This window comes from Pyrus communis, chromosome 13 (assembly GCF_963583255.1).
Source record: "Pyrus communis chromosome 13, drPyrComm1.1, whole genome shotgun sequence".
Lineage (NCBI taxonomy): Eukaryota > Viridiplantae > Streptophyta > Magnoliopsida > Rosales > Rosaceae > Pyrus > Pyrus communis.
Window position 1 is genome coordinate 19943188 of NC_084815.1, and position 63502 is coordinate 20006689.

At 35.1% G+C, this 63502-nt stretch overlaps 3 protein-coding genes and 2 long non-coding RNA genes across 6 annotated transcripts; 3 read left to right on the forward strand and 2 right to left on the reverse strand.

Annotated features, from left to right (window-relative positions):
- Positions 1-12869: 12869 nt before the first annotated feature.
- On the reverse strand, positions 12870-14420 carry LOC137712811 (HVA22-like protein e). 2 transcript variants are annotated; one of them, XM_068451978.1, is made up of 5 exons: positions 14218-14420; positions 14065-14091; positions 13780-13902; positions 13372-13591; positions 12870-13150 (listed from the first exon to the last, which is right to left on the reverse strand). In XM_068451978.1, the coding sequence occupies exons 1-5, from the start codon at positions 14262-14264 to the stop codon at positions 13139-13141; spliced, it is 429 nt and encodes a 142-aa protein (XP_068308079.1). In that variant the 5' UTR covers positions 14265-14420; the 3' UTR covers positions 12870-13138. The 2 variants fall into 2 exon arrangements, with proteins under 2 accessions (XP_068308079.1, XP_068308078.1); XM_068451977.1 differs by having other exon boundaries at positions 12902-13153.
- A 12807-nt stretch (positions 14421-27227) lies between these two features.
- LOC137713979 (palmitoyl-acyl carrier protein thioesterase, chloroplastic-like) lies at positions 27228-29588 on the forward strand. Its single transcript, XM_068453338.1, has 6 exons — positions 27228-27732; positions 27868-28001; positions 28176-28289; positions 28392-28569; positions 28685-28753; positions 29048-29588. The coding sequence occupies exons 1-6, from the start codon at positions 27313-27315 to the stop codon at positions 29309-29311; spliced, it is 1179 nt and encodes a 392-aa protein (XP_068309439.1). The 5' UTR covers positions 27228-27312; the 3' UTR covers positions 29312-29588.
- An 898-nt stretch (positions 29589-30486) lies between these two features.
- LOC137712450 (uncharacterized) lies at positions 30487-31122 on the forward strand. Its single transcript, XR_011065220.1, has 3 exons — positions 30487-30624; positions 30719-30862; positions 30963-31122. It is a non-coding gene; the product is annotated as an uncharacterized lncRNA (long non-coding RNA).
- Positions 31123-37598: 6476 nt separating this feature from the next.
- On the reverse strand, positions 37599-40480 carry LOC137713889 (uncharacterized). The gene is made up of 3 exons (XR_011065344.1): positions 40346-40480; positions 39599-39707; positions 37599-39473 (listed from the first exon to the last, which is right to left on the reverse strand). It is a non-coding gene; the product is annotated as an uncharacterized lncRNA (long non-coding RNA).
- Positions 40481-43089: 2609 nt separating this feature from the next.
- Positions 43090-45940, forward strand: LOC137712318 (uncharacterized). The gene is made up of 2 exons (XM_068451418.1): positions 43090-43284; positions 45356-45940. Exons 1-2 carry the CDS (start codon positions 43090-43092, stop codon positions 45938-45940), a joined length of 780 nt encoding a protein of 259 aa, XP_068307519.1.
- Positions 45941-63502: the final 17562 nt, after the last annotated feature.

Consider the following 63502-nt stretch of genomic DNA (forward strand, 5'->3'; position numbering starts at 1 on the left):
ATGAGGTTCCTTTACAATCAATGTGACTGGAGGTTCCTTTTCATTTATTATCTGGAATGATAGGAATACAAAGATAACTCTCTTTATTCTCTCCTCTCTTATTCCTCTCTTTGATGTCGTCTCCTCTTCTTACACTTTGGCCTTCCTTATATAGGCAAATGAATAGGCAAGATGTTAAATCAATACCTACCACACTCACTTAATGTCTTCAACTACTAAACTCATTAAGCCTTTACCTACTACTCACACTACATAGTGGACATCCATATTTTCCATGCATTTTTACAACACTCCCCATTGGATAGCCATATCTCAATATTGACTACCTCAATAAAATCTTCATATGTTTGGATGCTACCCTTGATGAGTATCTCCCCCTGATTTCAAATATTGCATTGACACACATCAACCTAAAGAATTTGAAATTAGGGGGAGATACTCATCAGAAGGAGCATCCAAAACATATCAAGATTTTATTGAGGCAGTCAATATTGACATATGGTCATCCAAAGGGGAGTGTTTAAAAATGCAAGGTAAATATGGATGTCCACCATGTAGTGGGAGTAGTAGGTCAAAGCTTAATGGGTATAGTAGGTGAAGGCATTAAGTGAGTGTGGTAGGTGTTGATTTAACATCTTGCCTATTCATTTTTTTTTCTTTGTATGCCACTTCCTTTTGTTTCATCCCTTCTATTTTATTTTTATTTTCACAACTCTAAGTCCTTTTAGTTAATCAGGAAGGAAAATGATCCTCTCTGGATCCACTTTGTGGGGATCCTAGGGATTTCCACATCCTAGCCGTTCATCGTACATCATGCGGTTAGTTTTCGTCAGATACTATTTGTGTTAAATTTCAAATAAAAAAAATCAAATGATTTTTGATCGCACAATATACGATGAACGACTAAGATGTGGGGATCCCTAGGATCTCCACAAAATGGATCGGGATGGGATCCAATTCCACTCAGGAAGTAATAGTAACAATAAGTCTCAATTGGTGTTCCTTCTCCAGTGAGTTTCGAAAGGGTCGAAACGGTTCTCATAATTTTTGGAGTCAAGAGTAGTGTCTGCAACTTATGAGAAAATCAAACCGTTAGATGTAACTCAAATTTTAATATGATATGGATAAGAGGATACCGAACAACTTTCGTGATGAAACAATTTCAATCTGAACAACCAAAAATGAAGTTTCGATACTCATAACATGGCTGTCCAGTTTTCTGCGGAATTGGAAATTGAGTTGGTGTTTTAGACATCTAGGACGATCACACCGTTGAAATTTTTTGAAAATTTGATATGTTATAGGTATTGGGCGGACGAACAACTTTCAAGAAGAAAGTATTCCAATCCGAGGTCAGCAAGTTGGAGTTCAGAGGCTGTTTAAATGGCTATCAGATTTTCTACGGATTTTGAGTATGTACCCTTCTACTTCTGCAAAGGATGATATACAGTCATACAAAAAGATATATAGTTGCTTCAAGAAAATAAGTAGTATAGTGATTTGAAGATGAAATGAAAAGATTTTCTTATCTGTGAGATTCCAGCTGATAGAGGTGAGAGGTAAGTAGTGCTTCACCGGATTTGTGGCGTTGTGCTTTCCACTGACACGAGAGCTTCTCGTGCTCATAACGTGTTGTAAAATCAGCAGTATGTGTGCATTGGAATAAATGAAATAAGACACAAAATTTACGAGGTTCCTCTACAGCCAGTGTGACTGGAGTACGTCCTCAGGGCAGCAATGGTGATTTGATTCATTATCTGGAATAATAGGAGTACAAAGATAACTCTATATTCTCTCCTCTTTTTGATGTTGTCTCCTCTTCTTACACTTAGGTCTTTCTTATATAAGCAAATGAATAGGCAAGATGTTAAATCAATACCTACCACACTCACTTAATACCTTCACATACTACACCCATTAAACCTTTACCTACTACTCCCACTACATAGTGGACATCTATATTTACCATGCATTTTTACAACACTAATGCATTTTAGGTAATGAAAGCGCCAGGGCTGCTTATAAGATATGTATGTGGAAGATCTTGTTTCATTTTATATGAAATCTGGGTTGTTAATTGAGCACATATCTCGTTTTACATTGGTCGATAAATGATATGAACCCTTTTTTTTTTTTTTTTTTTTGGTAAACATGATATGAACCCTTTGAGGATCCAAAACAAAACCCTAGCTCGTCTTTTCCCTTCCACATTTCCATTTCTCTGAATATTATAAATAATCAAACAACATGATATAAAAGAGTATTATACATACATGCATTAGTTTTTTTTTAAGATAGGTTTATTCACACATCTATTTTTACCTCTCACATACCTCTGTTAATTTTTGTTCATTGATTTTATGATTTTATTCAATTCAGTCAATCCGACGCGCGGAAATTAAAAAGAGTATATGAGAAGTAAAAATGTGTGTAGGGACGTTTTGATTTAGACGCCTCGTTTTTAAATGTCATAGACTAAACATCCATTCCTTTGACAAATTTGATTAAACATTTTCCCTACAATTGTGGTACTTTAATTTTATTTCATTAGAAGTCTAATCACGTTAGCATTCCTTTTTTTCTCCTATTTTTATGCATCTCTTATTATGATGATTTAAGATTTTTTTTTTATTAAAATATTTATTTTAGTAAATTAAATAGAATGTAACAAAACTCATTGTTAGGTACGTTTGCTTATAATGGTACATTTAATTACTTTGTACATTTGAATTTTTGGTCCATTTGGCTTCTTGATACATTTGAATTTTTGGTATATTTAGTTTTTTGTACATTTGAATTTTTGGTACGTTTGTTTTCAAAACATAAGTTTTATTACTTTTTGTTCTAATAATGAGGAGTTACTTTAATTAATTATTATTTTTTTATATAGAAAAAGTTGTTAACAATGTAAAAGTTTAAATTACTTTAATTAATTATTTTTTTCTTTCTAGAAAGAGTCATTAATCAACGGATTATAACCTTTTTGTTAATTCAAAATTATATGATTTATCGTTATTATTTAGCATTATCTACAATAATAAGGATTTATCTCCAATCAACTAAAAGATGTTTCAGAGACTTATTTACCACAAAACAAGACTATTTAGATCATTGTTTATGAATCAAACATATTTTTAAACATTCCAAAAGGATGAATATTCATTTTAATGTAGTTTATAATTGGGTACGCTTTAATTCGAGGTTGGTACGTTTTCGTTTGACTTTTGTATGTTTTTATTTAATGTTGGTACGTTTCCATTTAGCGTGGGTGTACACTTAGATTGAAAAATTTAAATTTTTAGACTTAAATATAGTTGAAATTATTTAAAATATAGGGTATATTATCAATTTCCCCCCTGAACTTGTGACCATTGGCCAATTTCCCCCCTGAACTTTAATTTTGGCTAATTTCCCCCCTCAACTCTCATAATTAGTCAATTCCCCCCTGAACTTTAATTTGGCCAATTTCCCCCCTCAACTCTCAAAATTAGTCAATTTGCACCCTACTGTTAATTTTTTTTTTTTTTAATTTTCCATCTATTCTTTTCTTAATTTTCAATCTTTCTAATAGCTTCCAACAAAGTATTAAAATTAACATAAACTCACCTGCATAATATAGGGTAAAATGTACAAAAACATAATACAGTTAGTATGTGACATGGGTTGATTATAAGAAAAAGTTATGAATCGGGTTTAAAGCATGTAGAAGAAGAAATAATAACAAAAAGAAATAATAATCCTAAACTCATGGATCAAACCTATTTCAATAAAATGGGTTATTCTTAATAAGGAGTCGAAAATTATGAATAGACTAGCCATTTTTTTACTAAAGCTCGATTCTCCGCAATTTACTTGAACTTAGCTTTCACTTTTATAAAGAAAATTGTATTCACATACAAAAATTTACACATCAATCCTTTTTGTTATCAATTTTGTATAGTCAAAAATCAAATAAAATTACTCCATACTGATTTATTATGACTAATAATACTATCTATGATAAATTGTAAAATTCTAAATTTTAATCTATTTGTAATAGGATAAAGATATAGGAACATGATTAACATACATCTTATTTAGTTTCTTACACACACTTGTTTAATTATGATCAAATTAAAAATTTAACAGTATGGTGCAAATTGACTAATTATAAGAGTTGAGGGGGAAAATTGGCTAAATTAAAGTTGAGGGGGGAAATTGCCTAATCATGAGAGTTCAGGGGGGAAATTGGCCAAAATTAAAGTTGAGGGGGGAAATTGGCTAATGGTCACAAGTTCAGGGGGGAAATTGATAATATACCCTAAAATATATAGTAGATATTTAAATGTAAATTCATTTCAATTAATTTGAAGTAGTTCAAGTCTGAGTATCTTAGTCAAATGTTTCAAAAGCTTAATAAAAAAACTCAAAAAGCATAAATGTTTAGTCTACAAAAGTTTAAAATGAGGCATTTAATTCTAATTTTCTTATGTGTGTATGGATAACACTATTTTTTTTTTTAACAGCCAACCTTGGTGTCTTAAAGTTATGCTATAATGCTTTCTTATATCTTAAAAAAACACATGAAGATGGGGATTTCTTACTTTTTGGTGCCTAAAGAACCGAAAGCTTTTATGAACTTTTGGGTGTGTTTCTTTCTACTTCTTGGCTGCCCACATGCATCGCATGTGTACGTATATATGTACGTCTATTCAATACACAATAGTACAAGCACGCACCAAAATATACCTTTAAAAATCAACCTTTCGATATTGGCATAACGGGAAAATGCAGATTGATTGAATATGCCAATTCCTTTGACACACATTTTCAAACACATCGATCGATTGATAAGAAAGAAAAATTGGGAATTGGCTAAGATGATTGAGAATTAAATCTCAATTGAATAACTGATTAAATTAAATATCAATAATATATATAAACCATATATTGGAAGCTTAATATTCAAAGGTTGACGACATAGTGATTAGTTATCAACAATACCAAAAAATTAAACATTTCAACAATTGAGATTTGAAAAATGATTGCCAACTTGTTAAGACAAATAGAACAAACCCAACAAGTGCGGGTAAAAAATCTTTGTTGGCTCACCACCTCAGGTGTCAATTTCGAGAAGTTCATGTGCTTGGGGATATTAAAACAGAAAACTTCATCTGTAAATTTTCAATTGTATTAACTGAATAATGAATTGTGCACTGTGAAGATATATATAGGCTTTGGCTATTTACATAGATACCCCTAACTGCCTTAACTAATCTCATAACTACTCTAACTAATCACAATCATTAGCACAACTAATAACATTTAGTTTTAACACACTATTTAACAATAACTGAAATGAATGACTTGTCATTCTCCCTAATACACCCCCTCAAGCAAGAAGGGGAATCAGAAATGATTCCAATTGGAAGCTTGGAACATAAATAGGTGAATCTGCTTTTAGATAGGCACTTGGTGTGAAGATCAGCTAATTGGTCTTCACTGCAAACAAACTACACTTTAAGGAGATTAGCCAAAACCAATTCTCAGATATAGTGGTAGTCTATCCCAATATGCTTTGTTCTAGCATGAAAGACAAGATTAAATGCTAAGGATATTGATGAGATGTTGTCACACCAAAGTGTAAGCAGTGTAGGTAGAAGAAAGTGAAGATTTTTGAGAATTTTGCAAACCCAAGTGATTTCTGCAGCTGTGTGAGCTAAGGAGCGATATTCAGTTTTTGTAGATGACCGAGGGATAGTACTTTGTTTCTTGGCACTCCAGCTAATGATATTAGAGCCTAGGAACACACAATAGCCACAAATACCTATCAACAGTGCCATCAGGCTTTTTCTTAACCCAAAACACCCACTTACATCCAACTATATTTTGGGAAGGATGAAGGGGAACCAGAGACAAGTACCAGTAGATATCAAAGCATTGTATTCATCTTGCATTGCAGCTTGCCAGTGAGCATGCTTATAAGCTTGCAAGTAGGTTATGGGAACATATTCAAGATCAACTGAAAGATGATGTTTTGTTACTGAATAAGCCTAAGACTTAGACTTGCATATGCCAGCCTTGGATCTTGTAATCATGGGATAAAAATTAACAGTGATAGAAGGATAACTTGGCTAACTTGGTGGCAAAGTTGAGGGTTCTAAAATAGAAACAGAACTAGAAGAAATAGGTACTGAGATGGTTCTAGTAGAAGTTGAACTCGGAGGAATTGGAACAGGGGCAGAAACATACGCAACCAAACACTTTGATTTTAGAGTAGTCCGGAGGTTGATTGAATAACAATTCCCATGGTGACTTTGAAATAACAAAGATGGGAAGTCGATTAATTAGATACATGGCAGTGGAGAATACTTCAACCCAGAATATATGATGAACATGAAAAGCAACAAGCAAAGTTCGAGTTGTCTCAGCAAGGTGCATGTTTTCTCTCAGCACAACCATTTTGTTCAGGGGTATGGGGACAACTGAAATGATGTAAAATGCCATGTTTACTGAGAAATGATGCAAAAGAGTGACTAGTAAATTCACCCCCTGAATCTAAACGCAGAACTTTGATTTTATTTCCAAGTAAGTTTTCTACGTAGGATTTGAAGCCAACAAATACAGAAAATGCATCCAACTTTGATTTCAAAGGAAAGAACCAGCTATATTTGCTAAAGTCATCAACAAGAAGCAAATAGTACTTGAAACCATTATTGGAGATAACAGATGTAGGACCCCACGGATCATAGTGCAAAAGTTGAAGACTTTGAGTTGTTGAAGAAGCTACTCCAAAGGGAAGCTTATATTCTTTGCAAGTGCACAATCTGAATAGAAACAATCAACAATGGACTTGCCTTGTAATGCAAGTTTATTAGTAGATATTACCCTTCTGAAAATAGAGGAGGAAGGATGACTCAAGCGCTTCTGCCAAACTTTAACATAAGCTTTAATACTGAGCAAAGTTGAATGTGATGTAATAGAAGAGTTGCTACAACCTTTAAGAGGATAAAATCCATCTCTAACCAGTCCCCACAAAAGCATCTTCCCCGAAATATGATTATTAATAGTGGATTCATAAGGGTCAAGTGTCAATGAACATTATTATCCTTAAGAAACTGATACGCATACAAGATATTACGTTTCATGTGAGGAACATGTAAAACATTTCGTAGCTGAAAAGAAATGTGAGGAATGTGCAGGGATGATGGATAGAAAGGTCTTTACCATTGCCAATATACATTTTATCCTCGCCAATATAGGGAGTAGGAGAATAAATATTGGCAACATCGTTGGTGATGTGAGATGTGGCACCCAAGTCAATCAACCAAGACTAAGATGGTTTTGCAGAGTGATGTGCACACATGGCAGCGAGTTTGGCTGGAGGAATTTGACCACAGATGTCCATATCATGCGATCAAAGCAATTAATCGGCTCATGACTAGTAGATCCACATATCTGGCAGTGAGCTTTGAAGGTGGAAGAACCTTGAGTAGTGTGAGGGATTTGATAACTTCGATTGCCACGATTGTTGGAGAAATTACCACGGTTGTTATGGAAGTTGCGATTGCCTATATCAGAGAAGAAATTGCCCCAAGTGTTTTTACCACGATTGTTAGACTTCGGTTGTTGCCACAATTGAAGTTGGTGCTGAGCAGCAAACACAGATGGAGTGGGTAGTATAGGGGGTTGAGATTGCACCAAGAAAGCTTGGAAAGGCTCTGCTGCATAAGATGAGCTGATAGTTTTGCATCGAGCCATAAACAATTCTTTAGTGAGTTGGAGTCAATGGAGTTCATCAAGGGATGTAGAAGACAACCGAAGCATGATAGAGTCAATGAAAGACTCGAATTCATTAGGCAATCCATGAAGTGTGGCTGCTATAAGATTGCGATCGGACACAGAAGCACCAACTGCTTGCATGGAATCTGCTATTTCCTTAATTTCTTAAAGATACTCATAGATTGAGTGAGATCATTTCTGAATTGATTGAAGGAGTGATCACAATTGATGGATGTGAGCCTCTGAAATTCCACCAAATCGCTGTTTAAGCTTCACCCAGAGCTCTAAAAAATATGAAACCCCAACCGTGAAAGGGATGATTTCTTCAAAAAGCGTGGAATTAAGCCAGATCAAAAGATTTTGATCTTTTTCATACCATTCCTCAAAGGCAGAGTTTATGGTATGATCGGGCAAGAATGGTGGTGGATAGACTTCAGTACCATCAATGATGCCAAGAAGCTTGTAGCACCTGAAAATTGGGCCAAACAGTGCGCACCATGGCATATAGTTTGACCTTTTAGCTTAATTGGCACCATGCTACCGATGTTGTGAATCATAAGAGAGGTGTAGGAATTTAGAGGACTTGGATTGCAAGAGGAATTAGCGTTTTGAATCAACAGACAAGACGATCCAGTCAGTGGCGAAGACGATTGAGCCGTCATATCTTGCAGAAATCAAGATGCAAGATAGATCAGAGATGAAGAATTGAAGAATTAGAGGAGAATGAGAACAAGAATTGATGGATCGATACAATCGAGCGGAAGGATGAATCGATGTTGTTAAGCAAAATAGCGAGATACTATATTAAAATAGAAAACTTCCTCTGTAAGTTTTCAATTGTATTAACTGAATAATGAATTCTACACTATGAAGATATATATAGATATGTATATATATGTATATATATAGGCTTTGGCTATTTACATAGATACCCCTAACTGCCTTAGCCAATCTCATAACTATTCTAACTAATCACAACCATTAACACAACTAATTACATTTAGTTTTAACACATTATATAACAGTAACTGAAATGGATGACTTGTTATTCTCCCTAATAGGGGATACCACTGGTGGTATTTCACTCAACCACATAAGCATTGTCAGAAAACTTAAACATATGTGAGTGTGCAGGTAGTTTGAAATAAGCGCCACCATAATATCCTAGATACATGTGAGCTTCTCTTCAAAATTTGACAAGATTCTTTTCTTTCCTTTTTTATTTTTTTTTTTCAATTTTTTAAAAAGAAAAACTAATGAAAATGATTTGATAAATTTTGAGTTTTAACGATAAGGACAAAATAAAGGGTAAAGTGAATAATATCATGATTGACTTTTTAGTGTAAAAATATGGTTTTCTTTAAAATAAACAGTACTGAGAGCTTTTCGTTAAAGTTCTCTTTTTTAAAGTGTCTAGTATTCAAGCTGGTACTCTATATGTAATAATACAAATGGAGGGACACGAAAAGTATATCATTTCCTCCACTTGTACTATGTCATTGGAATACCACTTGAATACCTAGAACTTGGCAAAATCTCTCCTTTTTTATCCTTTGGGTATATAATGTACATCTTACAACGTGCCCTTCAAACATAGGGTTCACAATCCACACATAACTCCCTTGATTTTCTCGTTCAATGAAACTTGGAAGTATCCTTCGACCACAAAAAAAAAACCCATTTGATGGATTTTGAGCATAATGAAACGTAGACTAATGCCTTTCAGCACATGGAACCCAACAAGAAGTTGAAAGTCTTGTGTGGCTTCGAAGCCGATTTGGTAGGGTCTTTTACTTCCCCTTTCCTTCCCTTGTCGTTGGTTCTTACTTTTTACTCCTTTTTTTTCTCTCTTTCTTTTCTGTTTTCTTGTAATAATTTGTGATCATTTAATTGCCAACGAAAGTAAGAGTGCACATGATGGTGCATCTTGCAACGTAGAAGGAGAAAACAAGAACTTTCAAACATTTTTATGTGGGATTTTTTGTTTGGTCGAAAGTAGTCTTTGTTCTACAATGTATAATATTTTTTCTAATAAATACCACAACCCATCTAATTTCACCTCACCACTTCAGTTTAACTACCCACAAGCCCTAATTATTTTTCTAATAAAAAAAGCTTTTGTGATTTCGTATTCTCTATGTACGGTGAGAGTTCTTTCTCTCTAATCTGAGAGTATTTCTCATTGCCTATAAGTCTTTCGAACTTGAGATTTTCCGATAACACCGACCCTAGCTTCGGTTGGGGTTGGTTGCCGTGTATTTTCTTTTCTCTTTTCCTTCTTCTCTCCCTGCCTCTACTGCTATCTTTTCCCAATTTTCACTTTGGTCTCCCCATTTCCTCTACTCCTGAAGGTATACCTCTTCCCTGCTCATCTTTGATCTGATCTTCAGCCATGTTTCCTAAGGAGATTGTGTGTAGAGTTTCGGTGTTTACACTGGCACGGGTGTAACAACCATCACCACTATATCCTTGTTGTCTGTCGGTTATTCCAGCAGTGTCGTTTGCGGTATCCACGAACTTCATACTGATAGTTGGCTCCGTTCACTTGGTTGTCGATTATCCATTGTTTATGTTTGTGCTCTGGTAGCAGGTCGGGGTTGGAGGTGGCATATGTGGAGTCGCAACTGCATGGAGGATGGGAATTGGCCGATGGACGTGTTTTAGAGGGTGGAGATGGATGTGGTGGCGGAAGCTGTTTGGTTTTTGTGCCTTACTAGCCTATGTTGTAAGACGTGTTTTTTGTAATAATAATCTCATTTGACAAAAAAAAAAAAAAAAATTCAAAACAAAAATGCTTTTGTGTTCATTTTCTTCTCAAACAAAGAACACGCTCAAAGTCAAAGGTACGAAACTTTTCTTTTTTTCGGTTTTTTAAATAAAATTCATGCTGTTTTATTGAAATCTCGACGCCTTGGACAATAAAAGGCCGAATGGAAAAGAATTGTTCGACAGAAGAAGATCGAACGCGTAGGTTCCGAAATAAAATTAAAAGGAGGATCAATTTAATCTTAGACATCTACCTAGAAGAGAAGTATTACTGGACTTAAAAAAGCTGTTTAGCAACTAGGGGCTGTGCTTCACAACCAAAACTTCTACAAACCAAACCAAACCAAACCAAATAAGCTTTTGTTTAATATAAATTCACGATATTTTTAGCAACATCCTCTCGGACATGCTCACTAGATCGCCCTCTTTTTTGTGCAACTAATGATACGTAAACAAAATTTGCAAAACAAGATACAATTACAATGTGGTAAAATATCACGTTAGTAACAGTAAGTTTTTCCAAGCAAACCTGTTAAACATGGAAATCAAAAGGCAGGAAATGGCAAACCACGTATTGACTGGGAAGGAACTGCCACGAAAACTAAAAGAACTTAATTATTCAATAGCCAAAGCCTAACTGTACGTTTTCCATTTCAACCTAAAAGTTAGCTGTGTAAAAATCAAGACCTCTGTACGCGAGAGAGGAGGGCATATGCATGATGTGTCCCATCGGCCGGCGGCCCTCTGTTGGTCGTATGTGGTGGTTGTGCTGTTCGTCGAGCGAGATATCAGTCTGTTTGCAAATAAGTGGGTTGGTCCGTGTGCTTAAAAAGGCAATTTGGTGACAAAAGTTGTGTTTGTTGGATTTGTGTCCAAATTCTATTGGGCTTTAATTCATCTCAGCAGCCCATTCAATGGGTCCTTTTATTTAGCCCATATGTGCAAGCCACGTGAGGTGGCTAGGGTTTTAGTAAGGCAGCAGCTGCTGCCATTTGTTTTGAGAGAAGCAAAAATTAGAAAAGGTGCCGCAGCTCCACTTTGAAGAGAAGAAGAAAGTGCTCTTCTTTTTTTTGTTAGCAATCATTCATCAAAGTATTAGTTGTTGTAATAGCTTTGAACTTTGTATAGAGAAGAAATTACTCACTGTATTTCTTTCTCTATTTGTTTCTTTGTTCAGTGAGAGTTATTGGATGTGTTGGGGTTTGAGTTGTGAGATTGCCAACACTTTGTAAACTCTCATTTGGTTGATAGTGGATTATTGGGTGAGCTCATACTGCTCCGAGGACATACTCCAGTTACACTGACTGTTAAAGAACCTCCAGTTATACTGACTGTTGAGGAACCTCATTAAATTGTTGGTGTCTTTTATATTTTGTTCTTTCATTTCATTTGATATATTATCTATGAGTTAGCTTGAGTTGGTTTCAATTGATTTGGTGCTATCCTGGCACAATAGTGTTCTTAGAAAAAAATTCAAGTTCAAACTTTGAAGACATTTTCTTTCATGAATGCAGTAATACAATGCAGGTTCATCGGGCCATTTGGCACTTGGTGTATCCAATAAATGTTTCTCATCCCCTATTCAGCAACATAATTTAGTGTTTTAAGAAAATCAGAAAAACGATGACTTTTTTATTTGCAAATTCTTTTTTTTAATAAAAATATTACTATTTTAAAGTGTCAATAATAATTTTCAAAATATTAAAGATAACTTAAAATTTTTCAATCCCTTCCTACTTTGTAACAAGACTTTCATGCAAGTGAAATATCATTTAGTACGGTACTTCAACTTAGACAGATAGTTATGTGACAAAATACAACGTATCATACTAAATATTAATTTGAAACACCAACACGGTAATACTTTTATTGTGATAAGTTTCCCTTTTCATAACTATTTCTGTTTCATAATTATCTGTGAGTTGAAAGTTGGAATTGGATCTGACGTAGAAAGTTGAAACATCGGCCCAGAAAATGAGTCTCTCTTGTTTCATAATTATTTGTGTGAAAGAAATGAGTTTCTCTTGTTTCATAATTATTTGTGTGAAAGGGTCCGGAAGGGGAAATAAGATTCTCTTTCCTTTTCTTTTTTTTCTTTTGCTTTTTTTATTTATTTATTTGAACAGTCACGATTAAATCACATTAACATCTTATATTAATTTTTTTATATTTGAACAAATCACCGTTAATATCTTATATTAATTTTTTATAAAAAAAAAAATAGAAATTATTAGAAGAGAAGATAGAAAAGAGAATGAGAGAGAATCATAATAGACATGCACAAACAACTCACGTCCAATCAAGACTAAAGTAAATTAGGCGGTGGATTATTATCGACCAAGTAGCGTACAAAGAGCTGAATAAAAGTCATACATTACACACTATTGAAATGATCACTAAGTGGAGATCTTATACACTACAGATGAAGGAACACAGGAGCATCAAAGTCATCTACTTTAGAAGTTGTACATGGAAAACAAGTAAGGTGAAAGGCCGAAAGTGTAAGAAAAGAAAGCAAAGGTTGAAGAACTTCCAATCAGTGCACTCATCCACACCAGTCAGCTAGGGAAATTTATTTTTTCAAGGAAATTAGAATGCTACTCTGCCTCTTTCAATAAGCCTCCTCCTAGCCATTAACCAAACCAAGGATTAATTAGAATAATTAATCGTAAACATCAATCTTAAAAGGTGTAAAAGTAGAAAAGAAAAGGCCCATTTGAGAATTAAAATAAGAATTCGATTTTCGCACTCCATATTTTTTTACGAGCTTTTAAATTGAATAAATCAAGGGAGAATCTTTGAAAAATGAAATATTATCAAAACTTGAAATTAAGAACAACTCACAGTCTTGGGGTTCATGAACTGCACAAACGAGTTCTTTGCTTTGCCAGTGGGGGATGTTTTGCTGGATTGGGGACGGTTATATTGGGGATGGTTATTAAACCCTCCATACTTTCTGACTTGATCTCTCACATATCTCTCATACAAGAAAGCTGCCCCCTTGAACTGTGGCAGAACCAACCATGCCACAAACACAAGTTTCACATTGTACCAAATTGGTAACCTACAAATATTCCACCACCAACAAACTTAATCACAAACTAACAAACTTAAATTATGATAAACTTAAAACAAAAGCCCGTTTGATAACCATTTCGGTTTTCAAAGAAAGTGAAAACCAAAATTGAAAATTGAAAACGAAAAAATTGAAAATTGAAAACGAAATGGATAAGTTTCTTAATTTGTTCTTACCACTCGAGGGCTGGTTGGAGCAACATCTCCACGAGAGTGAGGAAAGAGTAAATAATCCAATAGGCAAGCCACTGCTCATCATCTAGTTTGGATGTGCTCTCTATGGCTACCACTGATGCATATCTACACTCAAATCATATAAACATACATGCCCATTGCAACAAAAACCAAAAATTAATACTGTTTACCGAAAAAAAACCAAAAATTAATACTTCTTCATCTACTTATTGGGTTTCATCAAATTAATCAAAAGAAATAAACTTAGAGAGAGAGAGAGATGCTTACAAAGGGTAAAGCAACATCAGCACTGGCCTGCATAAATTGTCAAGAAATTTTTGGGTCAGATAACTGATCAACCCAGAAGAAAAAAAAACAAAAATTGGAAAGAAAATCGAACCAAAAATTAAATGTTAAAAAAGCAAGAAAATGAAGTTTTACCCAGCAACTGTGTGAAGTTGGGTAAGAAACGTCCAAGCTTTTCCCATTTTTTCTTTTTGGGTGGGGGGTGGTGTCCAACAAAAGCACTGAGAACTTGAAAACTGAAGCAAAAAACTCGGATGGATAAATCGGGTTGGTTGCCAAAAGAAGTAGTCAGAAGCGTTTAAGTTCAGTTTTCCGAGCTAGATTGAAGAGTGTTGGTGCTGCATTTATAGGATGGCAAGAAGTGGACACGTGGCAGGAGACGAACAAGTATCGGATTTTGCCTTAAGCGTGTCAAGGTGGATTAACACCCCCCAGTCCAGCGGTGCGGTCAGGTTAGTCAGGTGCGTGAGTGGCTGGAGGCCCTTGGGCTCTGCCATTACCTCAAACGACACAACTGCTTTGTGCTTTGCTACAGACACAAGCCACGTATTGGTGTTTTGTGGGTTTTCTGTAGTTTAATCGAGGTCGGTCACACGTGCCGGAGATGAGGACCCAAATCTAATAGTGTTAAAAGAACATATTTTCTATTTTTTTTATTGCAGGTCCGATTGAGACGGATCATTCAAGGTGTCATGATTTATTGTGTTGTGATGTCGGTAGTAAATAAAGAATCTCTTCCCGAGGGTTATTTCTTTTTTAATAGGTTTTTCTACCATTCTATTCTCATTCCCTTCCATCTCTTTCTTTCGTACATTATTTTTTTGTCTTATTATCTTTATAAAAAAAAAATTAATATAAGATGTTAACGTGACTTAACCGTGACCGTTCAAATAGTAAGAGATTGAATGGTAGAGAGATTAGAGCATCCCCAATGAGGGACTCTATATGTAGCTGGAAAAGTGGTGGATATAGTCTAGTGAGGGGCTCTTTATGTCTTTATAAAAGAATCTCTCCTAATGAGTGCTATATCTTTCGGGCTCTATATGGAGCTATATATATTTATTTATGTTGTAATTTGATTTAGTTATGATTTTTTTTTTTTTTTTGTGTTAACTTTTCTTAAGTTGATTTTTGGACGTGCTATCTTAAATTTTCTTTTCTTTTTGTGAACCATTTAAGCTAAAATGTTCAAATTGTGATAAAGTTAAATTTCATCACTTATGAATCATTCGTTAGATTAAATTCCCTTATCTCAATCTCATCCGTTAAAAGAAACAAACTCACACTTTGCCCTTTGAAATAATTTGATTTTCACGTATAACACAACAATTTACCTAGCACCAATTGGTAAATTAGTATCATACAATTTTGAAAAAAATTATTTGAAAATTTCAACCATCAATGCCCATGAACATTAAATCAATTTGAAATTTTAATTCTTATGAAATTTAAAACAATCATTAAATAGCCAAATTGCAAGAAAAATAAGAAAAAAGAATTTAAAAAATAATAAAAGGAGAGTATAAGTGTATTTGCAAGTGGAGGAAGAGTGATAGAATTTTGCTCACATGAGTTGCTACTTTTTTTGTAGGACCATTGTTTTTTGGGGCTAGATGTAGGGCAATTTTATGCTACCCAGTAAATGAAATTGCTAGCCCCAGTGGTGGATCTAGCCCGATTTTTTGGCTCATTGGGATGAAATTTCTCGCTAAGGCTAGAAATGTGGTAGCCTCATGGAGGATAAAGCCTTCATAAGGGGTGTTCTTAGGAGGGTAGAGAAGTCTCCTCCATTTCTTCTAGGCTTGACAATTTCTGACACGACCCGATAACCTGACACGCCCCGATAACCTGACACGACACGACACGAAATTAACAGAAGTTCGGATCGACACGATAACGAATCGGGCCGTTATCAGGTAACCTAATAAGCACCTGTTAAGATAACGGGTTGGTTCGTGTATACACATGGGTAACACGATACACGATAATCAAAATATTAATTTTATAATTTATAACCCCAAAAAAATACTATAATAATTATATATATATATATATATATTAATTTAACAATTTTATACCCCTAAAAGTTATAATAATTATATATATATATATATTAAATTAAATATTAAATATTGGTGACTATTGGATCGGCTTAAATATACATATTATTCAATTTCTTAAGTGTTATACGTACAAAATAAATAAATTTAAATCTACTTAATAAATATATATACACACACACATACCATTGAACTTGATGGTATACGAATTCTACGAAACTAATTTCAACGATCCAACTGTCAAATTTGTTTATATATGCTTCAAGATCACATACGCCAAAAATCGTAAAAAACAAACATTCAGAGATCAAGTAATGGGACAAAACTTTTTGACGATTATCAACGAAAAATCACGATTTAACGGTTATTTTAACTCTGATTTGATGATGTTTTACAGCTACACTCCTTGACCCTACACGAATACAATGAATGAATTTGATCTTCAATTTAAAATATTTACACTAGTGGATCTTATGTTAAACTTAATGAAAGTATGAATAAACTCTTTAGTGTTAGTGAATCTATTGTTTTGATGGGATACGCATTCTACGAAACTAATTTCAACAATCTAACCGTCAACTTGTTTGTATATGCTTAGAGATCCCATACACTAAAAATCGCAAAAAATAAACATTCAGAGATCAAGTAACGGGCAAAACTTTTCGATAGTTATCAACAAAAATCACGATATAACGGTTATTTAAACTCCGATTTTGATGATTTTTTACAGCTACACTCCTTGACCCTATATGAATACAATGAACAAATTTGTTCTTCAATTTAAAATATTTACACTAGTGGATACCACAAAATCTTATGTTATACTTAATGAAAGTGAATAAACTCTTAAGTGTTAGTGAATCTATAGTTTTGATGGGATACGCATTCTACGAAACTAGTTTCAACGATCCAACTGTCAAACATGTTTGTATATACTTCGAGATTGCATACACCAAAAATTGAAAAAATCAAACATTTAGAGATCAAGTAACAGGACAAAACTTTTCGACGGTTATCAACGAAAAATCACGATTTAACGGTTTTTTTAACTCCGATTTTGATGATTTTTTACAGCTGCACTTCTTGACCCTATATGAATACAATGAATGAATTCGATCTTCAATTTAAAATATTTACACTAGTGGATACCACAAAATCTTATGTTATACTTAATGAAAGTATAAATAAACTCTAAGTTTTAGTGAATCTATTGTTTTGATGGGATACGCATTCTACGAAACTAATTTCAACTATCCAACCGTCAAACTTGTTTGTATATGCTTCAAGATCACATATGCCAAAAATGTCACATCCCGTCCCGGGGCGGATTAATTTCCGGGCCCGCTCCACCACCGTAGCACGATATTGTCCGTTTTGAGCTTACCATTCCCTCACGGTTTTGTTTTTGGGAACTCACGAGCAACTTCCCAGTGGGTTACCCATCATGGGATTGCTCTAGCCCCCTTCTCGCTTAACTTCGGAGTTCCTACGGAACCCGAAGCCAGTGAGCTCCCAAAAGGCCTCATGCTAAGTAGGGATGAGAATATACATTTAAGGATCACTCCCCTGGGCGATATGGGATGTCACAATCCACCCCCCTTAAGAGGTCCGACGTCCTCGTCGGCACACACGCGACCAGGGTTAGGCTTTGATACCAAATTGTCACATCCCCGCCCGGGGCGGATCACTTCTCGGGCTCGTTCCACAGCCGTAGCACGATATTGTCCGCTTTGGGCTTACCATTCCCTCACGGTTTTGTTTTTGGGAACTCACGAGCAACTTCCCAATGGGTCACCCATCATAGGATTGCTCTAGCCCCCTTCTCGCTTAACTTCGGAGTTCCTACGGAACCCGAAGCCAGTGAGCTCCCAAAAGGCCTCGTGCTAAGTAGGGATGGGAATATACATTTAAGGATCACTCCCCTGGACGATGTGGGATGTCACAAAAAATCGCAAAAACAAACATTCAAAGGTCAAGTAGATGGACAAATCTTTTCAACGGTTATGAACAAAAAATCACGATTTAACGGTTATTTTAACTCTAATTTTGATGATTTTTTTACAGCTACATGCCTTGACCCTATATGAATACAATGAATGAATTCGATCTTCAATTTAAAATATTTACACTAGTGGATGCTAGAAAATCTTATTTCATGATGATCGATGAAAATTGAGGATTTTGTAATAACATGCAAGGTTTGAATTCCATTGGCAAGGTTTAAACTTTTGAGAAAGGCTTCACAACCTTGAAAACAAAAACTCTTTCATTTTGCATATCCTTGCACATTTAATATTTTGTAATAGGCTAGTAGTGTATGGATGTTTGTTTATTAGGCTCTTATTTTCGAGTGTAGATGTAGTACTTAAACGACATGTGTATTAATGTTTTGATGTAGTACTTAAACGACATGTGTATTAATGTTTTGAAGTAACATTTATGTGGCAATGTGTGGTATGTGCAAATTTAAGAAATTTTTTTTTCTTAACAGGTTGGGTCACTTTACCTGTTTGGTAAAGTGACCCGAAATGTTAAGGACCCGTTAAGATAACGAATGTGACACGACACAACCCATTAAGATAACAAGTGTTACACGAAAACGACAAACACAACCTATTTTTCAGGGCTAATTTCTTCTGACTATATATCTGGTTATATATATTTATTTATATAGTAATTTAATTAAGCGATGATTTTTTTTTTTTTTTTAGTTTTTCTTAAGTTAATTTTTGGATGTTCTATCTTGAAATTTTTTTATGAATACTTTAGCCTAAAAAGTTCAAATTGTGACAAAGTTAGATTTCATTACTTATATATCGTTTGTTAGATTAGATTCTCTTCTCTCAAACTCATTCATTGAAAGAAATAAACCCTCACTTCGTCTCCTGAAATAATTTGATTTTCATGTATAACAAAATAATTTACCTAGCATCAATTTGTAAATTAGTACCATACAATTGAAAAAAAATATATATTTGAAAATTTCACCCATCAATGCCCATAAACATTAAATCAATTTGAAATTTTTAATTCTTATGAAATTTAAAACAGTTATTAATTAGCCAAATTGCAAGAAAAATAAGTGAGAAAAAAGAATTTAAAAAATAATAAAAGGAGAGTATAAGTGTATTTGCAAGTGGAGTGAGAGTGATAGAATTTTGCTCACATAGGTTGCTACTTTTTTTTGTGGAACCCACTGTTTTTTTGGGCTAGATGTAGCCCGATTTTATACTACCCAAGAAAGGAAGTTGCTAGCCCAAGTGGTGGATCTAGCCCTATTTTTCGGCTCATTGGGATTAAATTTCTCGCTAAGGCTGGAAATGTGGTAGCCTCATGAATGAATGATAAGGCTCCCATTGGAGATGCTTTAAAGGCCTATATTTAGGAGTGAAATTCTGTTCCCTCCTATTTTTATCCCATCACTCCTATTTTTTTACAATTTGTTCTTTGTTTTATTATTTATATAAAAAATCAATATAAGATGTTGACATGACTTAATTGTAATCGTTCAAGTAAGAAGGAAGGGAAGGAAAAAAGAGATTAAGAGGAGAGATAATCTTCTTTCTTTCCAATATTTAAGGAGTTTGCTAGATAAGTTGGGATGTCAAAGGTTTTTTCTTATTTTTTTGGGAGGGGGGTCAAGGATAATTTCATTACCAGCAAAGCTAGATTACATGAAAGGAAGCCCAAAATCAAAAGCAAGCATAGGAGAAAAGAAAAGACCTTCTAAACAAACAGAAGTTTGGGCCAATACAGAAATTGGAACCCATAAGAAGAAAAAGCAAAAGGCAAAGAACTTTTTTAATCTTCCTGCAACCGTCGCTACCAGAAACCGATGAACCAAAGAAGAGACTGAAGTCTCGACGGGAGATCTGTAAAAGATGGTATTGTAGCATCCAACCGGAACTAGCAACAGGCGTCATCTTCAAGCGATCAAAAGATAAGTCAAACATGACTCTCATAAAGCCCGACCCACCACCGCAGACGTGAAATCCACAAATGTGAGAAGAACTAAGAGGGGCACCAGCAACAAACGAAAACAAGAAGACATCAAAAGCAATAAGCCCAAAAGTAAAAACATCCGGAAAAACCTTAATCCCCAACAAATAGAAACAGTCTCACGCCCTTTGTCTCCGGCTAGCAACCACCAAAATAGCCACCATGAAGGATCCAAAACTATAGTGGGTCTACAAAGACCAAGGCATAGCAAAATCAAGTTAATCAACCAAAAAGTGGCAAGCATACCCAAAGCAAAAATCAAATCTTAAAGTATAAAAATTGAAATTCCAAATTAGGTCCAAAACTTTAATATCTAATTTTTGGGTAAGGGAGAAGGCAGATGGTGGGGAAAAACATGGTTGAAATGGACTGATGTGCAAGTTGGTAATGGAAATATAGAAGGGGTGAGGTTGAGGAAAAGGGTTTGTAAGATGGGGACTACGGTATGAAAAGAACACAGGAAGTGAAAAGAAAATTTCCAAGCCTCCGACTCTCAAAACGGCAATCGGATGGGGAAATTGAAGAAACGGGAGGGATGGTGAGAAATTGCGACTGTTAAAATTCTCTCACAAAATGAGAGAGAAACCCTTACATGCAGTGGGAAGATCTCTCACAGAGGAGAGAAAAGGAAGGTCCAAACTTTATACTTAGTGATTAAGACTTCAAGCTACTTAGGGTCAATGATTAAGACTTTAATGATTAAGAGCCCCACAAGAACACTTTAATGATTAAGACTTCAAGCTACTTAGGGTCAATGAAGTCTAAAGTTTATACTTAGTGCAAGTTCATTCGTTTGGAAAGTGCAACAGCAGTGGCAGGAGTAAAACAGTTGAATGTTCTTTATTATTCACTCTAAACATTAATTTTCTTTGTCTTACTTATTCATTGAACAATGGCGATTACTAATCACATATGTTCTCTTTTTTATTCCTTATAATTGTGTTTAAGCATAAACTTTGCAAATTTGTTCTTTGAAAATAAAATTCTATGTTTAACGCCAATAATTTACTTTCAAATGCAAAATAAAGCATAGCATTACAACCTTGTACAATATTAAAACAATATAATTCTTAGTAGACTACAACATAGCAATGTTTTGTGCTTTATGCGGCTGCCTAGGTGGCATCTAGGTGCTAGGCGATGGTCAACCTTTCCAAGTAGGCCAAAATTGGAGAGAAAATCGGCAAACAATTAGGCGGAGCTGAGGCAGATGTTAGGCCATCTCTAACCGTAGGATCCAAAGGGTCTGAGGGCCGAAAAACGCTCGAGAACTGTATCCAACCGAGGGCTAGGCCAGAGGGCTCTTGGGCACCACGAAATTTGAAAGAGCTAAAGGGCCAATCGGCTGGTCCAATCCAGCCAGCCCCGGGCTGAGCTAGAAATTTGAGCATTCCTGTCAGATATAATCGACAGTAATATATTATATTGATGTCGGTTATATCCGACATGAATGTTAGGTCAAAAATTAAAAAATAAAGGCTAGCTGACATCAGCTAGCCGGTATTTTTGGATATTTTTTTTTTTTACAGTTTTATTATTTTTTTTATTTTTTTTACAAATTTTTTTTCCTATAACTTCTATTTTTTTTTCTATAACTTCCTTGTCTCATATTTTTTTTTAAATTATATTTTTTTCCTATAACTTCCTAAGTCATTATACAACATTAAATTAAATTAAGTAACATGAAACAACATTAAACAATATGAAACAACATTAAATAATATTAACCAAGTTGTAGTTTTTAAATTTAATTTGTAGTTTTAAATTTAAGTTGTAGTTTTTAAACATAAGTTGTAGTTTTTTAAATTTAAGTTGTTGTAGTTTTTAAATTTAAATAATAAATTATGTTTGGCCCTTTGGCCATCGGTTAAAGATGGAGACAAATATGATTATGTACTGTTTATTAAAATATTAATATCTTGAAGGATCAGAGGGTTAAAACGAGACCAGTTTTAACCCTTTGACTAGCCTTCGGTTAGAGATGGCCTTAGACGGCCGCTGGGCAATGTAGGCGGTCGTGGTGGAGGCTAGGTGGCTCAGGAGTCAAACAATCACCACCTAGAAGAAGGCAATGAGGCATGCGGCCATCAAGGCCACACGATCCGCTGCCCGCCACCCATATAACCCATACCTTCACAACCCGTACCCACACACCCAACATCAAACGATGACTCGTAACTCACGCCTAGAATTAGATCTTAAATTTTGGAAACTGAAAAAAAAAAAAAAAAAAAAAATGAAAAGACGAAGAGAAACTATGATTCACCTGCAAAAAGATGGGGAAGACGAAGAGAAAGGGAAAAAAAGAATGCTTTGTGTTTAGAATCAGCCATCAATATAAAAAGTTAAAAAAATTAATCTTTATAATAATAAAAGGGTACCCGTAAATATTAAAGAATGGTTATTGTTGTGCTTATGTTAGAATATAAGTATATATTTTTTTAAAGACAAAGTATATTTTTTAAGTGTAAATATACATTTATTTACTTAAATTTGTTTAGTCTGTCTAGACTTCTGCCTAGGTCCCGCTTAGGCACCTAGGCGCAGGGCCGGCCCTAAGGGTAGCCTAAGTAGGCGCCCACCTAGAGCTCCCACTTTGGAAGGACCCCCAAAAATATTTTATATCTTGTAATTAACATATAAGTAAATAAAAAAGTAAGAAATATCATAATTCATTTGTTAGTGCAGTGGAAATGTTGACTTCATTTTTCTTTGGGGTGGTTGAGTTTGAAACATGATGGTGCCTTTCAATCACTAGATTTTTCTTGTTTTTCAAATTTACTGCCAATCCATCTGTCCAAATGCATTTAAAGTTATAAAACTCAAGTCTCATTGCAATTTTTTTTCTTTCAACTTCTCATTCTCTCCATTTCTATCGAATGTTTAAACTAACTTCCTATTTTCTCCAGTTCTATTGAATGTTTAAACCAACTATCATAAGGTCTTAAAGATTGTACTTTAAGGTAATCAAAAATTTTAATTTCTATTTTTCTTTTCAATAACTTTTTATTTAATGGATTATTTTAATATTCAATTTGTTAGTGTGACGTTGATTTTAGAAGAAGAAAAAAAACACAAGAGAAACAATTGACATTGAATTTATTATACTCATCAATCAAGTTTTATTGTTATTTACTCTCGTGATCATCAAGTTTTATTGTTCTTCACTCTCAATCTTAGACTCTTGACTACAAACATTTAATATATTTGTGTCTAAAACGTGAATCGTGTAATGTTTAAGTAATATTTGTATATTTATCTTCTTTTGATTTTAATTTCTAATGATATTTGATGTGAAAATAGAACCTTTCATGCATTTAGTGAATTCTTTGTTATACAAATCAATATACAAAGAATCGGAGATTAGAGAATTTTAGGGCCCCGCTTCGAAGACTCGCCTAAGGCCCCCAAATTCTCAGGGCCGGCCCTGCCTAGGCGCTAGGCCCTTGCTCGTCGCCCGACTAGCGCCTAGTGTCTTTTAGAACCATGCAACATAGAGCATCCAATGCACGGCGCTAGGGCATCCAACATATGGCACAATTTTATATTACGGAGTATGCTACACAACGGTCCACCACTCGTGCTTTGTGAATGATATGTTGTTGTTATAAAGCTAAACTACATTTGTGCTTTTAGTTGCTGAAAAAAAAAATTGTGAAACAACATAATAAATTACATAAATAAATGTTAATTACATTTAAAATTTATTAATAATAAAATGTTATTACTTCATTGGCTAGATTATTGCCACTTCGATAAATTGCTTTTGCTTTTGTGAAGGCTTCTTGCCAAGATTTCAAATCTTTATGTGGATTTTTTTTACCTACTCGGCAGAGATAGATAGGTTTGAAATGTGCTTTGAATTTGCTCGACAATTTGTGCATGCATCTTCTTCCCACATTTGCTCTATCGTCATCTCAGTACCCGTGACTGGCCCATTAGTAACATGCACCCAAGCCTCAAGCAAAGTAACGTCTTCCCTGATTGACCAATTTGTCTTCTTACTCAATTTTTTTTTTTTTTTTTTTTTTGTAACAAATGGATTTTGAAGGTGAAAAACAAATAAGGAGATTGTGATAAAATAAATATTGAGTTATGGTGTGGAGTATGAAGAAGATGGTTAGGTATTTATTTGGAAATTCCATTTATGTATGTACTCCCGGAAAACATACAATACTCTACTCTATTTCATATTTCAAAGATCGGGAGTAATTGAAAAAGCCAGACCCAGTACAGTCCAGTATCCCGTGAAAGCCTGAATTTGATGCTAATAATATAATAATTGTACTAATCCATGAAACGCTCGGTTTCATTTCAGCATTTTTAAACCTCGAAATGCTCGGTTTCCATTTCGGTTGTAGGTGTAACCAACCCGCTATTAAGGATATGGCAAAAAGAAATAATAGAAAAAGAGCTCCAGTACAAAGATCCTCATTAGTACGTAAACTGATTGTATAACACCACTGATAAACACCAGAATAAGCGATACTCACTGGGCCAAGAGCATCCCACGAGGAAAGGCTTCTATAGCTGGTGTACCATCGGACTAGTCCGAGCCATTGATTTCCTTTCTCTTTGGAAATCAGACACCCCATGTTCTACGTGGCAGAACCTTCAAATTTTCAATTTTTTTTACCATTGGAAACTCAAATGTCCAGATAATTAGACCGTTGAAAGTCCAACGGCTAAGGTGTGAGACAAAAAGAGCTGTTCAAGGAAGTGCATCTGTCTTCTCAGTGATGTCAGTGTTGACGTCGCCCATAGCCAACAGACTCAAGGCTTGGCATGAAATGGCTGCGCAATCTGATAGTCACAGTAGAGCTCACTAGCTGTCCTTTACAAAATGACTGTTGGACGGGAATTTTTGAGCTAAGAGCAACTCCACCCCTATCCACTTTGCGCCAGCACCCAGCCCATTTATCCACTTAATTGAACATTAATAGACCCAATGAACAGTAATAGGCCAAAGCATCTCCACCTCAAAAAAAATGTGCTGGCACCTAGTCTAAAAATGCGCTGGCACAAACGATCTTCACCCCTACAAAATGCGCTGGCACCCAGTCCATTTAAAATATTAAATAATTTTTTTATAAAATAATAAAAAAAAAAGTTTTAATTTCGGATAGGATTTTTAACCAATCTCGTCACGCCACGTGTCATTATCCGAACGTACTATTTTTTGAATAGATTTCCGCTAAGATTTTCAACCAATCCCGACAACCCACGTGTCACTTCTTGTTTACAATAATTTAGGCAAGATTTCGATAAGATTTTTAACCAATATCGTCACGCCACGTGTCATTATCTGAACGTACTATTTTTTGAATAGATTTCCGCTAAGATTTTCAACCAATCACGTAGTGCCACGTGGCATTGTCCAGAACCTCATCTTTTTTTTTTGTCCATATAAACCCTACATCCCTACATCCATCCTCACACTAAACTCAATCCTTTTTTTTAGCTCAGAATTCTTCTTTATCGTTTTTAAATCTTGAGTTCTTACAATGTCTTCTTCAAGGAGAGCGTATAGAAAAAAAAATTTAATTTTTTAAAATTTTTCTGTATTTTTAAAAAAATTTTTGACAATTTTTAATAAATTTTAATGTTGTAATTAATCTGGACCGTTGGATTTGAAAAATAATCAAATCCAACAGCCAACACGCTGCCACGTGGCCAACGGTCAAATGTCTGACCGTTGGGCCTTTTTTTTTTTTTTTTAAATTTTTGGTGAAAAACACGTGGACCGTTGATCTGTGATCGGACGATTCAACTTAAAAGTGAAATTAAAATTTTTTTTACCGTTGGAAATCCAACGGCCTACAAAAACTAGCCGTTGGAAATCCAACGGCTCTGAGGAGGGCCACGTAGCCCTTTGACAGACGGACTCAACTTGCGCTGACACGCGGGCCCCACCGCCTGCAGATGCTGTCGGCTACTCGCGCCACTCACGCGTGTTGTGCACGCGCCAGTGAAACGAACCGGCCTCTGGGTCTGTCTATTTTGGGCTGGGCTCTTGACTGGCACGGGATGGGTGCCAGCCTGTTTTGCGGGCTGGACCTAATTCACTTTGTGCCGGACCATTTTCTTCACTTGGTGCCAGTCCATTGGGCACGGGCTGGAGTTGCTCTAAAGGGCAATTCCAAAGCCCTTGCCTGCCTTTTGAGTCATGGATGGACTGCTCTTAGAGCTCTTATATTTGAAAATTTTCAACCTTAGTTGTTAGTGAAAATTCAATAAAAGATCAAGCCAAATATTTAGGAGCTGCTTGAAGAACAACAAAGTATTTCTATGTGAAATGATTCCTACTCCTTCGAGATATTTTGGACTTGGTTTCCACAAACTCGGAAATGGGGAACACAAATAGTTCATCTACCCCTTTATGGCGGTCAAACAATCAACAAGCTCAACCAAACCTTTTTTCAATGGGAAATGCTAAGAAGATTTTTTCAAAAAGTGGAACTACGTCACCTCATATTTTTGATGCAATTTTCTTGTCAACATTATAAAATATTGAACAAAAAACATGAGGTGACAGATGATCCATGAAGATGCCTATTTTGAGATATTCTCCCTAGCATTTCTGTTTCTTTATATAAAAAAAAAAAAAAAAAAAAAAAAAAGAAGCACTGATAAAATCCCCTATCAAACTCAAATACTCTTCATGACTAGAGTTAGAGGCAGATTACCAACACCATCATTTTAAAGCCTTACTATATAGAGGCATACCTTTTTCTAGCATATCATAATAGCAAGACCAAATTAAACAACATAATTAGTGGTAGAGTTACTTATTAATCCAAAATTACTATTGTCCAAATAATCTATTATTTGAAACTCCCTTGTAAATACGCACAAAAACACCACTCAAAACATTAGCGTGGAAGCCATTGGTGCAAACTAACCCATTTCTCCCCCACCCATTCAAGTGGTTGAGCTAAAAATACCGTAATCCTCCTCCATTTCAGGAAAATCTTCCCTTTTTTCCCATCAATCTTTTTCCTAAATTGTATAACTAGATCTCCTATTCCTTCCAATAAGTGGTTACACCTAATACTAATCTTTGACAAGAAGTGCTAAAAGCTTCACCGCCCTCTTTTATCAAACTTAAACTTTGTTGGCTTTATTTGATTCCAAAATATCTGAAAAAACAAATGAGCGCTTAGAGATTATTATGGCATCAATGGCAGCAAGAACTAATAGTATCGCCACGCTACGCCTTCCGGGGGACGTGTTGATGGCGGGGAAGAATGAGACGGCTACCAAATTAGGGTTTTATTCTTCCAGGCGTGTAGCAATGATCACGAGAAAAAATGGAAACTTTTCAGTGAGGGCCGGTGCCGGCGGAACTCCTAGAAGTGTGGAGACAATCAATGGGAAGATCAATGGTGTTCATGTGGGAGAGGCTACATTATTTGGAAACAAGAATAGTATAGAGTTGATTAATGATGATGGCGATTCACTTCCGCATTCCTCTTTGCATGGAAAGTTTGTGGAGGAAAGGTTTGTTTATAGGCAGACCTTTGTTATTAGGTCTTATGAGATTGGACCTGACAAAACTGCCACCATGGAAACGCTAATGAATCTCCTCCAGGTCCAATTTTTTCAGTTTTGCTTCAAGGAAAAAAGTGTTTACTTATTATTCAAATAAGAGATACAATCATGAATTACTAGGATTTATATACACTTTCATTGAACTTAGTAACCTTTATATGGTTTATGAGTGCAGGAGACAGCTCTAAATCATGTGACAAGTTCCGGCCTTGCTGGAAATGGATTTGGGGCTACCCGTGAGATGAGCATCCGGAAGCTCATCTGGGTCGTCACACGGATCCACATTCAAGTACAGAGATACAACTCATGGTATGTGATGAATAATGATACAAATGATTAAAAAAATATGGTCTCTCTAGCATTACTCGTACGCATGTGTTATCGATATATGACATATAACTTTAGGCATAACTGAACTGCATGGTATGTGTACAAGTTCAAACATTTCACAAAGGGTGATGTGCAAAAATTGGTACGTGACAGGGGAGATGTGGTCGAAATCGATACTTGGGTGGATGCAGCGGGCAAAAACGGAATGCGAAGAGATTGGATTATCCGAGACTACCAGAGTCAAGAAATTATTACCAGAGCTACAAGGTTTGCAATCTTCTGCTTACTGCATAATTTAACCAATGATATTAATGTTTAATTCCAAGTTTATCTTATAATTATCTGATCTCCTACATTAACTTCATGCAGCACTTGGGTGATCATGAACAGAGAGACAAGAAGGCTGTCCAAGATACCTGACCAAGTGAGGCAAGAGGTGTTACCATTCTACCTAAACAGATTTGCAATTGCTAAAGAGAAAAATGACAGCGAGAAAATCGACAAGCTCACCGATGATACTGCAGAGAGGATCACATCAGGTTTAGCAGTAAGTGTTGAAATATTAGGTCATCAAACTTTTGAATTTACTTTTCATTTCATACAATTTGGTTAGTGTAATAGTTTCTTCATATTAACTGCTTCTTTGCCTACAATTATTCCAGCCAAGATGGAGTGACATGGATGCCAACCAACATGTTAATAATGTGAAATACATTGGATGGATTTTGGAGGTACTTCACTAAACCTAATGCTCATGTCTAGAAAGTACCAAAACTTGCTTAGCCAGAGCCATACCAATTTTTATGTTGATTGTTATTCTGAGCCACTTATTCAAATGAGAATCCACTTGAAAAATGATTTAGATGCACATCAAATCTCGCAAGAAAGTCCAGCAAGAGAACATTTTGAACCTTTATGTGGCTAGCTTAGCTATATCGGTACATAAAGACTGCTACTAACTTTCTTTTTTGCTTTTTTTGTTTCACTGCTACTAACTTAATTAATTGGGGTTTTTTAATGAGCAGAGTGTGCCCATCAATGTATTGGGAGATTATGATCTCACAAGCATGACACTGGAGTATAGACGTGAATGTAGACAATCAAATTTGCTAGAGTCTCTAACAAGTACAACATCAAGTTTGGCTGATGACTCCAACTGCAAGAACAACTCCATCAATCGGAGACCAGACCTAGAATACACACACCTTCTCCGGATGCAGGCCGATAAGGCAGAGATAGTACGAGCACGAACGGAATGGAATACGAAACAAAAGGATAAGCTGCATTGACCTCAAAATTTGCACCAGTTTCAGTTTGTTAGCCTCACATCAATTTGCTTTCAAGCCTTTTGGTTTCCCATCTGGGTTCCTTGATTTTTATCAATTTTTTGCTTTGGCGTGCTGTATTATTCACCAGGCTGTAACCATATTTTACAAGTGCACTACACCTGTGACAGTGCAGTGCTTAGAAGGTTTTATGGAACAAGAAAATACAAAACTACATAGTCCATATAGTTATTAGGGTAACATGTTTGTTTTTATGTTTATGAGAAGCCTTGACTATTGAAGTGAGATCAATGGATAAGGCCCTAATTTTAAATCTGATTACTCAAGACTACCATGATTGTGGAGTACAAAACTAACTCAATGGTAAGCCCAAGTCTCCCATCTATTTTCCCTTTTCTTTAAAAAATGACTAGTTGGTGGCTTCACTATCTCAGTCTACCATTTCGGAGGCCGGAAAGACTCACAGAGGCATTTTAGTCTCTCTATTTGGCTACCATCGTATGATTCACTAACGTCAGGAATCAAACTTAGAACGTGCCGTACAAAATATGGCATGGAATTCATCTCTAACCATATGCCAACCTGTGGTGGTTCAAATCTCCCATCTTATTCCCCTGAAAGGTTTGGGTTTCAGAGCCTAACGACCACTTAAAACAAATGATTGCTTCTAGAGTGTAAACCAAATAAAACCTAATTATATGCATTCTTACTTATTTTGTTCTATGAAATGGGTTGAACATGTGTAACATGAGGATATTTCACTACAAGAAATGTGAGCAACAGTCACGAAGAATTGTCACAATTATTCAGTCGTGAGAAAGTATCAAGCAAGGGAGCAGGTTTTTAGCATTTGGGAGAGATTGTCACTATTATTGATTTCGTCCGTCGCTAACCGTTTAACGAAAAATAAGAATGGTAACTATTGCATTATTTTTAAATATACATCAATAGAGTACCATCTGGCACAAGGGGAGAAATGTGACATCCCGTCCCGAGATTATAAAAACGTACGTGTGAATTGACCATTTTACCCCTAGTTCGTTACATTTACGTTTAGTGTTGTTTTGTGTGGTGTGGCATGTGTTGGACCACACACACACACTCACACACACTGTCTCTATCTCTCCCGTGTTTTCCTCTCCCTCTGTCTCTTTTCTGTCATTTCTCTCTCTCTCTCTCGAGCTCCATTCTTTCTTCTTCTTCCTTCTGAAAACGTACGGACAACACACAAATCACCCAAACCTTGATGGATCGAAGGAACCAATGGCATTTTTGGACTCGTGAAGCTCGTACGAGTGCAACCATACCATTTTCAGGTGAGAAATCCTTCGTTTTCATGTCGATTCGAGGTAGTCCGATTTAGGTACTATTCATGCAAATTTAATCTAGCATGTTTTTGGGATTTTTAAGCTTGTAGATGTCTTAGTGAGGTCCCAAGGAGCCTCGGAGTACTTCGTTGGAGAAGTTTGGACGTCGGGATCATCGTGGTCAAAGTTGGCCGGAGCTTTCGAGGCTTTTTCCGGCGAATCCACGGCGAGTTAGGGGTCGAGGCAGGTATGGATGTGTTCGTCTCGTCAATACCTTCATTTTGATATATAGTACGTCGAAAATGGTTAAGAAATGAAGAAGTTATGACACTTTGAAGTTTACCCAGAAATTCCGGCAAAACACCCACCGCCGGCGAAACCAGTCCGGCGACGCGAGGAAGAAGACGCGCGCGTGGGCAGCGCGTGAACAGGGCGCGTGGGGGCACGTGAGAGCTCCAAATTGAGTTCTGAAAATTGTCACATGTTCGTGACGTCGTGTAGATCACCGTGGTATATTCACACACCCAATTTGAGCAACGTATGAAAAAGTTATGGACGATGTTTGTGTGTGCGTTTAATTGATGATTTTATAATTATTCTTTTATAGGTGAAACTTGTACGGACGACGAATGTAACCAAACTAGGCGTGAGGGTTATGAGCCGGCTATTTATCAGTGAGTGGGCAATTATTTTTCAGTATATATATATATATATATACGTATGCTTGACGTATTTCCCAGAAAACGTATTTTAAAAGAAATACGAATTAAATATCCTGTCATATATGCATCATATTTTAATATGTGCATTACCATAATTATGCATACTGTTGCATGGTGCTGAGGAGGCCCAGGTAAGCTACATTTGATATACGTATGAAATACCTTTGAAATACGATTGAAATACTATCATCACATGCATTAGTAGCGGCATACATTTATATATGTGTATTGGTGCTGTGGACGCACAGGTAAGTGCCAGGTAAGTGGTATTCATGTTTGTACGCAATAGTAGTTTGAGATGCTTAGAGAGTTCATAATCTGCACCCCCGGTGTTAGTGCTCCCGCCCAGAGTTGGGGCATAGCCTTCATGTGTATGTTCACCCGCACCGCATGCTCGCCTTGGATCCAAGTTAGGTGCATAGGCCTGTCGTACAGACCACATTAGGTGGTTCCGACTTGTAGGTGACCCGCGATTTATCGCCCAGCTTCACGTGATCGTAGCACTAGAGCATACATATATATATATTACACCAAGCCTGTCGTACAGACCACGTTAGGTGGTTCCGACTCGTGTGCAGATTCAGTTATTGAGTTTGAGATTTGAGCTCTATATGCAGCCGTACAGGTCACGTTAGGTGACTCCCGGCTGCCAGATTATGTGTTATTGATGTGAGTTATGCTTGAGCACTTACATTTCATTATGAGTTTCCGACATGGCATATTCTTGAGCATGAATGATATACCCTTGAGCATGTTTGGCATATTTATACATACGTATATATGTTTATTTTCTGGGAAGTATACTTGTTTTACGGCGAGGGGTTAGTATATTCAAGGAGAAAATAAGGTTTTGAATAAGTTTGTTTTGCTGACCCACTCAACTTTGTTTTGCGCCCCTCCAGGTTTAAGATATCAGAGCTTGGTGGCTACGAGGCATCCAACGGTGTTCTGACAGAATGGACTAAAATTAGGACTCACCTTTGGGTGTTTTATCTTAGAAATTGTATCTTTAAAGCTTCCGTACTGTGTAAATGGTTACGTCACTCTCACGTGACGGCCAGCATGCCCTCCTTCGGGACGGGGTGTGTCAGTTGGTATCAGAGCCTAGTTTCAATCTTGGACATCTTGAGAAGTTCTAGTGAATTCTGTCAGAACTACACTGCCTCGTAGCAAACCACGTAGTTAGAGGAATTTAGTCTCCCTGATTTAGCTGTTAGGTGAAACTATTATTTTGGTGATTCAGTATATTATCTGAAAGGGACATTTTAAGATGGGTTATGAGTTGAATTTGAATCACCTTATGAAATGATGAACCTGAGGGAGCAAAGTGATGGATTAACCGATTGGAAAAGATGTTTTAGATTATGCAAGTCAAAGGAATCTTCCTTTTGACAGAAGGGTTGAGACGACTACCTGGTTTGAGTTAAGAACTTGTATCCTGGTGGAAACAGGAGTATAATTCGTTGTCACCGAAGGAAACAGCCGATTGAGAATTGTTTAAGGACTTGTTTAAAGAAAAGAATTATTTCCTTTGGCATCTTATGATGATATTAAGCAAGAGTTTGCGATTTGAGACAAGGAAAGATGACGGCGAATAAGTATTATAGAAAGTTTACGAACTTGCCTTATTACCATCCGGATGTTGATGATAATCCGGCAAAGATGTCTCGTCGTTTTAGGCTGGGTAATAAGAAGAAGTGGTGTTCTTTGGCGACCACTACCTACTGTACCTATTACAAGGAGTTTTACGAGATTTTATTAAGAATTAAGGACTCTGAGATTATGTCTAGCGATAATGATGAAGAAGAATAAAGGAATAGGAATCAGAGGAATGATGACAAGGATAAAGGCCAGTCATCTCGAGAACCTCGAAAGATTCGGAACTTCAAAAGAAGTGAAGCTAATTCTAGTTCTTTTGGCAAAGGTTTTAATGCCATTGACCAGAGGCGAAGTGATAGATGTATTGGTAATCCCAGATCTCAGAGACAAGGTGATTTTGGTAAAGGAAATGTACCTTTGTGCTGTAGGTACAATAATGGACACCTTTGAGAATGTAGGCGAGAAAGCATTGGACGCTTTACAAGTGGATAGATGGGATATAGAATTGCAAATTATGTCCAAAGCCAACAGAAACCCTAGCAGTCTTCTTTGCCACAACTAGCGCCGATCCAGCAAGTTCCTGGATCTATTAATTATGGTCAGTTAGGTCGTGGTGTACATGAGCGAAGTATTTACACTAATAGAGGTTGTGGGAGACGACAACAAGCCCAGGGATGTGTTAACCACACATCACTGCAAGATACTCAGAATTATTCGGATTTGATTAGGAGTATGATAATTATTCTTAATGACTTAGCTAGAGTCTATTTGGTAATAATGTAGAAATTTTACGTTATTATTGTTATTGCCTAGAAAGTAGTATTTAAACGCGGTTGAGACGTGTGTATGTATTTCCTAATGAGTGGCAAAATAGTAATATTACACCCTCGAGAGTTGTTGCTTACTTATCGAGACAACGATGATTTATCAGTATTGCGGGCTGCAGACCGTAATATTAATAACTTATTCGTGGATTCGTTAAGCAAGTAAACCGGTAGGTTATCCTATGTTAGTATCGTACTTATTTAGAGTGCTCAGTAATAGTAGAGTATATATTGTTGCCAGCTACTTTTGTTTCATTAGATTGTGGATTTCGATGTTATTCTAGAGCATATTATGTTATATACAGTGATGAGTTGCAGACCACGCGAGGTGGTACTGAATGTGTGCAAGATATACATGATACGATGAGTTAATTATGAGTTATATATGCAGCCGAGGGCTGAGTTGATTAGAATGAAAGAGTATGAGCTATGTTTATAGCTGAATGTTGACTTGATTATATGTTATTTTCCATCGGTCTGGATGACTAGAGATTACTTTTGTAAGTATGCAAAGTGGAGTGAGGCAGGCCGTTATTTATGCTGTGAGAGCAAAGAGATTATTATCAAAAGGCTGCCAAGGATATTTATATCATGTGGTGCTAAGTGATGTCACTTCTAGTAGTGTGGAAGAAGTGGGAGTAGTCAAACATTTACCTGACGTTTTCCCTAAGAATTTACCTGGATTGCCGCCAGTCAGAGATGTAGAGTTCACTATTGATTTGTCTCCAGGTACAAACCTTATATTATAGGCGCCATACTACCGCCTAACGTTTTTTAGAACCTTGGGTAATGCTCACCATCCTACTGTTTACTATTAGATGAATTTAAATTTTGAGATTTATATCTATCCATTATACGAATCTTGAGATTTAAACTTATCTAACGGTAATGAATAGGATAGTAAACATCACCATCACGATGTTGAGCAAAAATATTTCCAAAATTGGTGACAAACCCCCTTTGTCGCGCCATCAATAGCGACACACCCATTATTGGTAATTGTATTGCCCTGCTCTCTCGCGACCCCTACTCTAATCAAAAGACGAAAGGCCCCTTAGGTGGAGAGTTTCACCTTTTGAAGTGTCAGTCGCATAAGGCGACTAGGCCAGGCCGAGATAGAAAGGCTTTGATGAGAATGAGTTCCGCATTGATGGGAGGATAGACCTTGCATGAGCTTACAAGTAAGTTGAGCTATTCTTCACAATACAAATTGGTTTTATGGTGGAACCTCAACGTCCTTCTTAGTATCAAACCAAGTTGTCCCACGTGTGAAGCAAATAGCAACACACGCTCCACATCACCTTACTAGTACAAAAAATAGTTTACGTGACGCATGTGATGTATGTACCTTCGTCGTGTAAAGTCAAAAAACGTTGCCTGAAAATTAGCCCAACAAAACCTTCATCATGTGCCAACCGTCGCTCAAGGGCAGTGAAAGTAGGGTTTGCGCGACGCAGGTTCTTCAGTTGTGTAAAAGGTCTTTGTGCGATGACAGCATCTGCGTTGCACAAAGTGTCTTTGCACGATGGAATAACCTGGGTCGTACAAAGACACTTTGCACGATGCAGGTGCTATCTTCGTTGCTCAAACCCTTGGTTTTTTTTTTTTTTAGCAAAAATATTTTTTATTTAATTTTTTTATAAATATTGTAATTAAATTATAAACAATAATTAATAAACCAAGAAAAAGTATTTAATTATAAAATATATGAAAATGTACATACAAGATGTTCGAACATAAAAGAAAAAACTACAAGTAGTCATCTAGGTTTGATACATCAGGCTACTGGGTATTGGCTGGGCGAAGTGGCTAAGAGGTCGAAGGTGGAGCAAGATCAGGTGTTGACATCGAGATTTGGAGGTCGACTTTTGTAAGGCCTATACAATCATACTCATCTACTTGCCCTGGACCACAAGCTGACCTTTTAGGGTTGCCACTTCCTCCTTCAGGGCGTTGACTTGCCCTATGGTTGATCTGGAAGAGGAGGCACATGTCTCACGAACCTGCGCCTTCCCCATACACCGAACAAACTTGCCATGACGATGACCGAGCTTCTGATCCAAGACCTCAGTCGGGATCTAAATACCTGTATCCTCGGGTACAGTGACGTCCTCGATCAAGGTCTCCGAGGGAAGTTATAATGCTGCTTCTTAGAGAACAACGGTGCGCTTTTCCACCATAGCAGCCTGTAATAATAAAGAAATAACATATAATGTTTAATAACAAAATATAATTAATATTTGAACGATTCATAAATATAAGAATAATAACAATTACATATACTTACATGAAGGTGCTCAATGGTCTCATTGCCGGTTCGAACGTAAACATCATTGAACATGCAGATCTCTGGGAACTTAGAGCCCTCCTGAAGAAAAAAAAACATTAAGAAAATTTTAGAAATTAATGTCGTCGATGATCAGAAGGCTAAACCAATACTGATGACGTCAATGATGCAGCCACCTAGGATGCCGTAGGAGTAGCCTCAGTAAAGGGTGTAGGCTCCCCAGTCAATGGAGCACTCATGCCTGGAACGGTAGATGCTGATAATGCAATAGGTGCATGTCACACTCCGACGACGAGTGATCATATGCAACATCTATACACTTTTTGAACCATTGATAGGAGCATATTTATGCGACTTTGTTAGCTTGTTTATTTGCATTTAGTGAGTTAGTTTCTGTTTATTATAGTGATTTAAGCGATTTTCGTGTGTTTGTAGGTCCAAATGGCAAAGTTGGCAAGAAAAGGCAATTTGGAGCATTTTAGAGCAGTTTTGGGATTGGAATGGATAGGAATGTGCTTAACATCTGGAAGAATTAATTCAAGACATTGAAGATAAGGAATCAGCTAAAAGGAAGGAGCATTATCCAAACCTTATCCAATCTTATCTTATCTTATCCTAATCTTTTCCTACCTTAATTCCAGCTGCAAAGGGGAGTCAATTTCACATTAAATCACCTAAATATCTGGTTTTAGAAACCTTATCATCTACCCTAGATTATTGCCGCATATCTTATCCTTTGTCCTTCTAGAAACCTGTCACAATACCTCTTTCTAGAAGCCCTAAATCTCTGCCACACCTAACCCTAGTCCTTTTCCTTTTGGACTTGCGCTGTGCCCTATCCTTGTCCTTCAAGGATTGGTGCATGAACCCTAGCCCTATATATACATGTTTTATGCCGCACAAAACCACCAGAGAGCTTTAGAGAGAAAATCAGAAATACATACTTTGTGCCGCAGCAAGAAAGGAAGGAGAGAATGAGCTTTGTGCTGTGACCTGCTATTCAAGGATTGTGCAATTTGCCATTGGAGTGCTGGAGCATTTCTAGGTTCTTTCTATCCTTAGATTTAGTTCAATGTTTAAATTATATTGGTTTTGTTTAATTGCAAACATGTGGAACTAATTTCATTTTAGTTAGAGGTGAATTCAAAGCCATGAACATATATATATATATATATATATATATATATATATATATATATATATGTGATATGAATTGATTTCCTCAAATTATTGTTTCGTAAAACATGAGTGTGATTTACTTATCTGTTTGATTGATAACTTATCCTTGTATGTTGATTAAGGATGCATACTTAGTTTGCATGCATGAATCTGATTTTAAAATATAAGGGAATTTCACCTAGTAGTTATGAACTTATATTTATAAGTAATAGAAATCACTAGTTATGATTGTGTTATGTGAATCCATTGCAGGAGTATCATGCAGTTCATAATTACGAATGTCTTGTCAATGCTTATAATTTTCATAGAACTTAATGATCTTTAATATGTATCTCTGTCATGCAGTTCATATAGGGAACTTGATAAGAATAATTTGATTGCGTCGCTGAGTCCAATTAAATGAAATTAGGAAAATCTAATGGTTAATTTGTGCAGTTCACAATTAATTTGGGGCATTGTCATTCATGGTTTATAGGAATAATAACTGGAAATCAATTTGTATGCATATGTGTTATGTGTGGAGAAGGACCCTCTAACTAGTCTTTCACCCTTTAATTCACCCAGTTTCGTGCAATCTTTAGTTTGTTTCTGCAACTACTTAGTTTTAGTTAAAATTCGTCAAAACAACCCCCATTTAGTATTTTGAATCGTTTTAGTTTAATTTTCGTCTAAACTTCTCTCTAGTTCTTGTTTTGAGTCAATTTAACTTAGTTTTGTGTTATTTGAGTCAATTTAGCTTGTTTTGAGTTGTTTGAGTCTAGTCTAGTAATTTAGAGTCTAATTAGTGTAGATTAGCATCTCTCCTAATCTCCGGCCTAAAACGATCCCTACTTGCACATACTACAACTATCAAAAAGAGGTTTAATTTGTGTGTTAGTTTATATCACATCAACCATAAAAATATAACATTAGAAACTAATCCTTTCTTGCATTTGAAACTAATAAATTAGCAGCCAAAGTAATATAAGTAAGTAGGTTACCAACATTCTTAATTTGAAAATAAGAGGAACTACCTATCCATTTTCATGACCAACAAAAAAAGTGCATCAAGTGAAACAAAAAAGAATGGGTAATCTGATACTGAGAATCTGTGGTAAATTTTAAAGATTATCTAAATCACTATTTATAACAACTAAAACATGTTTCAGGATGCCCAGTAAACACTCTAGTAAGTAGACATTGTAATCAATCAATGGTACCAAAACTTCATTAGACTAATTGATATGATCAAAGTACCGTACAAAAACAGTTTACTTCGTACAAGCCATTCAACCAGACACTTGACCATAAAGACTAACTAGCAAACAGGTAGAAAGGTAAGAGAAGCAACTGATGCTGTTAGGGGATTTAAATCCCATAATGTTAAGTCGAGATCTAAACACCTTGAGAAATGCATGTTCAAGTTCCAATAATCAGCAAAAGATAGCTTGCATAGTTCACCAGGAACCAACTATGTTAGTTCCTATACAGTCTGTCTAATCAATGAGATACAAAATTATTCTAGGGAAGAAGTTAATCTATTGATGATAACTAAAAAATTCATAAAATATACTTCTCAATTGTCAGGTGATTCAAGAGAAAATATACTTATATGAAAAAAGCCCATATTACCAATACCATCCACTGTTATATAAACATTTTGTGTCAACAGAACAGTACTTTACTGCAGCAGCAGAGCCATGAATCTAAACTAGGATGGTGGTAAATGACACGAAGGAACACTGTGACATCAGACTGCTAATCAATTGTATTCTAACACATTCAACATAAAGGGGAAGCAAAACTGAAAAGGATTAAGAGCTATTCATAAACGAACACTTTATGCTTGAAAATCGTATACAAATCAATTCATGGCTTTGCACTAATGAAGATGACATTAACATCACTTATAGAGTTTCAACTTTTTAAAATATGAGGATACCACGGATTTCGGGTATGGCTTTGTGGTGAGACAAGTTGGGAAGTTTTCGGGGTTGTTCAATCCAGAGCTTGTGTGCTATGCCACCTTAACAGTGAGAATCGGAGTGTAGTCTAACTTGTGTAGTTAAGAGAAACGGAAATCAGTTTACAAAAGGAGTAATCAGGATCTACTGCCTTCACTTACAGAAAGGGAAAAAGTTTGATCTTGTGTCCCGAGTTTCAGTCCACCACCAGCAAAAGCGAGGCCATGACCACTACTGAACTAATTTTGAGGTAGTATCGTTGTTCAGTGCGCTGTACTGCTTTTAACCATGTGATACTGATAGCCTGTTGGAGATAATTGTCAATATATGCATGCATTACAGAATGATTTTCATGCTCTGTTAGCAGAATTGCGTTCATAACTTCTCCAAAAATGAACCATACTGATAATTGATTTCAGAAAACACTACCTTTTTCTTCCTGCTTGATTTTTAGACTTTAATTCTTAGAACATAGCTATGGCATTAGGAGCATGGTTGAAGAGTAAACTTAATTGCCCGTTCTCCGGTCCATGGATGCCTATTGAAAATGGATCAGAAGACAATGTTAAGTTTTAAGCTACTTTATTAGCTATTTATGTTTTAAGCTACTTTATTAGCTATTTATGTTTTGGTGTGTTTGTATACATTCATTTGTTGATTTCTTGAAACCGTGAGAGTGCATCAGCTTGCTGTTTTATTTCCTACACTAAAAATCTCAAGCATTTGGAGTTGGATATCGGAGAACTGCCAAATCCAAATGTTCCTTTAATCCCTCATGATGGTGGAGATTTACCAATTTTTTGATCCCCTGAGTGATTACAAAGCAAAATACCCTTACCTGAAACAGTAGATAGAAAGCATACCAACCCACCACCCTAAACAGGTGGGGGAAAAAACTATACGCAGAGACGATATCCAGAGATTCATGATCAAAGTTTACTTCGTTTTTCATTCACACTCACAATGCACAACACCATCAACATCTTAATATTCGATTTAACACTAAAACCCTAAAATTCCTAACCCTAAAATTTGATTTAACACTAAGACCCCCAATTTCTAATTTAATTTTCCAAATTGAATCTAATTACAATACCAAAATCTTCAAATTAAGGCATTAAAGCTTGATTATGACCTCAGAAAGAAGAAAAATAAAGAATTAAGCTTGATTCTGACCTGGGTCTATAGCTGCTGGTTGGGTGCAGTCGGGACAGGATGAGGAGGAAGGCTACGGGAAAAGAAAATTTTGTCCAAACTTGGGAAGAGAGAGACCGAGAGAGGGAGAGGGAGAGAGAGGGCGATATGAGCGAGAGGGAAGAGAGAGTTTGGGTATGGTATCCAGTAGTGAAAATTGAAAAAATGCGCCTATTTTTTACAATTGCACCGTCAAAATTATCACAAATGGCGCGACGCAGGTATACATTTTGACGTCGCGCAAAGTATTTTTGCGCAATGACCACATTGTGGAGTCACTCAAGGTATTTTTTTTTTAAATTATTATAAACTTGACTGAAAATGTAACTTTACTCCCTTCAAATTCAAAATATTTTTTACATAAAACCCACAATAATATATTTTTCTAACAAAAACTTGACCCGAACTACAATAAATTTAAATCTACTTAATAAATATACATACCATTCAATTTCTTAAGTGTTATATGTACAAAATAAATGACACACCTCAACTCAGAATGTCCACCTAGACACCCAAATCGCGATGTGCTGTCCGACACCTCGAAGGTGATAAAACCATAAAATGTAGTGATGTGGAAAATGTGAATAAATTAAGGGAAGTGTTATTGGCACTCCAAAAATCTCATTCTACACTTGTCACAAATGTTTTTTTTTCCTAATATAGAAAGTTTGGAGTGTAGAATGAGATTTTTAGAGTGCTAATAACAATTCCCTAAATTAAAACCTAAAAGTGACTAATTTAGAGTGCGCATGTGAGTGGTATTGAACCCATATCACACAAGTGATGTCAGAGCATAGATAAATTGCAATAAAATAAGAGTAATGATATTTATAGCGAAAGGAGAAGTCTCCTACGTAACAGCTTTACCAACAATCATCGTCGTCACGAAACCTTTACCACTAAAATCTTGGAGGGGCAAAATATAAGGGCGAGTGGGCCTGAAAATAAAGTTTTGTAAAACCATTTTGAAAAGTGTAACCCCTCACTGTAAAACAAGTATATGGTTTCCTAAAAATATTATAATAATAGTATGTAATAAGTACCCTGCATCACAAGTAAGCTATTGAATGTAGGCATAACAAGAAGATATCTTAACATCAAATCTCAATTTAATAATATAAGAAATCATGTAGGCACACAAGTCCATTGCAGAGGTATTCAAATAATGGAACAGACTGGTTGTAGGTTTTACATTCTAATACTACATCACCTGAGCTACACTAGTCGCATCACATACAAGTCCAACACATCATACAAAAGGACAGACTGGCACCTTACTCTGGATCCAAAGCGAATGTAAACGGTGCATGTGAACTACACGTGAAGCTAGTCCTTGGCCTAGGACAGTACAAATAACCAAGAGACATCGTGCAAACATGTAATAATGAGTAGGTAAAATGCAAGGATGTCATGCCACAGTTTATGCTCACAAATAATATTAAAAACATAAAGTGTACGAAAAGTCTATTTGTAAAGCTAAACATGGCATGCCATATCATAATATATAAAAGCAGTTGTTGGGAAAATTACATATACATATATATATATATATACACACACACACTCACACATAAAAACAAAAGACCCACTCGCATAACCATAGCTTGCTTGCTCTTGATAAGGCTTGTCATTCGTTAAACCGAATAAGCTTGTACCTATACCAAGTCACATTGACTTAACAAAATACTTAAACATAAATAATATACAAAATGGACAGATAAACTATAATCTGCCCAATTTTTTATTTAACAAAATTGCCCTTAAACCTAGAGGTAATTGTAAAAATGCCCCCAACTTCCTAGAATTACCAAATAGCCCTAAAACTTCAACAATTTTTACAGTTTGGTCCTTGTTGTAAAAACAGTACATCAACATCATTCTTTTCTAAAATTTCTCACCAAACAAGCATATTCTAATATTGTAATTTCTAACACCTAACGTGATTAACGAAATATACCGCTGGGGTTCTCGTCCGTGGTCGCATTTGGCCGGAAAATGGCCTACAAGAGCCAGGTTTCTTCATCGAATTCTGGAAAGTTTACACCGAGAGCATGCATGTCAGTTCCTTAGTGATTTCCAGCTAAAAAAAATAAAATAATAAAAACCACATGCATAAAGATATTTAGTTACCTAGGATCGATTCTACGCGAGCCCGAGTGCCACCACTTACGAACTCGACAGAAGTCTTGCCAGAGTTTAATGTCGGGGTTAAGCATGCATGTGCAGAGGATGGCAGAGCTAAAAACACGCGGATTCAACATAATGTTCATTTCCATCATAACAGAAGCCCATAAATTGAAGAGAATGAAAGAATCTTATTGGAAGTAAATAATAGTTTGCATTTAGTAGGGGCCTTTTATCATCTGGACAAATGGTTTCCTTGTTTCTAGCGACAAAGTGCAGCAAGTTGGTTTCCTTATTTCCTGCAACAAGGTGCAGCGTCCCATCGTAGAAGATAGGTTAGTAGAGTGACGTCCATATCTTTGTAAAATTCTGTAATCAATCCCTTAATTTAAGGGAAGAAGTCAGTAGCTTGGGCATGATTGAATGAGTCTGTTCCTTCTCTCCTTTGCATATATATGTTGTCACTTGTCTTTCTTTCATATAATTAATAAAAAAACACATACAAGCTTATCAAATTCCACATGGTATCAGAGCAGTGACCCTAATAGGCATGTCTCTGCATATTTTTGTGCGTTTTGAGTTTCTTTCAATCCACAACAATGGCTGAAGAAAGTTCTATTAATCTGGAGGGAGAAAGCTCATTTGCCGCTACTCCAACTTTTTCTGACATTGATGTTAACCCTAACCAACGTCTTAGTTCTGTCCTACTAAATGAGTTCAATTACCTCCCTTGGGAAAGAGTTGTGACTCTTGCTCTTGGAGGAAGATCTAAACTCGGCTATGTCAATGAAGTCGTACAAATGCCAGAGCTCACCTCACCAACCTATGAGACTTGACTGTGCAAGGACTAATTGGTCATGTTATGGCTACTTAATTCCATGGAGCGGAAGATTGCTGAGATTTTTAGCTATGCTGAATCATCTATGCATCTTTGGAAGAATATCAAAGAGATGTATGGAAACCAAAATAACTCAGCTCGAGTTTTTCAACTTAAAAGAGGTATTACTGGTATACAACAAGAAGGAAAAACCTTTTGTGCAACATCTTGGCACTCTAACAACTATGTGGAATGAGTTAAATGTTTATTGACCTCATACCACATATGCCACAGTGTTGTTAAAAAGGGTTGAGGAGGACAAAAATTTTCAACTATTGGCAAGTTTGAGTCCTGATTTTGAAGATCTTTGAAGTCACATTCTCATGAACTCTGATCTCTCGTCTTTCTAGAGCATTTGTGCCACTATCCAACGAGAAGAAGTTTGCAAAAGGGTGATGAATATGGAGGTCAAGACAAACATGCCCGAAGCTAGGGCTTATGCTTCTAATCACAAGGTTGTTGAAGAAAGAGTCTATAAATAGAAAAGATTGGATCTGAAATGTACCTATTGCAAGGGTGTTGGGCATTCGAGGGATATGTGTTGGATCCTTCACCTAGAATTGAAGCCAAAATTCTCTAAAGATCACAATAGTTTTCTAAAAGCCTTTCATAACTATCCACACAAGGTGAATCATGTTGCTTCTTCATCTACAGTGTCAAACTTCATTGCTAATCCAACAGCCTTAATCAATGAATTTGTAGCATTTCTTCACAAAAAACAAATGGGTGGTGACTGTGAAGGAAATATCAGCCATGGGAGTAACAACCAAACTATATTACTTAGTCAGTTTGTAGGGTTTCTTGCTGAAAGTGAGGACATAGCACACCAAGACATTCCAAGTTTTTTGAATTCCTTCTCAACTACTCTCAATATTGGTAATGTGCATAATTATTGGATTATAGATTCTGGGGCCACTGGTCATATGACAAATAAATTCACAAATTTGCATGATTTTGAAAAAATGTCCACCCCTTCTCAAGTGTCAGTTACCAATGGAATGGGTGTTTTAGTTTTAGGGAAAGGGAAAATAAATTTTCTCTCTAAAAAAATAAAGTTTGTTGCCCTCTACGTCCCTTCGTTTCCTTTTCAACTATTATATGTTGGAAGAATCACAAATTCACTAAAGTGCCTTGCCATTTTTTCTCCTCATACTGTCATCTTTCAGGATCTAGTCACCAATAAGACAATTGGTGAAGGTTTTTACTTAAATGGACTCTATTATCTATCCAAAGACACCCATGTTTCGAAGGTTTTTCAAGTTTTGTCTACTTTGTTTCCAAATCTACGCAAAATCAAGAATCAATGTGATGTTTGTCACTTGTCTAAGTTTGTTAGATTACCATTCACTTCCTCTATGTCTAGGGCTAGTAATCCTTTTGAAATCATTCATTCCGATATTTAGGGTCCAACTCTCAAGTCCTTTGATGGATATCAATATTTTATAACCTTTGTGGATGATTTCACAAGGATAACTTGGTTGTATCTTTTGAAATTTAAAAGTGAAGTTGTGGATGTATTTAAAGACTTTCATAAATTTGTCATTACTCAATTTTCTTCTCATATTCATGTCCTATGATCAGACAATGGCACTGAATATATGTCACAATACTTGAGCACACATGGGATTTTACATCAAACAAGTTATGTTGGTACACCCTAACAAAATAGGGTAGCCGAGAGAAAAAGAAAAAATTGAGATTTACTCGAGAAAACAAGAGCCTTTATGTTTCACATGCATGTTCTCAAGAAATTTTGGTCTTAATGAGTGCTCACTGCTACGTATCTCATTAATCGATTACCTAGCAGAGTGTTAGATTTCAAATCACCCTATGAAGTTTTGAAAGGCAAAAAACTAAATTTGTCACATTTAAAGGTCTTTGGGTGCACATGTTTTGTTCACATTCAATCTTCACATCATGACGAACTTGACCCTAGGGCTGTTAAGTGTGTTTTTTTGGGTTACTCATCCGCTCAAAAATGATATCAGTGTTACAATCCAAAGACTAATAAAATTGTGGTTTCAAGGGATGTGAAATTTGAAGCTAGCCCCTATTTTACACCATCAGTTGATAGTTCTGGACAGGGGGATAATCCGCTCGATTTATTACCTATTCCATGTCTTGCCAATGTCGAATGTCCCTCTCCAATTGATGGTTCTGGGCAGGAAGAGAATCATGCATCGCAAGTGCTCATTCCCAATCAAGGAATGCAAACTGAATCATCCAACACTTCTAGTCCAACCTATGAGACTTCACAAGTGTCTACTCCTACAACTCAAGTTCGACGCAACCCTGCTCATGAACGTAATCCTCCATTAAGGTTACTTGGCTATGTCACCTACAATGCCAGGTATCCCTTGGCATATTTCATTACTTATGACAAATTCTCATCCTTTTATGCTACATTTCTTAGTGCTCTCAATGGTGCTCATGAACCCCAAAGCTTTCAAGAGGCAAATCTTTGTGATGAGTGGAAAAAGGCCATGGCAGAAGAAATTCAAGCTTTCCATGAAAATCAAACATGGTGTGCTGTCAAGCTTCCAAAGGGAAAAAAGGATGTGGGCAGTCGTTGAGTGTACAAGACGAAGTTGCATTCAGATGGGACTATTGAGAGACATAAGGCTCGTTTGGTGGCTCATGGCTTCACTCAAACATATGGCGTCGACTATAAGGAGACATTTGCTCTGGTTGCAAAAATGAACACTGTGAGGGTGTTATTATTGATTGCAATTAACCATGCATGGTCTCTCTTTCAAATGGACGTAAAAAATGCTTTTTTGCATGGCGATCTCGAAGAGGAAGTCTACATGAAGCTCCCTCCAGGTCATCCTCAATCTAGTGATCCGGATATGGTGTAGAAAGATGAGAGAGATGAGAGAGGATGAGAGATAGATTTTGAAAATAGTCCTACCAAATAAGTTTTTAAGGCCTAAAACTTGAAAATTGTTTTCGAGTTTAAAACGTTAGATTCAAGTACAGTACCAAACATGCCCTAAGCTTTTGAAAATAGTCCTACCAGACAAGTTTTTAAGGCCTAACACTTGAAATTGTTTTTGAGTTTAAAAAGTTGGATTCAAGTAGAGTACCAAACAGGCCCTAAGCTTTTCTTGAAAAAAGTGTACGAAGTTAAGTAGTATTAACTTCCTACAACACAAAACAATTTTGTGCTTGATGTACAAAAATATGTGGATACAAATAAATTAAATCACAATAATTATTGAAACTCAATAAAATAGATACAAAATATTAATACTTCTAAACTATAATGTTGATGGCCTTAGTTTTTACTTGTTTATACTAATTATATCACATAATATACATATTCTAGTTAGTTACACTAGAGTAATTTTGGTGGTGAGATAAATGTAGTGTTAGAATATGAGCACAAGTGTACGCGTATTTTGGCTAGATATTGGTTTTAAAAAATCTTATTGAAAGTTGTTTTGGTTATCTTCAAGTTTACAAAGGATTGAGACTGAAAATGAATCTTGAATTACTTACTTGTATTAAAATTGGAAGACAATATTGATTTTCTACAAGGATTTAATAGGAGAATCATAGCCATTGTTTATCTACATAAATATGGCATCTGCTCACAAAAATCAACCCGCTCATTATTGAACTAAAACCTATTGTCAATAGCTTAGCATTGAGAATTTAATAGTGAGGATGAGAGTAGCTTTGAAGATCATGGCTTCTGTAGGTTTTCTATATAATTCTTAATTACCTGCGGTGCATTGGATTTACCCTTAGTTCAAGCGTATAGCACAAATCAAGGAAATTTCAAGGGTAAACCAACATTTCTTACAATTTCTTCCGTGTAAATATATAAGTTAACCCCGATAAAATATTCAAATGCTAATTCCAAATGAAGCCCAAACAAGTCTTCATCAATATATCTACAGTCTCACTTCTTTTAATAGGTAAAATTAATAAAGATTGATTAAAAATTTAATCCCACAAAACTCCACCATTACCAAAAAAGGGCATAGCAAGTAGGCAAAGGTACATTTACAAAAATCCCATATGCAATTTGAAGAAAATACCTTCAAATTCGTTCTTCAATGATATTCGTACATAAAAATCATGTACAAAACAAATTTAATAGTTTTAGTTTGAATTCTCAATTCCAAGTTACATATACAAAATCAAATCGCTTACTGGATAGGAATAGATTGATGAAGGTAGAGGAAATAGAGGAGAAGAGAGATGAAATATTTTTATGATGAATTTAAGAGCAAGGGAGGGATTGGAGAAGGTTTTGAAGAGAGATGGGGGAGCGAGGTAGCTATGGCAACTAGGTTTGCAGTTTCTGCCTCCCAAACTGGAAAAAGTCGTTGACTTTGCGTGACGAAGGTGTACATTCATCGTGCAAAATAGATTTGCGAGATGGAGGTGCGCATACGTCACGCAATGTTGGGAAAAAAGCAGTTGAAGTCTTTGTTCATCACGTGAAGCTGTTTTGCGTGATGTTAGCCTTCGTTACGCAAAGTTCCGTTGTGCAAAATGGTTTTGCATGACGTTTTGTTGTCACGGTTGCACAAACATACTTTTCGTGATGCAATTTGATCAGTCGCACAAGTATGATTTTGTGCCTCGTTGTGTTATCACATGTTAGGCTTGAAAATTCGCCACACGTGAGGGGGGGTGTGTTGAGAATGAATCTCACATTGGTGGGAGGATAGACCTTGCATGAGCTTATAAGTAAATTGGGCTATTTCCCATATTGCTAATTGGTTTAATGGTGAAAGCTCAGCTTCCTTCAGTAACTGCAACGCGACTATAAGTTATTGTGACCAATTAAGGTCACCATTGGGCTTTACTATTGGGTATGTCACTATTTGGGCAACGTGACCAATGACCATTTTTCTTGTAGTGTTTTTCTTTTATTCTGAGTAGTAGTCTACAATAGTTAATCTAAATTACATAGAGGTGGATTTGACATGGATGCATACGGAGGAGTATAATCTACTTAACTTGTTTAAACCTATTATAAGTTCAGAGTTGCGTTAAGGTTATGTTGAGGCGGCAAGGATTTAACCTAACTCAACCTGAAAAATGATCGGTTTTTGTTGGTTGTTCAGTTTGGACAAGTTATAATCTAATTCAACTCGCCTATGAGTTTAAAACTGAAGTTGGGTGTTCGGCCGGGTTACCAAACCTAAGTTACACCACTAATCTGCAGTCATTTCAATCGACGAATTAAAATTGTTTTCTTTGATGAAATACGACAGTAACGCAGACCAACCCCAGGCAAACCCAAACTTCAAAAGAAAAAGAAGGGTGGAGGAGGAACATGAGATGGAAAAGACAGGGTGAAGTGGTACTTCCAGTCGAGCAAAACCAATTCTTTACGCTTCTCCAGCTTTTACACAACAAAAACCCTTTTTGCAAGGCAACGTCAAAATCAATCTGTCTTGATTCGTCTACGGAAACCTAGGGTCCTTCTATTGACAATAAGAATATTCAGTCAAACTTTACAATCAATGAGTACCAAGAAAATAAAATTCTCATATTTTGCAGCTAAGCAGCATGTGTTTGTGAATATTGCTATACTTTGGTACATGTGATGACCAAGAATGACAAGAGAATTAATATTAATTCAATAATGTTTCCCACCTTCGTCTTTATATATATGTTTGGAACATCGATGACATTAAACAATTGATCAAATCGTACATGATATTCCGTTTGTGGAGGGTTTGCATCCATTCTTTTATTGATTCCATGATTATTTTACATGCAAGTTTTTAACCTTTTTCGAGCCAGGTCTTGTGGAAGTTGGCATGCAGACAGTTCTGGGGTTGGCAACTGTTTACCATATTTTAATAATAGACTCTTGTTAAACCAAACACTTGAAAAATATAATACTTTGCCCATCTTATGAATCTCACTTTTTTTCCAGATTCCTAGAGGCAACTCAGGCAAGCATCTTTTATAGTCTAAAAACAGATCAGAAACTTTGCTCAAAACATTACTTTTGCTTTAAGGAAAGAAGATGAAGAATAGATGAAACTAAGTTGAAGAGGCCGTAGTGTTCATGCACAAGTTTGAGACCATTGATGTTTTTGGCAGAGCTTGTTAATTTGTACCATACATGATTGACTTCAAACTTATTGAACTTTGATAAATGTCGTAAATCATTGGAAATCATTTGGTTGAACAAGTTTGAGACCATCGATGTTGTAAAATGCCGTAAAGCATTGAACATTATTGAACTTAAAAATTATTTAACTTTGATAAATGCCAAAATTATTGAACATTAATTAGCAACCTCTTGATTTACGGCTTTTACCAATCAATTTTTTGAGAAATTTTAATGAAAAGAATTTTGATAGTAAAGGTAATGTTAGGGAGACTAAAGTTGAACTAAATAATGTGTCACTTAAGAAATAGGGTTATTTAGATATAGATCCTTGCAACTCTTATTTTCTAGACAAAAACCCACCTAGTTATAAACATGTAAACAAAACCCAAATTTAAAAATGACTACCAAGTATAGAAGTAATTGACCTATTATTACAAAATATTTACAATTTGTACCACAATATTCAAAATAAAATCAATAAATGTTATTACTCACCTTAATTACAATAAAAAATACAATTATTGCACATATTATTACCCCTAACACACACATATATACTTCAAATGTATATATTACTACCATAAGCTTAATATATATATATATATATATATATATATATGTACACATATATAGTTTACCTATATGAACGTATAGTATTAGTATTATATATACATATACACACACACCACGCACACACGCACACACGCGCACACACACATATACATGCATAGTACTACATATATGATCAAACATATTAAACTAATTAATCTACCTATATTTAAATTTATGATGAGCAAATAACATATATTTTGTAGGTAATTTATTTTTCATGTATTATTACATATATTTGGCACATTTTATTGTTATAAGATATATGTACAAATAATAGGTAAATTAATCTTGAAGAAAATACAATTGCTTTATTTTGCAAGTAAATTAATTTTGAATCAAATAACATTTCTTCATTATGTAGGTATTTTATTTTGTATGTATCATCATATATATTGAGCACATTTTATTATTATATGTACAAATAATAGGTAAACTAGTATTGAATAAAATAATAACATTTTTTTTTTATGTAGGTATATTATTCTGCATATATTTGGGTTTGCTTTTATTATGTAGGTAAATTATTTTGCATGAATTTTTATGTATATCATGCACGTTTTTTGTTGTTGTTATATATATGTGTGTGTGTGAAATAATTTACCTACATTTATATGTAAAATATAATTTTTATTGACTTAACTAAGCATGTATTACTACATTTATTAGGCATGTTTTATTGTTATTATATATTATGCAATGAATTTATTATTTTTTTAGTTTTGTAAAATCATTAATTCTCCCTTACAATTTTTATGGAATTAATTGTGTAAATCAAACATTCAAATAGGGGTGTTTTGGGCATTGAAATTTTTTAAATGTGTAAAGTCAAATATAATTAATGAATTTGTTGATGTGGAATCTAGTCAATGGGTTTTATTCCAGTAAAAAACTTATGTCGGGTTTTATGTGGAGAAAAATAAGTTTCATGGACTCAAGTCATATTTTCAGTAAGAAATAGGCACATTAATCAGCACTGAAATAATAATTCAATCATCAACTTATATGTCATTTAGTTTACAAAATTTTGTCAACAAATGTAGTCTGCCTAGCATTATTTTTGATATTAATCAAGAAGTTTTAAATCCTTTTGTTTAAATATTTTCATTATAGTTTCTCAACTTTTTTTATCTGTTAGTAAATTGTAGCGTGTAAAATTATCTATTTTTAAATTTTCAAACATTTATGAGTAAGAAGAAAGAGTTGAAATATAAACTGGAAAAAGTTGACCTGAGAATGTCGGTAACAATTTCATTGAACTAATATCATACCAAAAGTTCCAATGGAATAATTCGTGGGTTTTATTTATTCCAGTAAAAAGCAAATTACAATATCCATTTAGAGGATGGGTACATGAGCTTGATTGCCGCAGCTTTACATTGGTTTAACAGTGTGGCTATCTTAAGTTTGATTCTATGTAGACTTTTAGTTATTTTATAGTTTTTTGTTAAATATTTTGTAGAGTTGGCATGAGAATTAACGTTAAATGATGAGGTGGTAAAAAGTCATAAAAAGTTCCATTTAGAAAGAATCTCGTTAGCATTTGTCTTTAGTTAATATATGATAGTGTCATTGGCACACTTCTTTTTACTAATTTCCACACATTTTTATTAATTTTTGTTTAGATCTTCTTGAACTCATTCTATTTGAAGACTAGAAATCAAGAAGAGTGCGTGAAAATACGTGTTTAGATAGTACCATTCATTATTATATGAGAGATTATATTCACACATCCAAAATTACTTTTCTCACACTTTTTTAATTTTTAATATTTTCTACACATCACTAATATTTAATAAAAAAAATTAAAAAAATTAAAAGAATGTAAAAAAAGTAATTTGAAATGTATAAATATAATCTCCCTTATTATATTTTGAATATAGCATATCTTGCAGTCCGAATCGTGGATTTAGATTGTCAAACAGTATTAAATCTTATTTTCTACAAAAAAAAATTGATTAGTTTGTATCACATCATATCGCATCACATGGTCCACAATAGTAGGCTTGCTAAGTGGAGAGGACAAAGCCTAAAATTAACCTTTCCACGTGATGACCAGTCTCCACAACCTCCTTCAGAATCCGTCCGCTGACGACTGACCAGCGACTGTTGGACACATGGAAAGCCACACTGAAACCCTTCCTCTAGGTTCTTCGTCCATGCGTGGAGCATTCCGTCTGATCATACCCCATCAGTATCCCCAACCGTCACTGTTTGACTTCGAACGTAGAGAAAAGAAGGGCGGAGAAGTTACTGTTGTGATATATCTCTAATTAATAATGCTACCTTGTGTTGTAAATTTCGGACATAACAGACCTAATTTGTTTGAAATATGACTTTCATTGATAAGATTGCAGGTAATAACTACGGGGACTTAAAATGCAATATGAGTCTGCCACCTTTGTGATTGTGCTTGGAGTTCTGCTATTATATTAATTAGTAATATGAAGTGTAGTCCAATTACTTATAAGTTACAAGAACATGTAAAGATTCTCTTTTTGTTGATATGAGATTCATACTCTCAACAAGTTCAATTTTAAACCTAACTTATGAACAATACAAATCAAGTGACGTGATGCACATGTGACGCTTGAGCACACGTGAGAACCTACCATAAAAAAATTAGAATTTCGTCATAAAAACAATTGACAATATAAAAAGTAATTTAATTACTTAAAAATACTTGCAAGATTTTTTTTTTTTTCAACGTAGGATTCCACTCAACAAGGCCTGTTAAAATTACTTGTAAATAAGTGTATTATGATTCATGGACGTACGTAGAATGCTGTATATGAAGTTTCAAAACTGTTAAAATTATATTGTGAGCTGATGATCATTGCAAAAAGCTGTGTATACTTTCAATCAGAAAAGAAAAAAGGAAAAGGATAAAAGCTCAGAAGCTATCATTACTCTCAGTCTTACTCTTCCCTTCCTTGTATATCTTGTGCATTTTCAATCATTGTTTTATTTTATAGATTACGATTAAATTACATAGATTTATAACCCTTAATATCTTTGAAACTTTCAATTAAGGATAAGATAATGCTAGGGAGGTTAAATTTATAAATTAAATGACATGAAAGTTGGCGACACATCATTTAGTTTGTAAATATTGTTTACAAAAGTCTTTGTAGCATTATCTTTAAGGATAATGCTAGAGAGATCAAAATTTTAAAACCAAATGATGTGTTACTAATAGGAAATAAGTCCGTTAATCAACATTTAAATAATAATTTAATAATTAACCACCATATTATTTAATTTACAAATTTAGTTTAAAAGTTTTGATATCCTTAGCATTACCATTCAGTTAAATACAAGTTCATGAAAAAACTATAAGGTGACACGTGGGCTGTGCAGTAAAATATTATGCTAGTGAAGTGGACCCCTTACCCACCCATCATGTCCATATTCCCCAATCCATCCATGCGAATGAGACAAAGCGCCATATCACGCTCCCTGTTAATTAAATTTATAGTCTAAATTTACAAATTAAATAATATATCATCAATAAAAGTAAACATGTTAATCAATGTTTAAATAATAATTCAACTATTAACTTCTACGTCATTTAGCTTACAAATTTTAGTCTCCACGTGTTTTTTTTTTTTGTAGTACATCGATATTTTTACACTAGGAGATGGAGAGTTTGGCTAAGCTACACAATGAGCATGTGACATCCCACATCGCCCAGGAGAGTGGATCCTGTAAGCCTTATATGTATATTCCCATCTCTACCTAGCACGAGGCCTTTTGGAAGCTTACTGGCTTTGGATTCCATCGGAACTCTGAAGTTAAGCGAGTAACACGAGAGCAATCCCATGATGGGTGACCTATTGGGAAGTTCTCGCATGATTTCCCAGAAACAAATTCGTGAGGGCGTGGTTGGGGCCCATAGTGGACAATATCATGCTACGGTGGAGTTGAACCCGAGATGTGATGGGGGCCTAGGACGGGATGTGACAATTTAGTATCAAAGCTTAACCCTGGCCGTAGTGTGCCGACGAGGACGTCGAGCCCCTAAGAAGGGTGGATTGTGACATCCCACATTGTCCAGGAGAGTGGATCTTGTAAGCCTTATATGTATATTCTCATCTCTACCTAGCACGAGGCTTTTTGGGAGTTCACTGGCTTCGGGTTCCGTCGGAACTCTGAAGTTAAGCAAGTAGCGCGCAAGAGTAATCCCATGATAGGTGACCCACTGGGAAGTTCTCGTGTGAGTTCCCATAAACAAAACCATGAGGGCGTGGTCGGGGCCCAAAGCGGACAATATTGTGCTACGGTGGAGTCGAGCTCGAAATGTGGTGGGGGCCCGGGCTGAGATGTGATAGAGCATCCTAAATTGGTATCGAATGTACCATCCACAAGATTCAAATATAAGACTTCTCACTTCTAAGCGAAGTGAAATACCACCATTTATATAGCGACACGTGATATACCAACCCGTATTTTGATTACACTTGAAAAATCTCTCGCAAAACTGCATTCTCCAGTTTATGAATGCTTCATATGAACCAAAGCGGTGGCTCCAATTACATTATTCTTGCATTACATGTGAATTGTTTTGATTTTTTTTTCTTGGAGCAATTATTCATATTTGATTTTGGTTAATTGATAAGTAAATATTATATCTTAAATTTGAACATTATTGATTTATATTTTTCTTTATACAATGATACTATTACTCTAAATTACACTCAAGAAAATGTGAGGATCACGATATAGTAAGAGTTGGTTTGGAATTGTGGTGCTTTTAAAAAAATAACTTATTAAAATTTTGGAATATAAAATGTTTGGTAAAACAAAAAAAATAAATGTTTTTTTTTTTTTAAATTGTTGCCAATGATAGTAGAAAAACATAGAAAATCAGATGTAGAGGCTACCATGCTTCTAAAAAAAGTGTTTTATTTGTATTTTATTTTATTTTAATTTTATTTTTTAAGCATAGTAATCAGGGCCTATATAATGAAATTTTCAAATAACAAGTATACCCCACATATTTTACAAAATTGCAATCATTGCCCCTATATTATTCGCTTAGACAATTATTATAGGGGCGTTTAGATTTAAATGCCTCATTGTTCTATTTGTTAGATTAAACATCTATACCTTTTAGCATTTTTATTAAACATTTTCCTACATTTTAAGTGCCAAATATATTATAAGTAGCATTTTTTTTAATGCAAAATTACACAATTTGCCATATATATAATGTACCAATTAGCTAATAATTATCCAAATCTCCTAGAATCTAGTAAATGTATGTTTTAAAAATCTAAAAACATATCAAATTTGATTTGTTTATGCTTCTAGCGTGATATATATTTATGTTCTTCTTTCAAGATCATTCTACAATTCTTTTGTGCCATTTCTTGTCTGTCAGTTGATACTCTTCCATCCTCCTTTGTGAGTCATGTTCATTCCCTTTCTATTTTCATTTGATGCAAACCTCTGGATTTGAGTATTCGCACCATGGTACATTTGGAAAATAGATTCTAGTGGTAGATGATATAGGGTATGTTTCCATTTAGTATTGGTGTCACAACCCGTCCCTAATTTTACGTTTTTATTTATTTTAATCAAGGGAATTGACAAAAACGCCCTCGAGGTAAGGACTTTGACTTCTGTTAACCATCGTTTAGAGAAACGTATGACTTTTTCTTTTAGGGTATGTAAGTAGTACTCGTTGGTACGAACACATAGGTGAAAGCCGTTTGCGAGTCCGGATCATAACGATATAGTTACGAATGTTTGAAGTTGGTTATTTAAAGTTAGTTAATTGGTTAAGGAGGAGCAATTAGATAAAAGGTAGAAAAGGGCAACAGCCCAATCAGAAATCAGAATTAAAAAAAAAAAAGAGAAGAAAACTCCCAGCTTTCCCGTGCACGCCACCACCGCGACCACCCAACTTCCAATGTCGATTTCGACCAACTGCGGTGGAATTTCTCAACGCCACCACATCCATCTTGAAGCTCTCATTCCCCTCTACAAAATCCACCCAAGAACCACCTTGATTAACCTTTGTATATGGCGATTTAAGGCCACGAAAGTTGACGGTTCTTACAATGCTTCGGTTACCCTTTTTGATTTTTTCGGCAAAACGGCAAAGCGATGGCCGATGCCACCACTTGGGTTTTGTAGCCCATCATCCCAGGAGAAAAACCAATCAACCTTGACCTCGTTGGACCACCATAGACGATGAATCGACATTGGGAAGCTTTAGGCACCCATTGACTTCGTGGGCAAAATTGACCATCTTCTGTCCACTTTTGGACTTCGTGGCAGGTGAGGATTGTTCATGACGTCTCAATATTCGTGCATGAGAGTTGTAGCGCGGACCTAAGGTGAGTGGGTCTTTTCCCTTCTATCGTATATCTATATATAAGATTGACATCTCCACAAATGTTTATAAATTGAATATTTCATATAATTTATGTGAATGCTTTGGAGGACTAGTATGAACTACGAATGGCTTGATCCCTATTTAGGGTATGTAGGCAGTTTAACGAGACGTTAGATGCATCCATATAATAAATGCGACTAAATAATTGAGACAATAGCCTTGTTTGGGGAATTGAGCAATGTGAGGGACATTGGTGGAAAATATGAGATTTAACCTTATGATTTGGTGCTTAAATGTTGGTCATAAATCAATGCGTGAAGAATCAAGAAATTAAAGTAAAGAAACATAAGTAATGATAGTTAATTAAACTAGTGTCTAGTTAGGCTTATCACCGATAATTATTCCCGAAAATAAATAGTTTGGAAGTGGGGCGTTATAGATTATGCATTTCACGCCATGTTTTATATATATATATATATTTGGAAACACTATATTATGGTTGAGTATTAGATTGCATCATGGCATATCCATATGTATATTATATGCACATAATTATTGAATGCTTTGAAGTGCAAAGGTGAACGCAGGACACACAGGTAAGTTTAGGTGAGTTTATGGTATTAGTTGAAATGATGGAGTTATGGCATGACTACATTTATGTTTTAAGCAACTCCGACATTGTCGTACAGGTTGCAATAATAGGCAACTCCGACCTTGTCGTACAGGTTGCCTATGAGTCGTACATGTTATATTAGATGCAGTTAGAGCTCATAAACCTGCACCCCGGTCTTAGTGCTCCCGCCCGTGGCCATGACACAGTCCTTTACGTGATATTCACCTCCCGCACCTTACGTTTACCTTGGATCCAAGGTAGGTTCACAGTCCTGTCATACAGACCACAATAGGTGGTTCTAACTTGTAGGTGACCCGTGATTATTCGCACAGTCTTCACGTGATCGTAGCACTTGAGCGTATTTATTTACACCCAGTTTTGTCGTACATACCACTTTAGGTGGTTCCGACTCGTGTGTAGGTATACTTATTGAGCTATTAGCTACCATGTTATTGAGCTATTGGCTACCATGTTATTGAGCTATTGGCTAGCATGTTATTGAGCTATTGGTTAGCATGTTGATGAGCTATTGGCTAGCATGTTATTGAGTTATTGGCTAGCATGTTGATGAGTTACTGATTCAGCCATACAGGTCGCGTGAGGTGACTCCGGGTAGCTTGTTGATGAGCTATTGGCTAGCATGTTAATGAGTTATTGATTCAGATGTACAGGTCACGTGAGGTGACTCCGGCTAGCATGTTGATGAGCTATTGGCTAGTATGTTGATGAGCTATTGGTTCAGCCGTACATGCCACAATAGGTGGATCCGGCTAACATACCATTTCATATTGATTTATTTCACCTGGGTTACTTATTCTTGTTGAGATATTTTCTGGGAAATTATACAGATGTTACGGTGAGGGGTTACTACCTTTGGTAATTGAAATTGGTTTGAAAAGTTTTGTTTCGCTCACTCACATTTTCTATTTTTGCACCCCTCCAGGTTCTAGCAGTAAAGTTTCGTATTGACGAGGATTTGTGGCACTTTTCAGTACAGATGTCTTCTTATGATGGTATAATCATTATCTTACCTTACTGTACTATACCTATGCTCTATATCACGTGTGAAATGGGTCCAGACCCGCTCATCGCGCACTCGTGTATTTAAGCACTTTTAAGTTTTAATTTATTCACATTTTATACACTATCACACCTTATGGCTTCGTCACCTTCTAGGTGTCGGCCAACACAGCTCGATTCAGGGTCCTAGTGGACATTCCGGGTCGGGGTGTGTCAATTGGTACGTTTCTAGCTGATATGTTAGTACATTTTAAGTTGGCATAGGTACATTTCATATTAGCATCACTACGTTTCAATTTGGCATGGGTACATTTCTAGACAATATGTTTGTACGTTTCAAGTTGGCATGGGTACATATCCTATCAGCATTGCTACATTTCAACATGGCATGAGTACAATTCAAATTAGAAACTAATATATTTAAATTTGATTTCAATTAAAATTCACATTCATATATCTCATGTCGAATGACATTAATCTCATTCCAGCTAATCCCTTTTGTCAACAACTTTTATGCAAATTATATTGTGCTACAATATTTTAAAATCACTTGTTTTCTGTTGCATAATACTACACAACCATGCAATCAAACTAGAACTCAACAAGATAAATGTAGGGTCTATGGTGTTTTCATCATGTTGGATTGGCTATCTCCATTTTTTCTGCTGATGTAAGTTTTTTTTCGTGATCAATGAAGTTTTATAATAGAAAAATAAATGTTAAAAATTTAAAAATTAAGAGATAATATTGATGATTTAATAGTTAATATCTACTAATTATCCAACATCCCTTAAAAAGGGGCATAGATTCTAACACGCCAAAAAACCTCTATTAACTAAAAAGATTATGTGGGAAATCAACATATAACAATTTTCATTTAGAAAAAAAAAAAAACTAAATAAAATAAATTTAAAAATACTTAGGGCGCCACTAGTCAAAGCGTCTTAATCAAATCTTTAAAAGACACAAATGTTTAATAAAAAAATTGTAAAAACGGAGTGGGGCATTCTAATTTTCTCATTATTATTATTATATCACTTTAAATATCATATCTTTTTTTAGTCATTTATCAATAGTCACAGTAATTTATATAAAAGTTTACCAAACACTAAATCACAATTTTTTTTTTTTGTTAAAAGCACTTTTACAATATATATATCAAACACTCAATATTTTTATTTTACAGCGGTTTATTCTCAAAGTATAGCAAAAATAATTTTTTTTTATTTTAAACATAGCAATCCGGCAATACCAACACTACAAGAATATTGATTATTAGGGGCAGTAGCTTAGGTGCAAAAATAAGGATTCGTCTCTATTAATTTGCATTAGGAGCGGATATATAAATTTGCCTCTAATTAAAGTGATAGGGGCGGAATAAATATTGTTGCTATTAATTTCAGACATTAGAGGCGAATAAATGGGCCTCTAATATATTTAACAAAATTTTTAATAATTTTAGTTAGGTATTTACATATTTTTTCCATTTATTTTGGATGTGTTTAAGGGATAAATCAAAATATACTAACTCTCAAACCCCTAATTCTCCGATACATATGTACCCACATCCCTTATTTCTCTCATTTCCAACCTTCCACGCACACAGACCCTCCATCTACTCCTTCCTTTTGAACTCGTGCTCTCTCATTTCTTTCTTCTTCATAATCTTTTCTTCTCTATTTCTTCTTTATCTTTCCAGAGATCAAAAAACTAAGCGACAAAATTTAAGAATGGGGAGAGTGCCCGGATTTGAAGAATTCGAAGTAGAACTAATTGAAAATTTTCAAGAAATTGTAAGGTCCTTGTGCTAATCTTCACTTAATGATTTTCTTATACTTTTAACTTGGTGTAAGATTTGTAGGTTTTATTTTTAGAAGATTACCTTATGAACCGGCTCGATTTGGGTTGGGCTTTCTTTGTTATTTTTGTTTGTTTTGCTTTTACAGATTTAATGTACAATTCTTTTGAGAAAGGTGACAATGCAGGTTTCTTTTTATTTTTGTGAGTTCTGTTTATATTTAAACATTACTTTATCTTATATTGCACTCTTATATGAGATTTTCAATTGAAGTTTTATTTTGTGGAAATCTATTAATTTTTCTTTTATCTCCCTCTATTGTATCTACAGGGATGAAAGAATGATAAAAGACGTATGCATTTGGGTTTTTGGAGGCTGAAGATTGAGTCTTTGATTAGATATAAGTTCTGTTATAATTTTATATGTACTACATTCTGGGCTAGATTTATACTTCTTCCTCTTTCATGTATTCCCTATAAACATTGTAAATAAAAGATTTAACATTAGTAAAGAAATTTATTTCTTGAACTGGTACTAAAGTTTTGATTTGAGTAGAAGAATATCTAGAATATATATATATATATATATATATATGTATGTATGTATGTATATGTGTGTGTGTGTGTGTGTGTGTGTGTGTGAGAGACAAAAAATGTAAGTATATATTAATCTAATTTACGAGGAAAGTAAAATTAAATAAACTTTACAATAGGGGCACAATTGTATGCCTCCATTGCTTTAACTGCCAACATGGCAGGAAAAATAATAGGGGCGGAAAGTGATGTTATTAAGTGCGGATGGAGTAATAGCAACGACAGTTTTAGAGGCAAATCTTTTATCCCCCACTCCTTAGTTTTAGAGGTGTAAATTAACAATAATTGCACCTAATAATAGTTAATAGATGCAAATAAAACTGCCTCTAATAAGTACGAATTTTGTAGTGCAAATTAGCCCTAAGATAAAAAGTTCTATTCCTCACGACAATCTCCTATTTGCATGATTTAAGTTTTTAAAAATGAATATAATTATTCAAGGAATGTTAAGATTAGGGATGTTTAGTCCCACGATTTCAAATCATTTTCATCTTAGATATTAATACATTATCGTCCATAATCTTCATCTTGAAATCACTCACTCACTATTCAAAAGTTGAAACGGCTGCACGTTGTTCAAAAGTTTGGAAATCGAGATTATAACAAAGCAAATAATTTTTTATTTATTTTTATTGTCAAAACAAAGCAAATAATTGAGGTGCATGTAGTTCCATATTCAAATCGTATGAAACCTTCTTGTATTGCTAGCTAGAAGTCTATTTCAATTTTTATGTTTATCTACTTCCTTGAAATACACGATTCTTTGTAGAAAGTGTTGTTACTGTTGTTCGATGTTGCTTGAGTTGTAAGACATCGTTATAGTGAAGCTATACAAATCGTCATGTGGTGGAAATGCCTTGCATTATATGTATACCCTTTCCACATCTCCCTTTTTAGTCATACTCAGAGAGGGTATATATATAGGGTAGTACTATTCACACTTAGTTTTATTTTTCATTCTTGTTAATTTTTCATTGATTTTTTTTCAATTTATTAGATAGACGATAATTGAGAAGGATGTGTAAGAATTAAAAATAGGTGTAGATAGCACTATCTTATGCCTAAATCATGCAACATGATAACTTGCACGTAAAGGAAATAAGATAATGAGAAAAGCGTATAAATATATTACATGTAAGTTTCTAACTGAGCTTGCGACAATAAAAATGAAATGAAACGTTAATTTAAAAGTTTGAAAATTCAAAGCCATAAAAAAGAGTAAGAGAATAAAAATTTGGTGTTAGATTGAATATTGATTTTAGTCCCTTAATGTGTACTTAATTCAAATACATATTATACTTTTGTTTTTATATTTAATAGATAACTTATGTAATGTTATTATATTAAATTTTAAATTTATTATTATACACATTTTAATTCATTAATTTTATTTAACTTTCTCTAATTAGTGTACCTAAACGTTCGTATTATAATATATTTTACTAAATTAATGTACCAAAATGTCCTTACCTAAATATATTATAGTGAATTAGTGACACATAAGAAAATACGTAAAATGATAAGTGTACTAAAAATTCCGTACCTAACTATATGATACTAAATTAGTGTACCAAAATGTCGGTACCTAAATATGTTATACTAAACTAGTGTACCAAAATGTCTGTACCTAAACATATTATACTAACCCAATGTACCGAAATGTTCGTACCTAAATATATTATAATGAATTAGTGGCAAATAAGAAAATATGCAAAAACATAATTACACCGAAAAATCTCTATGAAAATATTTTCTTATATAAGATGCTTACCATAATGCGATTTATAATATTTTCATAAAATTTAAATTCATAAAATTATAAATAAAAAAAGAAACATTGAATACATATGCTGATATTAAATAGAATCTAGGTATTAAAATCAATTTTTAATCTTGTATAAGATAATTTTCGAAACTTTATCTTATTTAGAGATTAAAATCTAGTTTTCTAAAATTACAATGCTTTTAACTTTGTTGTTTTTGTACTTTTCAATTTGTCGTGTGGTTCATTCCGTCGTTTATTCTACATCAGTTGTCTTTCTACGCAGATAACTGAGGCGGTGAGCTGAAGTGCATGCATGATTACTATATACATACATATGTCGCCGCCACGTATAGTAGTACCAGTAATACGTAGCAATACCAAATACCAATGTATACAGTTATTATGTAGACTCCAACACACAAATCCCCGAGCCCATGCTTGGGAGTTGGGATGCTTGACCAGTCTCTCCTCTCGTAAGATAACAGGAAGAAACTGAGTTTGCGGCGTTTAGTGAAAATTACAACCCATGTGGATAGGACCAATCTGCAGCAGCAGCAGCAGCATCTTCAGTAACAGTACCATGATCATCTCCAGTAAATAAGTACCATAAATATTCGGGCTCACTACATCACTACTCAGTCAGCACCCACAACTTTCTGACACAAAATTTAGCGAAAAAATAAATCTAATATTTATTTCTTTCTTTTCTCTTATTTCAAGGGATCTGGTAAAGAAAATAAAATTTAGCAGTGACTGCACCGCACCCACCCCCAGTGAATAAAGGTAAAAAAGTTATGGCAAAGCCTTATGAGTGCCCCAGTCCTTGGTTGATAGATAATCAATAGTATTGCATACTTACGATAGAATTGTCATGGATTATACATTAAAACCAAAATCGACCAGTTTAGAAAACACTTTTGTCCGCAAAAAGAAAACACTTTGCTCAGAAACGCTTTTAGTAACTAGGTAGCAATATTAGTACTAATTTTTAATAAAAATACAAGTGTAAAAGAAGCAAATGTTATGTGTTCTTTCATGAAATACTTCAAGTGTTTTTTTAAACACAAACAATTTTAACATTTTTACCAAACATGGTCATAATTACTTTTCGTAATTTTAAAATCACTTTCAAGCAGACTTTAAGAGTATCGATAAACTTACCCCACTGTCTTATCTTTTCAACCACTTTTAAATAAAACTTTTGAAACTAATTTTACTCTCTTATAAAATGTCATCCAAGGACCAAAGTAAAAAAAGAAAAAGAAGATTTCTTCTCTATTCACCATAGCACTGCAACCATCTCAAT

What these genes read in the sequence shown, in the direction of transcription:
- LOC137712811 (XM_068451977.1), bottom strand. Translation starts at nt 14,264, where the DNA reads ATGGGAAAAGCTTGGACGTTTCTTACCCAACTTCACACAGTTGCTGG. An exon ending in CAACTTCACACAGTTGCTGG is followed by an intron (nt 14,092 to 14,217) that starts GTAAAACTTCAT and finishes CAATTTATGCAG; the next exon opens with GCCAGTGCTGATGTTGCTTT. An exon ending in CTGATGTTGCTTTACCCTTT is followed by an intron (nt 13,903 to 14,064) that starts GTAAGCATCTCT and finishes ATTTGAGTGTAG; the next exon opens with ATATGCATCAGTGGTAGCCA.
- LOC137713979 (XM_068453338.1), top strand. Translation starts at nt 27,313, where the DNA reads ATGGCATCAATGGCAGCAAGAACTAATAGTATCGCCACGCTACGCCTT. An exon ending in CGCTAATGAATCTCCTCCAG is followed by an intron (nt 27,733 to 27,867) that starts GTCCAATTTTTT and finishes TTATGAGTGCAG; the next exon opens with GAGACAGCTCTAAATCATGT. An exon ending in GTACAGAGATACAACTCATG is followed by an intron (nt 28,002 to 28,175) that starts GTATGTGATGAA and finishes GGTACGTGACAG; the next exon opens with GGGAGATGTGGTCGAAATCG.
- LOC137712318 (XM_068451418.1), top strand. Translation starts at nt 43,090, where the DNA reads ATGGCTGAAGAAAGTTCTATTAATCTGGAGGGAGAAAGCTCATTTGCC. An exon ending in TCGGCTATGTCAATGAAGTC is followed by an intron (nt 43,285 to 45,355) that starts GTACAAATGCCA and finishes AAATGATATCAG; the next exon opens with TGTTACAATCCAAAGACTAA.